Genomic DNA, 68,746 nt, shown 5'->3' on the forward strand with positions numbered 1-68,746 from the left:
GAAGTCCAGCCGCCTCTTATATATGTTGGGGGTGACGGCCGATTGAACAACACACAATCGAACAAATCAATATACTACGTTTCATCTACGTTTTATCTCTCCACCGTTTTTCTCTCTCGTTCTTCGCTGTTCTTCGTGTTTGAGAGCTTCGAATCCCGAGGCTCTAGGGGCGAGCGAATCGACCTAGGGCAGCCCATAGCCGCCGCAATCCCTGACGGGGTCCCTCCCGGGTGCGCGGGGTTTCGGGTCTGCAAAAGCGCCCGCCGACTGTCTTGCGTATCGCGCTGTCGGTCGGGTCTCCTTCGACGTGAGCTGCGGTGCATCACCTCCGGCGTCGAGGGTACACGTGACGTGTTCGTGTGTCAACACTATGATTACATAGAGATGACATAGGAAACGCTACAGCTGTTGTATCGCTAACAGGATTGTCTCTTTCGCTGCTCTGTAGGCACTAGAATACTACTTGCCAGTTCTTCTAGGATTGGTGACAAGGTGAGTAATTTCTGGAATTTGATTTTCTGTTAGTGTTTTGGTTTTGTTGGTTGGCAATTCTGTTTATTATTTCGTTTCATGAATGTTGTAAAATGTGCATGTGTGAGTTGAGGCTCAGCGTATAGTTAGTTTGGACTAAGCAAGAGGATGAGGTATGTTGCTTGCCCAAGTTAAGTGACATGCGCTAGCTTTTCTGTTATACAATTACATGTTAGTGCTTAGCTAAACTGCATGAAATACCCATAGTCCATGGATGGTACAAGGTGATGTTAGTGCTGCATTTGATGGCCATGGTTTGCTTGGTGCTACGTGTGGACTTTGAAGGTGAGAGTGAAACCATAACTTGAACTGGATCTCAAGACAATGTCCATCAAGTTTAGTCATTTGTGTATTGGAAAATGCTCATTGTCTGGTGCTCTTGTATACATATTTCCAAGCAAGCCGCTAAGCCCAAGTCTCCGATCAGGATTGCCATCGTCCATCAGTCCTAAGTATTTGAATTCTTCTGTATCCCTGATCTTGATTTCTTCTCCGACTCCTGTCCCCATGGTGGGAGATTCTAATTTTTTGGACTATATATTCAGGGAATTCAGCTAGAAGATTGAGGCAGTGGCGGCGGGTTTTGTGTCGGCGGGCTGCAGGGAACTGCTGGACACGCGCCATCACTTGCCGAGTCACACTCAGTGACCGATGGTGGTGGATCAGAGTTGTAATTCAAGAGGGATGGTGTGGTTGTGGTTATCGTGCGATTGGGCGAAAGTGGAGCAACAGAGGAGACTGGCCAAGGACATGGCCGCGGATAACACATCTTGCTCGATTTCCCCAATGACCCAAGGTTGGTTGCATCCTGCATGACCTCATATTGTTCATGAGAGTTTTGTGATGGTTTTTAGAGAAGTTTTGTGATCTGAACTCATGAGACATTTGACGTGATACTATGTAGCTGTAAACGCAATCTGAAATGTAGAGCAAACAGAGTGAACAAGCCAAGAATGTGCAGGTCAGTGTCATACTTCTCTTTTTGTAATTCTATCATACTATATAGTTAGTACAAGATCATCAAATATTCAGGATATGTTTTGGAAATATAATTTTGCAAAATTGAATGTGCAACATGTTCAAAGGAGAGGATACAAAGGTTTGCTGATAACAACTTTAGTCGGCCGAGTCTCGCTCAGTTGAGCGTGGAGTAGGAAGGTGTCAAGTGAATCCAAGAAGTACTGTGATGTCAGTATGGCGGCAGAGGCGGCTTCGAGTCTGCGTCGTTCACTGTGATGACCGCCCGGGTGGCCGTGTAGCCGTGTCAGATGGAGTCTCAGGGGAAGAACCAAGAGGAGGTGGCCGCAGGTATGATAAGAATGAGCTTTCCAGAATTTTGGAGAGGCTCTCATCGCACTGTAAAACTTTTATTTGTAAATGTTGCATGCTACTACCTCCTAATTAATATGGCATTGAAATTAAGTAGATGCAGCTCTTCATAGATATTGTAACATGTTTTGGTTTGCAGGTTAAGTATTTGATGTAATGAGAGCAATGCAATATTCTGAAGGGTCACACGTATAAAGGAAACTGATATATGACTATCTGTCAAGCTGGAAACTGCAATTTGGGTTCTGAGCTACGAGCTGCAAATAAATTGCTTTTCTCTTTCCTTCAAGTTGTCGTCTTATCTCAGGATTGGCATCACCGATAACGCGGAGGGTTTTTTCCATTCAAGCAAATAATAAATTCCAAATTCGTTCCATTCAAGCAAATAATAAATTCCAAATCCGTTACCCATTTCTATAAGTATTGTACTATTTTGCTAGAATGTTGTTTGCCATTTATATTAATTGACATTGTTACCCACTTCATCTAATTGAAGCTCTTTGTGTGAATCATTTAGTTCATCACCAGTTAGGTTTTTGAAATTTCAGGTATCCCTTGTGTTTTTAGAATCCCTATTATCTATTTTCAGGTATCCCTATTATCTATTTTCCAAATCAATTAACCCTTGTGTTTTTAGAATATAGACATTCGGAGAAGGCAGACATAGCATGTCATTTTTTGATCTAATGTTTTGTTCAAATACATTGATGTCATCTTTCATTTCTTTTATGTAGACCTTTTCTTATATTTATGCACTTGTTAAAAAGGCGAACATAACTTGTGAATCATCTGCTAATTTTCTTACAAAGATTAATCTCATGATACACAGTGAAGTTATATACTTGTCATATACCGCAATCATAGCACCTCTTAGATCATCTGTACGTTTATTATTGGGTTACTCCTTTTTTGCGGTTCATTTTGCAATAGATGTGGAATCTGAATTACTAATACGTATATAGTACTTACAAATTTATTCTGTAGATGCTTGAATAGGCATGGCCTTCGTTAATGAAATAATTTCTTCCTAAATTGATATGCAATGTACAATCAGTTGATGAACTGAAAATTTGGTGTAGCATGTACATTGATCCCCTTAGCACATATATTCTTTAGTTGGAATAAGGCTTGCTACCAAACTAAAGCAAGTGATGGAAAATCTCTGTGTATCTATAATCTCACATTTGAGTTTTGAGCACCGTTCTCACGTTCTTTACTTGATTAAAAAATCATTCTTCAACTTTGTTCTCTCATGATAACATGTTAAGTTGTAAGGCTATTTTAATAATGTTGCCCCAAAATGCAATTGGCTTGCACGTTCATTCCAAAAGTTCAATCTTTCACCCCATTTTCTTCAAATGTTGATTTTCCTTGTATGAAATATATGTAAGATAAATGATATGCATTGTGCAAGGAGAGTAGCGGCATGTGACTTTTTTTTTCCGTAGCAACGCACAGACATGTTTCCTACTAGTTAGAAGAAGTCGGGCTTCATGGGCTGCCAGAAAGCATGACCCACCTGTACATCATGCGCCACGTCAGCATAGCACGCCGACCAGGAGCCACTGCACCGTCTGCCCACGCGTCACAAGCTGAAACTAGCCTGCGAAGTGGAGTCCAACTCACTCACCACATCGGCATCGTCGCCTCCGCCACCTTCTCCCTCCCTCCCCCAAGAACCACCCGGCGACCGGCGATCACCTGCCATGGGGCGTCACCGTTTCAGGAGGCGCCCTCCGACCCCCTCCTCCTCCTCCTCCTCCTCCTCCTCCTCGTCGGAGCTCGACGACATGCTGCCGGTGGGCGCGGAGGTGGAGGTGCGCAACGAGGACCCGGGCTTCGCCGGCTCCTTCTACGAGGCCACCGTCGCGGCCCACCTCCCCTCCTCCTCTTCCTCCTCCTCCGACCGCGGCGGCAACAAATGCTACACGGTGGTCTACTCCACGCTGGAGGGCGACGACGGCGAGCCCCTCCAGGAGGCAGTGGCGGCCGCCTCCGTGCGCCCGCGCCCCCCGCGCGCCGCGCCGAGGCGGTTCGCGGTGCACGACATGGTGGAGGCGCTGCACAGCGAGGGGTGGTGGGCCGGCGTCGTCTCCGCCGTCGCCCCGGCGCCTGCGGTGGCCGGAGGGGATCTGCGGCGCCGGCCGAGGCGGGTGTACCAGGTCGCGTTCCCCACGTCGCGGGAGACGATCGAGTTCCAGGAGGCGGACCTCCGGCCGCACCGCGAGTTCGTCGCCGGCCGCTGGGTCCCAGCTGCCAAGGCGGTGAGTTCGTCGGCTCCTTTTCGTCTTATTAATTAACCTTCATCCAGATGATTTGTTTAATTATGGACTATGGATGGATGAAATCGCCAAGGCCCATTGCAACTTCGTTGTTACGCCCCGCCGTGCGCGCCACCTGCTCGGCATAATGCCTTACTCTAATGGGCACCTACCTCCTCCGCATTGAGCTCGTCTCCGTGCGCAGCCTGCTTGATGGAATGCCGAATGCGGCGAATCTTGAGCTGCCATCAAGGAGGTGTCGTGTAGACTTATCCATCTGGTGTTTTATCATTTCAATTCAAGTACTTGTTGGAGTTATTGATTAATGCCAATATTGTGTTCATAATTTGGGCTCAGCTATCTACCTAGTTTGTTCCACCGGCCATTTGTCGGTCAAGCAATAACAAATACCGAAATGGACACTGCTCTCATATGTTTCTTGAAAACCATCTCAAATGTATCCGCTCGCAGCCTGCTCGATGGAATGGCCAGGAGGAGGAACATTGCCGAGAGACCGGCTTATGGCTAAATTCATTAATTTTGCTTTAGTATTTTGTAGGTTCTTGAGTGTACCGTCCCCAGATTAGATATATTGTTTTTCTTCTCCTTTGTGGGTAGCACAAATTGATTGTTGCATGTAGCATTTTCTTCATTAACTTTAAAACATGAATTTCCGTTTTTGTAATAAATATCTAAACTTTCTTGGATGAATTATAGCTAAATTTCCATGTTAACTGAATTTAAGCAAGGATTATACGTGCCCAAGAGCTGATTTTATTTAGGAAATCTGTTAAAAAAGGCACTGTTCTTTTCTGATAGTGATAAAGAAGTACTCCCTCTGTAAAGAAATATAAGAGCATTTAGATCACTAAAATAGTGATCTAAATGCTCTTATATTTGTTTACGGAGGGAGTAACAGTTTACTTACTCCTGTTGTGGCCAGGACAATGCATCTCCTTCTTTCAGCGAGGGAGACCAAGTTGAAGTGAGTCAGTCTGGAACGAACTTTGGCGAATCCTGGAATCCAGCTACTGTTCTTAAAGTGATTGGTGCTACAAATTTCTTAGTAAAGTACATGCACAATGGGAAAGACGGGAAATCAGCTACCGAGATTCTGGATTCTCAGTATATCCGGCCAGCACGGTCCATCACCCGTATTGACTCAAAGTACAGATTTTCTCCTTCTTCTCATGTTGAGGTCCTTCATGAAGATAGCTGGTGGCCTGGTGTTATTCTGAAGGTCTTAGGTACTGGAATCGACAAGAAGTATGTAGTAATGTTGGACTGTCACAAGACAGATCTTGATGAGATCGATATGGATGCGCTGAGGGTTGAAATTACGCAGCTCAGGCCACTGTGTGACTGGGACGGTGAAAAATGGGTACCCTGCTTGAAGAAGGTACATCTGTATTTTCTGTGTTTTGTCTTCTGTCATTCTTTTCCTTGATGGAGCATAGAATGCCATTTAGTGCGGTCGTTTCATGTATTACATAGTGTATTGAGGTGTATTTGATCAAGGAGCATTCGTAGTTTTAGTACTTCAGATTTTGATGAAAATTATCAACATTACCATGCTTTGCCTGCTCTTATCACTATACTGTTTGCACCATGTTACTCATTTGTCTCACCTTGATTGGGCACTGTTTGCATCAGGGTTAACGACACTTTCCATCTGTTTGTTCTTTGATCTTTGGCCCGGTTAACCGATAGACATGATCCCGTCATGATAGCCATATGTATCTGCATGTTTGTTCATACCAGAAGCTGCTGCAAATGAATTCAGAATATGCAAAATGATGTTATTCAGCATTACCTCAAAACATGTCTTGAATACCCTTTCCATTTCAGGAATCTGCAAAAAGGCCAATTTCCGCTGCCTTGGATAATGACTCGGATAAAATCAGTGACGAACCTGGTTCTCATCGGGACAAAAAGAAGTTGAAGAATGCGGATGTGATACCAGAACAAGTTTCTCCCCTTTTGTCTGTTGGTAAAGAAAACATTGAAATTACTCGTAAGCAAGGAAATGCAGTATTGGCACCAAGGTCTGAGTTGTCACCTCCTTCACTGCCACCAATGTCATCATTTGGCCGTCTGAGTTCTTCATCTTCACCTGCTACAAGTTGTCATCTTGCACAATCATCTTCTCACATTCAGGCTTCGTTGTTTGGAGCGTTTGGACAATCAAGGCCTATTCCACAGGGCCTGCCATTAGGAACGCGGTCGCTTATTAGCTCATTTTTTACCGGTATTGAAGGGTCAAAAAGAGTATTAAGCGATCCGGATAAGCAGTCCACTGCTGGAACTGGGACTGAACCGTTCAGACAAATGGAGGGATGTGTTTCTTTACAAACAGCAGTGCCTGTAGGGGAGAAGCCTGAAACTGTGAGTTGTTGCTTTTATCGCATCCCCTTAGCTATTTAAACTAGTTGTAGGATCATTAAAAAAATCATTTGCTCTTACTTTCTTTACATTTGTAAATACTAAATGCAGCCAATGGAAAGGATAGATGCTAAAGCCATTGAAGAAGGCAGCAATGTTGTCTCTGTCTCTGAAGACCGTAAGTTTTTGAGTTCTATTGTACAGTCATCTACGTGTACTGATTACAGAAAAGTCAGTAACACTTTTGCTGTGTTACTAGCACACTTGTATCATGATACCTTCCATTTACAGGTTCACAATCACACCAAGGTAATGCAACACATGATTCTTGCTGTCCTTTGTCTGCGGAATATGTGGCTGTGCATGAGAGTATCATGCGCACGAGTGGCCAGCTTTCAGAATCCTCGGCAATCCAGCATCTTCCAATTGTTAAGACCTCCCCATTGTGGGCACAGCTTGAGGCACTGGAGATATTCAGGACAACGCCACAGCGGCCAAATCTCCATCAGTTTCAGCAGCACGTTCCAGAGCTCCATGAAGGACTGGCACTAGGTCTGATGATCTCTTTTGCTGATCTGGCAGAAAGCATAAACAGGCTAGGTGTTCAGGACGACAATGAGCTCCTCGAGCGGAAGATGGAGTGCCTGGCTTATCTCGAGGCAAGTGGTTTCGATGTCGGGGACCTGAGATCGCGCGTGGAAGCTTTAATTCGCATGAAAAAGCTGGAGGAGGAGATTGCTCGCGAAGAAGCCGACGACCGAGAACTGGGCACGCAACTTCGCGCCCTGGCTATGGCTGTCCATCACCTTGAACTGCATGCCTATCTTGTGCGCAATGTGATAAGGTCTACCGTCGCACGGAGGATGAACAATGCCATGGAGATCTCGAGGCTCAAGGCAGAAGCGAACAATCTATCCACCGCAATGCCACGGTGAGTTTGGTGGGTGGGAGCACGTCATCATTACGCTTGTGAATAAGTGGTTAGTAGTTACCAATAGTGAGTGGTGGAGAACGCCCTTCTAGATGCGGTGTAGATAGTATTTTGTGTTGTGGAGTTGGCCGTGGTACTGGTGAGTCTTTTGTGTGTGTTGAGAGATCATATTGCCGCGTCGTGGTGACTTTGGTTGGAGAATGTCAGCACACATGTGAATAGGTAGTTGCTAATGGTGAGTTGCGGGGAACACCCAGCTAGATCGATGTCGTGTAGATAGTTCATAGCGCGGCTATCCTGGAGTTGGCCGTACCACTGGTGGGTCTTTTGTGGATGGGCAGTGTATGTTGCTACCCTGGTATGCTGTTACTTTTGGGCTCTTAGCTAAGTGATAAATGCCAGCAAGATAATAGTTCCTTTCAAATCATGCCTGATGTTGTCATATATTCGGTAATTGCCTTGCTCTTGTCCTTGGAGGATGCATGCTACTGAATTATGTTATACAATGTGAGAAATAAAGCTCACTGTCAAAATGCTAGACCAAGAAGAACTGGATACAGGTATTAACCCCATTTGTCACTGAATTTCCATTCGGGCTTAAACAATGCTTGGATGCCATATCTTCAAATTGAACTGGTGTTGCATTGCTATTGTCTCCCTAGAGTCTGTTAGTTATAAAACATTTGTCAGAACCGCAAAAAAAAAATGTCAGTCCCTGTTGGTATTCTGCATTGCCATATGCCTACCAAACCGGAGGTGATTGGAACAAGCCAAGAAATGTCAGTCCCTGTTTGTCAAGCAAGGGCATCTCATTGTTCCTTTTAAGGAAAATTAGTGATAGGTGAGGAAAATGCAGGACAGTACCATATGATTATGACGTGCGTTCACCTATATATATATATATATATATATATATATATATATATATATCTGATGGTTGCTCCTAGCTAGCTCAATCATACTGTTTTCTAGAAAATATGTGTGCGGTAATGCGAAGTTAGATAGATCCTCTCATTTCAGTATGCGAGGGAGATGTTCCTGCCGGTGCAATTCAAACAAGCGAGTTGAGGTTCAGAGAAAAAAAGGAGAGAGATATGAATACATGTTTTTTTTTCTTTGAGTCCAGATATGAGTACATGTGAGAAGATGAATGTAGAACAAATGAATGCATTTTCAGGCGCCATGGGGCGGGGCCGAAACCAGGGCAGGAGAAATGAGCTTGCATGAAACAAGGCACTTGTCATTCGTGGCATCCTTTTCCTTTGCACAACGCTTGAAGCAATCCATGTCTTCCCCTATGGCTTTCTTATTGGCCGGGGTGGCCATGATGTAGCCGAATCTTGCGGCCGTATAGGGGCAGTCGATGTAGCAGCGGTCGGAGCAAGCAGGATCCTTGCATGCCATGTCGCAGTCCACGGCGCAATGGGAGGAGAATGCATAGACCGTCTTGTTGCCGGGGCAGCCGCCATGCTTGTCGACGGATCCGTTCAGGGCGTCCTGCCCCCCAGACGTGGGCTGGGTGTTTGATGCACGCTTCTTTTGGCCGACCGTGGCGAGCTCGGCAAACAAGCGCTCGATGAAGGCCACGCTGTTGGCCTCGGTGCCGCATGCCTTGTCGACCACGGTGGCGCACGCCGCGTCCTTCTTCTCGTCTTTGCCGCAGAGCTTGGAGTACTCACTGAGGCAAGCGGCCTTCGCCTCCCCCCTGGCCACCGGCACGGATGATGGGGCCGCCGCCACCACGAGGGCGACGACGAGCAGCTGCCCGGCAACGCTGGCCTCACGCTTGGCGGCCATCTTCTTGTCGATTTCTCTTTGTGAGTTGTGACAGACGACGAATGCTGGTGTTGATCGAGATATATGCCAGCGTTGCATTATGTTTATATTTAGGCGAAGCCGATGGCCAATGGTCGGGTGATATGATTGTGAGGCCATGATCCATTAGACTCCATATATGCCAAATTTGTTGCATGCATTTCTATAAGACCGGCCAAAACGACAACGCACACACGACGATATAATTTTAGTACTAATACATACTAGTAAATTGCACATGATTTGCACGCCGCCTGTCATTACATATAGAGACATATGCCTAAATAGATAAAAGCCCGCATGTAGCTGCGGGAATTTTTGAAGGATTTAAAACATACTCCCTCCGTTCCTAAATATAAGTCTTTGTAGAAATTCCGCTATAAACCACATACGGATGTAGATAGATGCATTTTAGAGTGTAGATCCATTCATTTTGCTCAGTATGTGGTCCATAGTGAAATCTCTACAAAGACTTATGTTTGAGATACTTTGTGCTTCCTGTGAATTTTAATAACATATCCGGTTCATTTTAAAAATGAGCCACATATTTTCTTAGATAACACATAATTAGTTCTCGCTCCATAAATGTAAGATGTTCTAAGTTTTTTTCTGATTATGTATATAGACGCATTTTAGTGTGTTTATTATTCATTCGTTGCAGTCCTTTTTTAATTCGTATTGAGATGTCTAAAATATATTATATTTAGAGTAAGTAAATCGAGATTAGAGACCATGTCATGACATGTGCGTAAGTGCAGACGTGCAGCAAACGAGATTTAATCACGTAGAGGACAAGACCGTACTTCATATATATCGCTATTCATCACTTTGGGGAAGGAATACTTATTCCTCACCCCAGCCTAATCACTCGCACCCGAGCACTCAAGCAACCCGCACAGCACCAGCACCCTGAGGTTCTTTTTTTTGAAAAAAAAACACCCTGAGGTTTGTGCCGTAATTTATAGTGCCTGCGAGGTAATATTACGGCCTTGACTTATCTCAAGCGCGAGGAGCCATAACCATCCCCGATTGGAACGTACAGTAGTTGGCTGCGACGGTCGAGTTTGATGATTCCAGGTGCGGGCATCAGGATCTCTGCTATTGGATCCAGGTGCGGGAGATTAAAGTATTAAACTCAGTCTCTAACCTCCCCAAGGGGACTCAGACTCTGTTGTTGGATCCTGTTGGATCTTGTTCGGGGATGAGACTGACGTTCGAGTTGGATACTGGCCGACGGGATTAAGATGCACGTTCTCTAACCACCAGCAGGGTCCGCTCGTTCGATCCTGCCGTCGGCCATACTCCAAGCGGCGTGGGCATCAAACTCGGCTTCAACACCCGCACCATCCATGTCCCGTCTTGCTTCTACTCCCTCCGTCCCATAATATAAAAACATTTTTGACACTAGTGGTAGTGTAAAAAACGTTCTTATATTATGGGATGGAGGTAGTATTATTCTAATCGGTGGATGCTTCCCACTAATTGATGGTTCCTTCCAGCATTACTAGGATCTCTGATGTTGACTAGTTCCAGGACGGGGACTGGTTAAATTTTGCAAGTGATAGGGTTAATTGACTAGTTCAATTAAATCACCAGTATTCAGTCCACTAAGGAGAGTAACTTTAATCGGCCAGTAGCCAATAGGACTAATTAACTAGTTCGAGTTCACTAATAATTAGCTAGTTCAACTTCAGGTCAGATTCTGAATTAATACCACTGAATACATTACAATCGGGCTAGAGTTCAGTTCGTGTTTTCTTCAGTGACCCTAATGGCAATGTCATGTGTACGTGCTCCATTGTGCTGCACCAGTAGCATTTTGATAAATTTGGCCTGGATTGTCATGAACAGAACCAGATACATTATTGCCAAGACAACAGCGCCACACACACCGCCATCAAATCCGTCCAAGCTCACCCTGTCTCCTCTCAGATCTCGGTGCCATATTAAGCACAAGGTATTGTTGTTCATTCCTTATTGGATAGTCATTGATATGCATTGAACTGAGCCCAAGTTAATGTAAAGCTCATGATTTTCAAACCGAACTTTGTTGTCGCCATCTAATCTTATGAATCTTACGAAGTAGTAAAGCATTATGTCGTTTCTTTTGCGTCTGCACATGCAGATTTTTAATAGACAATGTATTGTTGCTTCGAGTGCGTCTGTGGTTCAATGTCATATATATATGACACCATCTCTTGGCAGGGCGATCCGGTATGAGCGAGCGCCATTGGCGAACCCAGCCCGCACGAGTATCCATGGAGGTGGCTGGCGGGAGAGATCGTCCTAGCGAGCTGGATCTAGCATCCCGTCGTAGAGGCACCCTGGCCCATGTAAGAAGGCCACGGTGGAAGCGCCTCATCTGAGCAAGCAACCATGGTTCTGAATGTCCATATTGATTTTGAATTTGGGTAGCAGGGGCATTTACTTTGTCGAGGAGGAAAATTCAGAAGGTATTGAATCCTCTTTTACATGTTTGGTCACAATAAAACTCCATTCTGAATTGACTTATGATTTCAAATGCCCTGCAGGATGCAGCGGAAGATGTCCTGCAAGAATACCAAAAAGGCTGCAGGCTGTTAGCCCAGAACTACTCGCTAGCACTTGAGTATACTGATAGATGACTGGTGAAAGAGCAAAGTGATGGTACGCTCAGGCACTCTAGGCTAGTACGCAGACACACACTAGTGAAGCATGCACCGATGGAGCTACACTTGAGAAAAGATACTACTTGAATTAATCGGAGTGGAATGAATTTTACAACCGGGGTGCAGCTCCTTTTATAGGTAGCTGAACCGACTAACTATACGTATGAGCTTACGTCAAGCTCCTAGATTACATCACCACTGACGACTTACTCAGCATTTACTCCCTTCGTTTTTATTTAGTCCGCATATTAGCTTTGGTCAAAGTCAAGCTTTATAAACTTTGACTAAGTTTATAAACAAAAATATTAATATATACAATAATAAATCAATACTATTAGATTCATTATTGAATGTACTAACACATCATATAGATTTGTTATGGTAAATGCTTATAATTTTTTTTATAAAGTTGGTCAAACTTTATGAAGTTTGACTTCAGTCAAACCTAATATACAGACTAAATAAAAACGAAGGGAGTACTATAGTAAATTAGTACTACTAGTAGTTTCCTTAACTACCAAGGCATGCAGCCGCTACTGCTTTTCTTGCCGACATGCAGCTGCATGTCATTTCCACATCTTGGCTAAGTAACTGCTACTGCTGCCGCTGTAGCCAAGCATGCATAGCCATGCATGCATCGGAGACAGGGTTGGGCCCACACAGGCGAGAGACAAAGATGGGAACATAGGATGTCCAGATGCTGTTGTAGAGGCTTCTCACTATGTCCATTTGTGTTGTGTTGTTCCTTGCCAGAATTCTATGCATGTGCACCGCTGCTAATTCTGTTGGCTGAATTAATCATGTCTGCCCCCCATGCTTTCTATGTCAGAAGTGGTATGTGAACTTCTGTGAGCATGCCTTTTAGTTGGTTGAGAAAATTATACTTTGCGTAAAACTAAGTTTGTTTCTGAATTGTGACTCTATTGTTGAGCTCCACGATCTATGATAAAGTATTGCCAGAAGATGGCTGTAATCTTGGTAGAAAGAATGGTATCCTGTATCTGTAGTGCATCGGTGACATGAGAAATTTTGTACATTTTGTATGTATTTACTGGTCCTATGTTTTTTTATTTAGAAGTAAATGTCTCCAGTACTCATGTGACTTGAACTTGGATAGCTAGCAATGAAACATTATGAGTACAAGTAACTTGGAACCTTGCAGTTAATAAAGTACATCTCTAACTTAAATGTCAGAGTTTGGCTAGTTACTGTTTCTGAAATTTATGTTATACATTGTATATGGAGCAGGAATCTTATGCTTCAATGTAAGCTAAGGTGTTGATACAGTCTGTCATGGAGGTTTGGTAGTATATATATGGTTAAACCACCGCATATTTGTTACTGAATTCTGCAATATTGCATTTTTTTTCTTATCACATACTATATGTGATAGGAAAAAAAATGCAATATTGATATATACTATATGTGGGGATGGAAAATTTTGCATGTTTATTCTCCTTCTTGAGCGTGACCACGACGGTGTGCCCATGGCGCTCTGGGCATGACCAAGCCACAGACCAGCGTGCAACTCCTCACCGTCCGTCTCATCACAGCAATGAGCAGCCCTTGTTTAGTCGGTACTGTTAAATGCAAATAACGGGACACAAGAGTGTTCTCTGGAGGCACACAATGCATGTGTTGTGTTTGTTGATCTTTCTTTAGTTTGCTGAAATTTTTATTAGCAACTGTGTAACCAAGATGTAGGGCGTGGTGAGGATGTGTACTCTGCTACTATGTGATTTGTTCAAAATTATCTCAATGGAATCTTCGACAATGTGATCCATTTTGAAGTTTAGCAATTGAACTAGTCTCTTTCGAAGAAGGGAGACCCCCCCCCCCCACCCCCGCGCGCACTCGCGTCAAGGGAGCCCCATCTCGCCGCCGGCGAGAGGCCCCTCCCCCCGTCCCCTCCTCCTCCTCGCCGCTGCCTGAGGGCGTCCGCCGGGCAAAGCCCGTGCGGCGTTGGCGGCGGCGGGGCTTCTCCCCTCCCTCCCCTGTCGGGATCCCGGTGGCGGGGGTCAGCCGCTCGCCGGGGGGGGGGGGGGGGTCCGGCGAGCTCTCCGGTGGCGGGGACGCGCGGATCTGGTAGCTGCTGTGCTGGGAGGCGCGCGGCCCTGCAGTGGTTGCGGCGGGGGCTCGGCTGCGAGGCCGATCTGGTGGTGGCGTGGGCTAGGTCGGGCGTGTCCGATCTAGCCGATATGTGGGTGTCGTGGGTGGCGGCGGCCACTGCTAGAGAGGGCGTCTCCTCCTCTTCTATGGGGGGTGGCACTGGCGCTGCGAGGTGCTGTCCTTGGCTGAGTCGGGCGGCGAGGCGGCATCGAGTATGGTTTCGATATATAGGTGGTGGCCTCCTGGTGCTTTGTTCTCCACGACTGGCCGGGATTTGGGTGCCCTTTGGTTCTCCCGTTCTGCAGGTCGGTGGGGCGTTGCGTGCGGGCTCTAGGCCGGGGGAAACCCTTGACTACCGAGGATGGTCACGATGTTGGCGACGCCCATGGCACCGTTCTCCTTCTTGTGGGCAACATCGAGACCTACACCCGGCCCTTCGCCTCTTGGTCCTGGGCGAAAGCCCAAAATCTCCGGATTGGGCGGCTCATCGGCGTCGCTTTCTTCTTGAAGGCGACACCTTGGGAGCTCTTCGTGGTCAGGGCTCGGTGCGGTGGTGGTCTGTTGGTCTTCAGTCGTGTCCATGCTCGGCAACTGCGGTGGGTGTTTGGGTCTTGGCCGGAGACCGTGGCGATGTATGTGTTTCCTTTAGGGGTGAGGTCGCCACGGCTCTTGTCCTATCCTCGGCAACTGGTTGGCCTGTCCATGCGTGTTCGGGGGTGAACTGCTCTGCCTGCCGGCGGGACAGCGTCCTTCGATCCAGGACGAGAGGGCAGGGGTGCCCTCTTCGGAGGCAGCAACGGGACAACAAGTTTGACCTTGGGAGGGACATAGTGTTGCTTTCCTCCGGTGGAGAATAGATCCCTTGTCGCAGTCGTTGATGTCATGACCTGAGGCCGTCGTGGGCTCCGATGTCCTACTGGTCCTTCGGAGCTCGTTAGCTGTTCTGTGGAGTTGTGTATCTTGTCGACGTACTTTCCGTTTCTTGTTGTATGGCCGGTTGTAATGTGTGGTTTGCTTTATATATAAAGCGGTGTGAAAGCCTTTTTCGGTAACTAGTCTCTTTCCTTTATTTTGACGGCGGAATCATTTTGAGAGGGGAGTGATGAGTTGGGACTTGAAATCAATACGCATGCTACATGAGTCATTTTTTGTGCCAACTGAAAGTTTTGAATTGGAACATGAATGGTATTGAAAGATCCATCCATAACAGACATTGCTAATTCAAGAAATGTATTGGCAAGAGACAATCGCAAAGACATATATAATAAAGATGTGAAAATTCAAATATCATTTCAAAACGGGGAATACAGTGCCGCTGATGTAGCAGAGCCATAACAATTATGACATGAACAATTGAATAAATTCAGTGGTAATTAAGCAGCAGCCATAACAAGATTTTTTTTTCTTATTCTAGCTAAATCTTCTTGCAGTAGCATTGGCAATGGATTCTTTATCCTTTTGCTGGGCTGTAGTACACATGCTCTTCCCTAGCACCTCCAGGATTGATGTTTGTAGAGAGGAAGAAGCTTGTGAGGACATTTCCTGGGCATTCAAGTTGATAGAAGCTAGGCCAAATCACACTAGCATTTTTAGCACTGGCTAATGCCCTCTCTTCTGAGTTGGATTAAAATGCTACAAATTCAATGAGTGAGCATAACAAGTTAGACAACATACAATTGTTGAACAAATGCTTGTTCTACATCCAATGAACAAAAAAATAGTTCCTGAGCAAATTTCGAAAAGAAATCAAGGTGAGACGCCAAGAGATGTGTGAATGCATAAAGTGTTTTCATGTAATGTTGTCCCAGTCTTAAGCTAGAATCTAAATGACCTGTGAGATGTGTGATTACAGTAGCATTCTCTAATTAACCTGTAATTTGCCTTTCCATCAGTACAAACCCATAAAAGATGCAGGCTTCAAAAAACAAAACAAAAAACCTCGCTCCTCGATAGAAAAAGAGCGGAGCTGAGCTTCCTCTTCTCCATTCTGTGATTTGTTAAGTAGGCCTTAATAGCCCTTGCACAACCATTACTACCAGACCACTATGAGAACAATCATAGATTTGTGTAGTAACATTCTGCACTGTAAAATTAGCATCGTACTTTCTCAAACTGAATGAAGCGGTAAACAAAACGTAGAAAAAGTAAAAGAAGTGTGTAAATTGTCAAAATGAGAAAATTGTACAAGAAAATGAACCTTATAATACTGATTTCCTATTCCTAGAATAAACATAAACCTCTAAGATTATGTGCTTAAAAGCTTAACCTGATAGTTTACATCCGTGATAAAATTTGTACATCTTTTCTAGAAAGAACATAGGAAATATTCTTATAAAGCTATTACCTTCGAACCAAAATATAAGACGTTTTTGTAGGCTAGTTTGATATAAAGGTAGTAATTTGTAGCTGGGAATTCAGTCGGTAATGAAGGGGGTGCATGCCAACAGTCTAGATTAGAACAAGCTAGTAGTAATCAGAAACCAACCATGACAAGAAGACACAAGTTCAATAAAGAAGTCAATAAAGATTCAGCATGGGGGACAAAAACTCTAAATGTTTACAGTCTCCTATTTTTTTTTTTTTGAAAGGCAGACTCCTAATTGTAGAGCTTCAGATGGTAGCATGTGCGGCAGCTGACACGGAGAAGAAAAAATCAGTTAAAGTAAAGAATAGACAACAAGAAAAGAAACAATTTTTTGTACCACCACACTACTCAGTGTAATTTTAAGCTCGCTTGTCTGGCTACAAGAAAACAAACCTCACTAATTCTGTAATTTTAACATCAAAATTAAAGGTGTTAGAAAAACAGGAATCAACATCTCACGACCAAACAAAAGGAATCTACCTGAGGCTGGCATGATGAAAGGAAGCTAACTTGTAGCAACGCCAAAAAGTTACAAACAATTCAGAATTTCAGATTTCAGAGGCAATCACAGTAGGTTACTGCAATTCAAAACTAGCATAGCCACTAGCCATATGCGACCTTCACATCAGTGTCCCTGAGGTTGGCGTGCAGGCTGCACGCACTTGACGGACACTGAGAGGCACGGTCTATGTGACCACGTGGACGCCCAAGGCAGCGGAGCAGTGCACCGATTCGGAACGGCGCGGCCGAGGCGCCCATCGGCGCCTGCGACGCCCTGCACCCGAGCTCCGCCGCGAGCGCCGATCCTACCCTGCTCGCACGTTTGCAAAAACAAGCACCGTCAGACCGAAGGGGATAGGGGCGGAGTTGCAGCTGCAGGACTTACCATCGCGGAGAGCCTCACAGCGGAGGAGAGGAAGGGGTTTCCGTATCCTTCAATGGCGACGGCTGGGAACTGGGTTATAAACGGACGACCGGCCCAAGCTTCCGCCAGTTCGTATCACTGGTGATGCCAAAAGCTGATGGGACCAGGCACCCATACCTTGTCGCATTGCACAGAAGCATCTCGTCCACCCATACCTTATCTCATCGTTCAAAGGCATCGTCGCTTCCTTTTCCCCTCGTCCCTCTACCCCGCAGGGAATCCGCCATTAATCCCCCACAGAACGAGCTTTTCTGTCTCGCTCTCTCCTCTCCTGCGGCAGTCCGCCATGGATTTCAAGGAGGGCGAGCTCGGTCTGCGGCAGTCCACCATCAAGCACATCGAGGGGAGCTCGCGGCCACGGCGCGCTACGTTCGATGACGGCCAGATGCTGGGACCAACCGTGAGGTGTGCTACAACCACGGGGTTGAAGATGCTAGAACCAGTTTGTTTTTCGCTGCAATCAGCCCCAATTTTTGCTACCACCGCCTTCAGATTTTGCTGAAACTAGCTCAGCTTTTTGCTACCATGGATTTGTTTTTGCTGGAACTAGCACTTGTTTTTGCTACTACTATCTAGGTTTTGCTGAAACCAGCCCCAATTTTTGCTACCATTGGCTTTGGATTTTTTTTTTGTCTAAAAGGACCCCCTGCCGAACGCTATTGCCAAAAAGGACTATCTGCAGATAAAAATGTCAAAAAGGACCCCCTAACTAGTGGTGGCAGGCGCGACAGGCGACACGTGGCACCTGCCGCCACGCCAGGAGGCGGCGGGCCCTGCCGCCACCGCAGGAGGCGACCGCGCGGGGCACAACGGCCTTCGTACAGTGGAGCAGTTGGGACGAAACGGGCCAGGAGTTGTGGGCCCGGCCGCCACAAGGTGAGGCGGCCTCTGTCGCCGCTGTCGCTCTCAGGCCGACAGGTCATGCTGCTCGCGGGCCCAGCGTGTGGGCCAGGCCGCCACTGCAGCAGGCGGCGTCCCTGTTCGGACAGCGCTGATTCCCAACGGCGCGGATTTTCATGGGCGCTGATTCCGGTGCTGAAGGCGCAGATTTTTCACGGGCGCTGATTCCACAGTTCCTTGTTTTGCTTTCTGCCACAAGTTTCGATGATCTGAATCAGATTCCCGCCTAAACTTTGTAGTACTGATTGCTACGTAGACGACACTGATTAAAGTGATGTGTGATTCTCCCTTTCGTCTATTGCTCCAGCCGAAGCGACAGCACTCAAGCGTGCTGATTTGAACGCGTGTTTTCCTGCCGCACTCGAGAGCGTTGTTGTTGTTGCTGTGTGTGACGAGACACCGCGATGCTGGAATCCGATGCCGCGGTAGGTGAGTTCTGGCTCGTTCTGCCGACAATACAATGGTCCTCTTCTTTATAAACGTACATCCGCAGCTCCGTGCGCATACACTCTCTCTCTCTCGCATATCTCTGGTTGCCTTCTCTGCCTCTCTGCTCTCTCTAAGTGGTTGTTTGGATACCAATTATTAGAGGTGAGATTTTAGAAAACCAGTTTTGGGAGAATTTTTAGGAAAACCAGTTTTAATTAGTTTTTCGGTTAAGGTGAGTGTATACTAATCCTTGTTTGGATGGGAAACGATATGCAAAACATAATTCTGTAGTTCAGTGGCACACACCAGTGCGTCCAACTCTCACGTCGCTCGGATCGATCCATGGTGTTAGGACCTTATTCGTCTCGGAGCCGGCCTATGATCAAGCGTCCTTGTGTACGTGCATCAGAACCCCGCCGTGAGTCGACGCAGCGCCGGAGCAGTTGGGACACGGCGGCCATGAGCTCCTCGGCTGTCTTCTAGGTGCCCACGGCGCCTCCCGCGCCAATGCGTTGGGCTGGTGATGGTCCGCTGTTCTCCGTGGCGCGAATCTCGTCGCCAACGGCCTCCGTGTAGAGCCCGCAGACCCAGCAGCCCAGGAAGGATGTACGTACTACGGCGCACACTCTGCCGTAAAGCTGCACCACCACCACCACTTTCACCTGGCCGCCAGTCCGCCACCACTGCCATGCTCGCACCCCTGTCGAGTCTTGACGGATTGATAATAGAATGGACGACGCCTCTGCCGCGCGTCGGCTACTAGCCTACTACTCCTCCTGGCCGGGAGATCACCAGAACGGCACGTCAACGTCCGGTCCGGAGCGACGGCGAACTCGTTGATGGCGCGGTCATGGATCTCTTGCACATGCATGGAGATTATTTGGCGGCGCTACGCGTTTAACTTCTCTCCTTCAATGGCTATACAGAAAATCAGTTTATACAAAAACGTCGATTAGTCGTTTTTCTATAAACCAGGTTTTTGGGCTTTTGGAAAACTCAGTTTTATATATCCAAGGTTTGATTAGATAATCCAAACAAGGTTTTTGGTAGTTATACCAGAAATCCAATCTAACGAAAACCAGTTCCCTATAATCTAGCTATCCAAACAACCCCTAAGTGTAGAAGAATACACAGACAAAGAAAAACTTGGTAGCCACTTTCACTCGTGATTTTGGCCGATTTAGAATGGATTTCGAAGATGATGAAGTTGAAGAAAAGATAGATTATGGTAAGATCTATCCATTTTTGTTGGTTTCGTTCGCATGCATGATGTTTTCTTTCTGTTTGATTAGTTCCTAAGTGTGTATTCTCTGTTGTTTTAGGCATAATTTTAGCACTTGGAGGAGTCATTTGGAGTCATTTAGAGCTTCAGGAGTACGATTTGCCTAGCGAACTGAAGTACGAAGTTGAAGATCAAGGTATGAGCTTTGCAATAAATTGATTTTTTTGTGCATGCAAGGTGGTAATTAGTTAGTCTTTTAGCTCATCATTAGCTATGCAATGTTAGTGATTAGAGGTTAGAAATAATTTCAGACGACAGATGTAGCATTTATAATATATTTTTTAGAAGTGTAGGTTGAAGATGTTGTATCAATGTTAGGTGCGTCCATTAGTATTGACATGCAAGAAATCTTAATACGGTAATTAAGAAACACTTGTACTGTAATTGTTCATTGCATGTGGTATGTTATTTCATGTGGTATGTTTATTAATAAGTCTATAGTTAGGAGGCTGTAGGTCTACTTTGTTATGTCGTAATAATCTAAATTTTATATGTTACGATAATGTGCTAATGTACTTGATGATGTATGTAATTAGGTAAAATAATTCATCTTAGTAGCAAACAAGGAGGAGATGACGTGATTGAAGAAATTGTGTTTCCATCTTCGCTGTCCCTTTTGAGGTGATGACCACATACATGCAAGTGCTATTTTCATACTTTTGATAGCAGAAAGAAAAATCCGTGTGTAATATTGATGTTCATATGATAATAGGTTGACTCTGTTCATATAGTACTGGTGACGGATATTTATTCGAACTATTTGGACTCTTAATTGCATTCGCAAGCACATCCATATTGGAGCTAAGGTATAAAATGACACCGTAATGTTGTTAATATTTTTTATATTGATGTATTGTTGTGAATAATGTGCATGCCCCTGCAAATATTATTATTTATAAATAAATGATTGTTATCGTATGATATGAAAAAAAATTATAAAGCCGGAAGAAATTAAATGTTTTACTCATATGATATTAAAATTTTATTATCGTACTATTATGTTTAGTGGTTGTTTGGATAGCGAGTTATTACCCACGGTTTTGTCATAACCTGTTGTAAGAAAATTAGCTTTTACTAATAGTCGTTTTTTCGAAAACTCGGTTTTTGCATGTTACGAGAACTAGTTTAGGATATTTTAGGGGTAGTTAGAGAAAAGCAAACAGAGTTTTAGTTTGTGACGCTAGTAGACGAGTTTGAGAAAAATTAGATCTCTAAATACCCGTTAACCAAACAACCCCGGAAAGTCTAAGCAAATGATTTTAGAAACAAACCGAATATTTGTAACGAAAATACGATTATTATTTTAGTTGTATGATATGTAAATGTTGCCATCGTACTACTACTAAATGTTCTGTTACTAATTGTTTGCAATGTAAACATGTATGTTGGTTAGGTACAATGGAAAATTTAGTAGTGTACTATGGGAACGTCTTACGCGACCGTCCATTGGGGGTGGATGTGTCCTTGTGCGAGTCGACTACAGTTGTAGTGAGAGACATGGTCAACGTGGGTTACGCGGCAGTTAGAAGGTGCATCCGAGCGGTGTTTGGCCCAGGGATGCAGGGGGGAAAATGACAATGGAGGCCTTCGTCGTTGACGGAGGAAATGATGGGACAGTTGCCCGTTGGGGTTTGCGGCCGGTCACAGGTGATCGGTCGTGGGGGTCGTACATGAGGTTTGCAAGCAATCCCAATAACTCAATGTATGGTCAGCCGATGGTGTATGTGGAGTTCATTTCAGTCACTGATGTTGCCGGATGCAGTAGCAGGGATGGTGAGGTCTAGTTGGCCATCACATCAGCCCCTAGCGTCGACCCATCGGAACCGACGGGCGGCCAGCCTGTGTATGACACAGGATATTGGTCTGCGGCCGTTGACATGAGCGAACACGTGGAGGGATTGCCGGAGGCGCTAGATGATGATTATCATTCTTCTGCGTCTTCGGAGTCAAGCGAAGAAGAAGGTGTTCCTCCTCATAGGGCGGTCGCGGCGACACTGCAACCTGGGTTTTTGCAGGATATGAGCATCACCAACGAATTTCACTCTGCTTCTGGCCTAGGAGCGGGGAGCCTGGAGGTTGGGCAAGTTTTCCCAGACAAGAAGTCTGCTTACCAGGCAATGGGTAGCTATGCAATCGGCATCCACCGTCAACATAGAGTGAAGCAGTCTGATAAAAAAGAGTTGAAGGTCATATGCATCCACACCGCGAAAGGTTGCTGCGGAAGAGTTCTCGCTAGACTGAAGCCTGGGGTATGTCAGTCATGGCATATCACAAAAATAGTGGAGCATACCTGTGAGCAAACTCGGACTCTTTCAGATCACTGCAATGTGACAGCAAAATATGTGGCACAGACGATGGAAACAATTGTGCAGGGAAGTCTCAACATTAGTGTTAGGGCTCTGCAAAAAGATGCAGGGGATCTAATTGGATTCCCTGTTAGCTACAGCAAGGCTAGGCGTGCAAAGGAAAATATATTCAAGAACTTGTATGGTACCTATGAGGAGGCATATTCTTATGCCCCTAGAATGCTTCATCAAATAGCAAGTGCTAATAGGGAGACTCAAGTTTGGCGGAGAGAACGTCCAAACCCAATGAACCCGGGTGAGCTAATCCTAGACCGCTTATTCTGGGCATTCGCCCAGACTATACAAGCCTTCAGGCACTGTCGCCCGGTATTATCTGTTGATGGTACCTTTCTCACTGGAAAGTACAAGGGCACACTATTGGTGGCGATTGCAGCGGATGCAAATAATCAGCTTCTTCCTATTGCATATGCATTGGTCGAGAGCGAGAACAAAGATAGCTGGTTGTGGTTCCTGAGCTGCGTGAAGATTGGTGTCGTGAAAGAGCGTAAAGGTGTTTGCATCATCTCTGATCGCAACACTGGATTATTAAGCGCTCTTGAAATAATTAAGGCGTTGGAAGAAGAGTGGGGCTGGCCCGATCTAGAGGGAAGGTGGTGCATGAGGCATTTGGCAGCAAACTTTTACTCCAAATTCAAAAACAAGGATTGGTTCAAGTTATTCAAGAGGATGTGCATGCAAAAAACTGAAGCCAAAATGAATGCGATCTGGGCAGGTATCAATGGTGAGATCGACCGCGCGGCCTTGCCGCAGAGAGAAGACCGGAGGGATCGTAGGACGCCCATAAATTTGAGCCAGTGGATCCGCGAGAATTGCCCTCATTTGGACAAGTGGGCGCAGGCTCACGACACCGGGGCTCAGTATGGAATAATGACCAGCAACATGTCAGAGGTGTACAATGGTGTTCTTAAAGGGGTGCGAACACTGCCTATCACAGCCCTAATTGAAGAAACTTGGAACCGGACCCTGTCATACTTTGCAGACAGGGTCACCGTCGCCAAAGCACAAGTTGAATTGAACAAGCCATGGTCCGAGAAGATGCAAAGACATCTGGACGAGAAAGCAAAGAAGTCCCAAAGTCATGGCTGCAGGAAAGTGGACGCACTTAGGAATAAGTGGGAGGTCAATGTGCGAGCCAAGTACGTTAAGGGTCACCACAGAGGATCAAAAAAGCAAGCTGTCACCCTTGGCTCAACCTCCTGTGAGTGCGCTTGTAACAAGCCCAAGCTTGAGGGCTACCCTTGCAGTCATGTGCTCCGGGCGGCTGCTGATCAAAAAATCAGCGTCGAGCCATACATATCGCCGTACTTCAACATGTACAATCTGTACAACACTTGGAACGGTGAGTTCTGGGCTTGGGGCATTGATATGAACTACAAAATGTTTTGGCCAGATGGGCCGAAATGGGTTCCAAACGCCGACTTGATGAGAACCGCAAAAGGACGACGTCAGTCTAGGCGTCATCGCAATGACATGGACCATAGCCAGATGGGAGAACCAAGGCGATGCCGCGTTTGCAGGTGTCCTGAACATTCACGTAGAGACTGTCCGTATCGAGCCAACAACAACGCATAATGTTGATATATATGTACTCGCCATGTCTATTTATATTTCTACTCGTTATGTGTACTTATATTAAATTTAAATTGAATCTCTTTGTATTATTGTACTCCTGATGTTAACTTCAGATAATTAATGTAAATCGTATCTCTTTGTATTTTTTAAGTTAATTTTGATTTGCATTTGTATTTCTGTCTTCCTTGTAATTTATATTTGTATGTTTGTGTGCAGGTTATGGATAATCACTTGTAACTTTTTTAGGTCCATCATTTCATAATCATTTGAACTAAATAACATCCAAATATTGTTCAGCTTCAAAATTGCAACGAAGTAGGGCAGATGGCTACGGATAGCATGCCGGCCCAGGGCCCATCTCTCAAGAAATTCCAGAAACGTTTTCAACAATACGTGGCAAAGAAGTTCAGATGCGGTAGAGGCGACGACGTTGTCACTGGAGCATACAACATGCCGGTAGCGAGGTCAGCCAGACCGAGTGCGGTGCCGTCGTCCAGACCGAGCGAGGCGCGTACGAGCCATGGACAGTGCGGGGAGGGTCCGAGTACTAGAACGACATTGCCACGACATGACTCATCTCTGCCACTGCATCGCTTTTCTTCGATGCAGCTTCGTCAGGGGCAGACATCTCAGGACCATGGCACGGGCTTGGATTCGATGCCCGGGCAGTTTCTTTCCCCTAACCCATATGCGTACACAGGATATGATGCATACACCCAAGGTGAGGGATCTCAGCCGTATCTCTCCACGCGAGGGATCCCCATGCCCGAGGAGACTCGTGTACCAGATTTAAACCAACACCACGTACAATGGCCAGACAGTATAGGAGAGGGATCTGATCAGGTAGTCATGTTTACATTTCAATGCATTTACAATGATATCATATATTATCCTCTAACAGTTTGTTTACAATGTTTCTATGTGCAGGACATACCTGATGTTAATTGGGGCGATGAGAACACCCAACGTGGCGTCAACACAGGCCTCCGGGGAGCATCACATGATCATGGCGTCAACACAGACCTCCGGGGAGCATCACATGATCATGGCGACACGGTTACCTCATTAGTTACAGAGTTCTTCGGAAGGGACGTTATTGGCCCATCTGTTATTCCCGCGGAGTCACAACCATACGCCTATAATTATGCTTCAGGTTCGCAACAAGGATTCGCGACTCCACCACCTACGCAGGACTTGCAGACACATGAAGCCGAATTGGAGTACGGTCGTGGTCTTCGTGTAACTCGGCCACCTAATCGCTTGTCGCCTTCCGGTCGTAAGGAAAGGCCAGGTGGTCGTCGTAAAGTAGGGTGATTCATCTATCCACGTGCGCGACCCATTGTATCTACATATGTCTGTATCAGACTTTTCGATTTAAACATCTATGTATGCTGAAATAAAAATGCACCAGTCAGGAACAATTTTTCCCGCCTATATCTCCCGCCATACTATTCCGCTCCACTCTTTTGCTTATGTTAGGCCGAACTGATTTTTTTTTAATTTTGGCCGATGAATACTGTGCAACCATTGCCCATCTTAGACATTGAAAAAATATATTTTCAGGCAACGCTTTCCCCTCAATATTTTCCCGCCAACGCTTTCCCTCCATATGTTCCCGCTACCCGTTTCCCGCCAACCCCTTTCCGCCATATCTTCCTGCCACCCGTTTCCTGCCAACCCCTTCCTGCCATATGTTCCCGCCAACCCTTTCCCGCCATACCGCAGTCGTTCTTTCCTGCCATTTTCTCCTCTCTACCTATAAAACCCCCTTCAGACGAAGGTGGATAAGCATTCGAGTGTAGTATAGGCGAGATGTCCCATTATTCTTTCGATCGTAGTTTTCACCCTGGGATGAGCAGCACTCTTCTGAGGCTAGCTACCGATTTCAGGATGGACAATAGGATAGTTCCATGGGACAAACTCACCGATAGTGACACCATAATGAATGAGTTGGCTCACCAATTACGTAGGTTTGGGTGGCCTGAAAGGACCTATGAGGAGGTACGCAAAGAACTTCTTAGGTTGAATGCAAGGTGGAAGAAGGTAGTGGAGATGAAGAGTGAAACTTTTAGAAGGATTGCAGAAAAGCATCCATTTTTATGGACTGAGGAGAGCGAGGACGAAGATGATATCTTCATGCCGCCGTTTCCGGGTTCTGCATCGTCAAAGGGCAAGAGTTCTGCATCGTCCAAGGGCAAGAGTACTGCATCCTCGAAGGGCAAGAGTTCTTCATTGTCCAACGGTAAGAGTTCTGCATCCTCAAAGGGCAAGATTTCTGCATCGACGGAGGATAACGATGATGCCTTCATGTAGTTTTTAAGTTGTATTCCAGTTGTACCGTTTAATTCAGATGTACTTGCATTATTAGTTTGTACTCTCTTATTGTAAGGCATTATGTTCTATCTTAATTTCATTTTGTAGTTGTTGCATGATGTTCGATAATTAGTGGGGGGAAGAAAATGCCACTACTTTATTCTAAAACTATATTTTTTCCATCACGACAAGGTACAACTGAAAATAAGATACAACACAACAAGGTACAACTGAAAATAAGATACATCATAGAATTTAAATAAAGCTACATTTAACTACTGAAATAAAGCTACATTAAACTGCAGAAATAAAGATATAAATGATTGCGAAATTTAAAATACTACCACAGGAATCTACTGAGTCCAACGTGGATATTTTCCTTTTCCATCGCCAGCTTCTTCTGCTGCCTTGGCCTGACGAGCCCTTTTTTTCGTTCTCTCCCTCTCCGCCTCACGAGCCTCCTTTCGTTGTCGTTCCTGCTCCTCCATGCGACGAGCCTCTTCCCTGTTTTTCTTTCCTAAATCCTGAAAAAACCGGTGTTGCTCCGCATAGTATTCTTTTAACTCTCTCTCTTGCTCTGCTTTCTCCTCAGCTTCCGCCTTCTCGCGTCGCTCTTCCGCATAGAAACTATTCCACGCACAGCGACTTCTTTCACGAATCTCAGTCACTGCCCAAGCCGGCATCTCCGTGTCAATCCAACGATAGTATATGCACAGAGGCGGAGGAGACTACAACAAGAAACCAGAATGTTATTAAAGAATCTATCAAAATACCAACAATATCTATTTGTGATGGTTAAAGCATACCGGAGGCTTGTCGTACTCTGAAATAGCTATGGGTGGATCTTCCTCATAATTGGCGCACATGAAAAACTTCATGCCCAACCAATCTGAAAAATCCGTAACCTTCTTCACCTTGCAAAGATCGCCACACCAACACCGCGGGACTGCCACCCCCGGAGGCAAACTTGCATTCTTCATTTTCCTCGGCCTAATGCTTTGATCCGAGCAAGGCAAACTCATACCAACTGAAAAAATGTGTTACACACTTTGCGCAGTGTCGATTTCGAGGATGGCTGGACGAGAGCCTCGGTGTCTCCTTTTATAAGCTCAGACGATAAATGATGGCGAGAAAATTAAGCGGGGAAATTTAGGATCCCTGTAGTGTTGGCACAACAGCTTCCCGCAGCATCGGATTCCCAATGCCATCGCATCCGCTGAGGCAAAAGAAGCAAAGCCAGGACTGATTCCTGGGCGAAAGAACCAAAAGCGTCCATATTCGCACGCGTCGGAGTCAGCGCCGTCAGTGTCGCTGTCGCGCCTCGGAATCAGCGCCGTTTGCGCACTGTCGCGCGTGCAACAGCACAAGACATGCCGCCTCGGCTGGTGGCGGCGTGGCCCACCTGCTAGGCCCGCGCGCAGCAGGCCGTGTCGGCCCGGAAGCGACAGCGGCAGCGGCGGCCGCCTCACCCGGTGGCAGCCGGGCCCACCTGGCGCGACCCGTTCCGTCGCGGCACGCTGCACTGTGCAGAAGCCGTTGTGCCCCGAGCGGCCGCCTCCTGCGGTGGCGGCGGGGCCCGCCGCCTCATGGCGTGGCGGCAGGTGACACGTGTCGCCTGCCGCCACTTGTGAGGGGGTCTCTTTTGTCAATTTCGTACGCAGGGGGTCTCTTTTAGCAATCCCAGTGGGCAGAGGGTCTCTTTCGACAAAAAATCGCTTTGATTTTTGCTGGAACCAACAATCTTTTTTTTCTTACCACTATCTTTTTGTTTTGCTGGGAATCGACACCAATTTTGCTTTCACTGGCTTCGATTTTTGCTGGAGCCAAGAATTTTTTTGCTACATTCAGCATCTCTTTTTCTGGAGCCAACGATTTTTTTGCTACATCCAGCATGTCTTTTTCTGAAACCAGTCGACCGTCGGTGCGAGAGAGCTGCAACCAGGTTGGAAAAATGTTACAACCGGTGCATAGATTTGCTACGGGCGACATTTTTATTTGCTGGAACTGGTAGTTGAGCGTCGGCGCGACGGAGCTGCATCCAGCAACGTAATTTGGTACATCTAGCATCTATTTTTGTTGGAAGCAACACCGGCATCAGATGGCATCGGAGTTACTATCACGAGCAGCTCGGGATGCTGGAACCGGCGGCCGAGGTTGCCATGACCACGTCGCCGACGCTACAAACAACCACATGATGCTTGGGAGTTGGGATGGCGACGTCTCTGTACTGCATCGGACGCAGCAGGCCTGCTTGCGACGAGGACAACCTGTTGAAGGACGGGAGTGGATGGCCGGCGAGCACGGGCAGCCGGGGCGACGAGCGTGGATGCACCGTTGGCCAGCAAACATGGGCAGCTAAGGACGAGCACCGGCAGGCGGCAGTGGCCAGCACGAAGTCCGCCATGGATGGGAGTTGCCGGTCAACGCAGAGCCTGATGCGAAGTGGAAAAGATGATGCGGGAATTAACGGTTGGAGGGTACCTAATCCTACGGCTGGGGGCCGACCGGCCGAAGGGAAGGCTATGGCTCGATCGTTCGACCAAGGTATATATATAGTGTTGAGTGGAGAATAAGTTACTCTTCACCCGAGTTAATCTTACGATCATTTCATAATTAAATTACGTTTGGAATTCAAATAGTTACATTTCTATTGATTCACTACGTAAAATTTGACATAAGAAAATAAAAATATAGGTTATAAGACAAGAAAATTTGCAGTTTATGTGTATTTTAGACTATGTTTTTATGTTTGTAATTTTACATAACATAAAATATTTTTTACGGCGAATATATATTTTCTTACGGTCTCTTTTTGCGTCGGAAATAAGACAAAACTTACGGAACGTAAAATTACGGTGCATTGATGGTAAAATAGAGGGGAGTGAAGAATAACTATTCCTCACCCAGGGTGACGAATAGCGCGACCTAGGGTAACTATTCCTCTTTTGTACTCCCACTCACAATGGATAAGGTTTAAAGATGTGGACGTGCTAATTAGTAAAAAAGACTAACAAATTTAGTTTGTATGCGTAGCTACTCCCTAAAAAGAAGGAACGGTGCATGCTAATCTATTTATCTAATCTGGTTGTTAGTTGTTCGACGGGTCTATACTACTCTGATCCTATTGTATTGAGTATTATACTTTTTTATTTCTGTAGATATGGGAGTATATGCTTCTGTCGTGAGATAGTATATACTCTATTTTTCTACAAGATAGTTTATACTACATTTTTTTAAGAAGTATATGCTTCTGTTTTATGAAAGTGCATATACCTGATCTTTTTTTAGGAAGTATATACTACATGTTGTGAGTAAGTGCGTGCAGCTTCATTTGTGAGGAAGTATATACTTAATATCTTATGGGAGAGTATGCAACACATCTTTTCTGAGGGAGTATATACTTTTTTTTTCTAAAAAAAGTATATACTACATCATCTCTGAGGAAAAATATGTCTTCGTTATACAAGAGAGTATATATTGCAAAATTGTGATTGAGTATATATGTTATTTTTGTATCCGAGAGTATATACCACATTATTTATCAATTATATACTTTTTTTATCAAAGAGTATATACTGTGTTATTAAGAAAAAAAATTAGTATGGTAAGCTCGCATAAGAATTTATTCACCAAAAAAGAGTATATGTATACACGTAAGAAGAAGTATGCACATGTTTGATCACTGGTAACAAAAATGGCTTGTTTGCAAAAGTGCAAAGAAACCTGCTATAGTCGTTCCATTCATACAGTACATGATAAAGCATTCATGTATATGCATCAGCGGTGGCTATGTGAACACGTTCAAGTTTGCGTCACGACATGTGCTTGATTACAGGAGGTCAGACCGCCATCGGCCGCTGTCATCTTTGCGCTGCACCCTTGGCCATCGATGCTACTGCTCGGTAGATATAACATTCATCACTTCCACAGCTCACAAAAAATGGCAAAAGGAAACCGCTTGCAGAAATCATGTAGGATAGATACAAAAAACAATTACTTCAGGTCAACACCTAGAGGATGGTCGGTGACCAAGAACATCATGTGTACCGTGGCCTCCGCCCTCCGCCCTCCGCCACTTATCCACAAGAAATACTGTTTGTTGTTGGGGAGATGGAGAAGTTGTCGTCAGAATGAAAGCTGGACCCCAACTGATAACACATGAACGTACCATAAAATGGATCATGCTCCTTTTGTATTACATCGGATCCTCTTTTGTGTTTCTCAAAAGATCTACAGCAGATTGAATACTAATTCTCAGAAGACTGGATCCAATCAATGAGAGGATGAACAACTGCCAATGGAGGCTGCTGCCGAGCGAGCTCCTTCTCTTGGAGGGTGATGTAGTCCGCCGCAGTCGCTGTCATGCCAGCCGTTGCCACTGTCGCCGCAGCCGTGCCAGCCGTCGCCGCTGCCGCCGCATGCCACAAATGAGATGACGGGATAGATGGATAAGGACTCAAATTGATAGGATGGTCCAACGATGCATATAAAAACACCTAGAAAATCAGAGCAATGAGTTTGGTCGTTTCGGCTGAATTTTTCCCACGTAATAAAGGAGACACACGCGCTATTCGTCACCCTGGTTGAGGAATAGTTATTCTTCACCCCCTCTATTTTACCATCAATGCACCGTAATTTTACATTCCGTAAGTTTTGTCTTATTTCTGACATAAAAAGAGACCGTAAGAAAATATATAATCGCCATAAAAAATATTTTATGTTATGTAAAATTACAAATGTAAAAACATAGTCTAAAATACACACAAACTATAAATTTTCTTGTCTTATGACCTATATTTTTATTTTCTTATGTCAAATTTTACGTAGTGAATCAATAGGAATGTAACTATTTGAATTCTAAACGTAATTTAATTACGAAGATGTTGTAGGTAACTAGTCGAACTGTATACCCAAAGTAAATTATGTATATACCTATCTATGTATATACCCGGCTAAAAATTTGAAATGTACGACAGACCGGAAATTGATAGTTTGACATAGATCAGTAGTACACCCGAATGTTTTCTGTACTTGTATATACCCGGCTATGTAAACCGTATGAAAATATTGTAGGTATCCAAGTATATGGACATACCTCAAATCATATATGTACGAAAATAAAATGTCCATGTATAAGTATATGAACATTTACATTGTTTAGTAGTATATAATCATGAGGCATTATTTTCAAGTTTTCCTCTCTCCTAATTATATACAAGGAAGGATGAAATGTATGTCATTTATTTTGCATGCCGGAAATATGTTACCATGCATGGCATGGGCTAATAATACCCATTTATGATTAGCGTTGTCATTGTTTCCAAATAAGTATACCCATTAATTTCAATATCCATATAACAACACGGATCTAAATGCAATCTAACGGTGCAGAGATAACAACACGGATAAGGACTCAAATTGATAGGATGGTCCAACGATGCATATAAAAACACCTAGAAAATCGGAGCAATGAGTTTGGTCGTTTCGGCTGAATTTTTCCCACGTAATAAAGGAGACACACGTGCTATTCGTCATCCTGGTTGAGAAATAGTTATTCTTCACCCTCCCTCTATTTTACCATCAATGCACCGTAATTTTACATTCCGTAAGTTTTGTCTTATTTCCGACATAAAAGAGACCGTAAAAAAATATATAATCGCCGTAAAAAAATATTTTATGTTATGTAAAATTACAAACGTAAAAACATAGTCTAAAATACACATAAACTACAAATTTTCTTGTCTTATAACCTATATTTTTATTTTCTTATGTCAAATTTTACATAGTGAATCAATAGGAATGTAACTATTTGAATTCTAAACGTAATTTAATTATGAAATGATCGTAAGATTACCTCGGGTGAAGAAATACTTATTCTGCACCCTGGATGATGAATAGTAATTTGACATAAGAAAATAAAAATATAGGTAATAAGACAAAAAAAATTGTAGTTTATGTGTATTTTAGACTATGTTTTTACGTTTGTAATTTTACATAACATAAAATATATTTTACGGCGATTATATATTTTCTTACGGTCTCTTTTTACGTCGGAAATAAGACAAAACTTACGGAACGTAAAATTACGGTGCATTAATGATAAAATAGAGAGGGTGAAGAATAACTATTCCTTAACCAGGGTGACGAATAGCGCGACCCTATATATATCGCTTCCTAAATAGAGAGGGTGAAGAATTTACATTACTATTCATCACCCAGGGTGCAGAATAAATTATTCTTCACCCGAGGTAATATTACGATCGTTTCCTAAATAAATTACGTTTACAATATAAATAGTTACATGCATATTGATTAAATATGTAAAATTTAGTATAAAAAAAGGTCATAAGACCAGAAAAATCATATTTTATGTACAGGTTACACTATGTTCTTACATTCGTAATTTTATGTAACATAAAATACTTTTTACGGCGAGTACATATTTTGTTACGTTCTCTTTTTATGTATGCAATAAGGCAAAATTTTCAAAACGTAAAAATACGTTGCATTGATGTCAAATTAGAGAGGGGATGAAGAATAACTATTCCTCACTCAGGATAACGAATAGCGCGACCATATATATATATATATGTATATATATGTATATATATATATATATATATATATAGAGAGAGAGAGAGAGAGAGAGAAGGAATCACGTAGAATGTTCGAGATGGTTCACCGGATAGCGCGGTAGTTTCAGCAGCGGGGTGTGCAACAATCTGAGTGCTAATAAGGGGGTGATCCATGGTTAGTTTTGTTTGGATTTGCAAAGCGGGCGAATGGCTGGACCGCCGAATGGTACTCGGTCGACTTGAGGAGTCAGCAGATGTTTGTTATGTACATTTCCTCCTGATTGGCGCATGATATGGGCGGGACCCGTCTGAATCCAATCGGTGTTGTATGCAGTCGGAGCTAAGCCAGTTGATCGAGTCGATATGTGCGTTTTAATGCTTGGGGTCATTTGTCGTGAGGGTATGCTTGCCTTTTCTACAATTTCGGTTGTCCGGCTGCCATGGTTTGGCCCTCTTTCTTTGCGAGTATCCGTCTGGCCGTGCCCTGCGGATGATAAAAATAAAAAGAGAAAAATATAATTTTTGTCTCTCAACTTTCGATGAAGTTCAGATTTTGTCCCTTAAATATGAAACCGGACAATTTTCACCTTTAACTCATATAAAACCGGACATGTTTCGTCCTCCCTCTTGATTTTGACTGGTTTCGGTGCTGACTCATCCCGGTTTTGACTGGTCTATGCTGACGTGGCAAGAAACCCCAATTGACCCCCCGATTCCTCTCTCTACGCGGCGTCTGCGGGCAGGGAGCACAGCGAGGAGCAAGCTGCTGCTGGTGGTGGTCTCCACGATGTGAGTGCGGCACCAGGAGAGGGGATCGCCGTGGCTCGACCTGCTCGTCGCTGGGGTGGAGCATGTAGCCGTCGTGGCCGGACTAGGGCACCTCGTGGCCGTGATGGTACCCGCTGGCTCGTCGCCGGCCTTCACGCGCGGGCCACCGCTTGGATCCAGCAGCGTGGCGGGGACCCCACGTACCGGCAGCGCCGCATCACTCCCATGCGCGTCTTCATGGTAAAACTCAGGCACGAGTAGAAATCGTGGTGGATGCTTGCGGCCGTGGAGTGGTGCAGGTCGTGGCCGTGTGTTCTTCAGGCATCCGGAGGAGTGGCCACCACGGACGGTCAAGGAGGAGCGCAGGGCTTGCTGGGGATGAGCCGGCGGTGGTGACCATGACAGCCGGTGGTGGCTGCAGGCGTCGGTAGAAGATGTGGCGGGTGACAGCAGGTTGCGCAGCACGGTCAGTCGGGTGACTTGAGTGGAGCTCGTGCAGAAGGAGCAGAGGAGTGAAGGAGAAGGTAAGGAGGCGCAGGCGGCTCGGCCGAGGGCCGGCCGGTGACGTGCACGAGGAGGCATGAAGGTGTCCAGGCGTGGTGGCCAGCAGGTCGTTGTGTACGCGGCCAGAAGCGCGGAGTTACTTGACGGCTTGGACGGCGTGTTTAGCGGCCAGCAAGGCAGCCGACAGTGGCTGGTAGTTAGCAGGGCCACCAATGGTGGCGGCGCTGGCTCGTAGACTAACAACCACGCTCGGTTGTGGCATGGTGCAGCGATGCACATCAACTGTTTGATGAAACGTCTACACCGGAGATGGATGAAAAGAAATAGAAATATTGCCATGTGGACATGACCCGGGCCAATACCATGCTGAGTCAGTATAGATGCTGCTTTAGTCGAGTCGGGGACCAAAGTTGTCCGGTTTTAAGAGTTGAGGGTGCAAGTTAGCCGGTTTCATAGTTGAGGAACTAAATGTAGACTTCATCAAGAATTGAGGGATGAAAAGTATACTTTTCTCAAATAAAAATAATATTTCAACATTGTAACAAGTTCAACCAAATGTTTGCGTGCGTACGCAGGTATGGGTTATATGATTTCATACCCGTACCTGCTCTAGACTCGATGGATTTGACACTCCATTTCACATACTTATAGGTAATTTTTTGGTCCCGTGACCTTATCATAATAGGATTTTTACTCGCGAACAAATTGAAAGTTATCCTACCAGTGCTCATCTCTGAAGAGCAGAGTGCATTCGTTCCGGGCCGTCTCATTACGGACAATGTTTTAGTAGCTTATAAATGTGTTCATGCTATTCGGACTAGAAAGAGGAGGAAATGTTTATGTGCGGTGAAGCTGGATATGATGAAGGGTGGAGTGGATTTTTTTGGAAAGGCTGATGGCTCAGTTTAGATTCGATCAAGTGTGGATTGGCATGATTATGAGATGTGTCGCATCAGCTCGATTCTCCGTCAAGCTTAATGGGGGCTGCTCCAGGAGGTTCACACCCTCGCGTGGATTAAGACAAGGCGACCCGCTCTCACCGTATTTATTCCTTTTTTGTGTGGAGGGGTTCTCGGCCTTGTTGAAAAGAGCACAGGAGGAACAGAGGATTAAGGGCGCATTTGTTGTTTGCTGATGACAGCATTGTTTTTCTCGAAGGTTCAGCGGAGAGCATGGCTGCGCTAAAGGAAATTTTGTTGACATATGAGGAGGCCTCGGGGCAGCGTGTGAATATGCAAAAGTCCTCCATTTTCTTCGGTAAGGGATGCAATGATGAGATCAAAAATGAGCTAAAGGAGGCGGTTGGCATTGAAAGTGAGGCGCTAAGTGAGCGATACCTTGGTCTGCCAACACTGGTTGGGCGATCTAAGGAAGGTACTTTTACGTATGTCACTGAAAGCGCTAAGGGTAAGGTGACAGGGTGGAAGGGATAGGGTCTGTCCAAGGCTGCAAGGGAAGTTCTTGTTAAATCGGGGTTACAATCAACACCAACTTTTACGATGAGTTGCTTTCATCTCACAAAGAAGATACACCGAAACCTGACATCCATCTCTTTAAAATTCTGGTGGGGGGCAACGAATGGTGAAAGAAAGGTGCATTGGATCTCGTGGGAAAAGATGTGCAATGCCAAGAGGGAAGGGGCCTTGGTTTTAGAAATCCAGAGGGCTTCAACATAGCACTTTTGGCCAAGCAAGCATGGAGGATCCTCACTAATCCCTCCTCTCTGTGTGCTAGGGTGTTGAAAGCCAGATACTTCAAAGATGACACGATCCTGAGTGCTACTTGTCCGTCTAACCCGTCGTACACGTTCAGAAGCATTTTGTATGGGAGGGATCTCCTTCGTGAGGGGCTCGTGTGGAGGGTGGGTGATGGTTCAAGGATCAATATCCACCACGACAATTGGATTCCAAGGGAAGGCTGCTTGAGACCACTGGGTCAAGTTTACGTACATGGGGTGACGAAGGTGGCCGATCTGCTGGATCAGAGTGGGGCGGCTTGGGATTTACATAAACTTGAAGACATGTTTTCAGAATCAGATGTTCATGACATTATGCAAATAGCTGTGGGAGGACCGGAACGGAAGACTATCCGGCTTGGAACTTTACAAAGAACGGCGCCTTTAATGTGAAGTCATCATATCATCTTTGGATGTCGAAGAGGAAGGCGAGGACAGGCCAGCAGGAGTCTTCAAATTCGGTATTACTGCACAAGGGGTATATGGCGATGTGGAGTACGAGTGCTCCGCCGAAGGCAAAAATCCATATGTGGCGTATGATCAGAAACGGACTAGCTGTAGGATCGGGGCTTCACCGGAGACGGATCAAACCGGGGGTTTTTTGTGTTGCATGCGGAAGGGAAGAGACCATGATCCATCGGTTTTGGGCATGTCAGCATTCAGCACAGTTCTGGCAGTTTTTGCGCTCGGAAAAAGGTATCGCGGTGGCAGCCCCGCCGTGTCAGATAGATACCCAGGGTGCATTGGCGCGTTGGCTACTTGGCTGGTTCTCTGGAGCGTCCGAGGAAGAGAAAGAAGCGATGATCCAAGCTACTTATGGCCTATGGTTAGCAAGAAATGAGACGAGGGACGGGAAAAGGCTGGACTCGCCACATGCGGTAATGGAATCAGTGTACTCACACATGCTTGAGTGGACCAACTCACACCCCCCAACGGTTAGGGCACAAGGCCCGAGGATAATTCAGCGCTGGTCTGTACCGGATGTGGGGTGGGTCAAGATTAACACTGATGGTGCAACCTCAAGAGTGGGAGACAAGGCAGGAGGGGGGCAGTGATGCGAGATCACAACGGAGCTTTTTTGGCTGCACTGTGTCATGTATTCCCACACATCGAGGACCCCGAAGCTGCGGAAGTTCTAGCATGCAGGAGAGCATTACAGGTAGCGGACGATATGGGGATGCAGAATATACATCTAGAGTTGGATAGCTTGAAGGTGGTTCAGATGATCCAACAAGAGGGTACAAACTACTCGGCGGTGAGTCCCTGGATTCAGGAAATTAAGCAGATGTTGGAGGGGAAGCAAGGTGCCAAGGTGTCATGGGTTCGTCGTTCAGCGAATGTCGCCGCGTATAAGTTGGCTAGAGTAGATGTAGGTGATAATTTATGTAATGTGTGGATGGGGGTTCTTCCTGACTGTATTTTGGGTGTAATTTCGGATGACATTCCGAGCTTTGCGGAGACCTAAATAAAGCGGCGGCATTAACCCTAAAAAAGGGATTTTTACCCGCGGGATACATATAATGGGCACGTCTAGTGCTGGTGTTGCTACGCTGCCGGATCAGTACGGTTAAGCCCGAGAACTAGAACAATGAGCATAGGGAGCTCCATTGTTGTTTATGCTCGAGTGACTGTTTCTCTGTGCATACGTCTTTATATATATATATATATATATATATATATATATATATATATATATATATATATATATATATGTGTGTGTGTGTGTGTGTGTGTGTGTGTGTGTGTGTGTGTGTGGACCATTTAGCGACGATTTCAAACACCGGAGCAAGCCGAAGACATGCCGCCGTCATCGACCATCTGTCACCGGAGCCAGGCAAACTTTATTGTAGTAAACAGTTGGGAAGTCATGCCAAGGCCTCGTAGGACCAACGCACCAGAGAAGCAAGCATCGCCCGTGAAGTCTTAGATCCGATGGAACAAACCTGTAAATACCCAAACAAAGACGACGAATGCAGACCGGATCCAAACAGATCCACACAGAAGGATCCATAAATGTTCATGATTCCATAAAATGTTCACAAATTCGTAAATTTTCATGATTATAAAAATTATTCAGGATTTTCAAAGATTTACACAAATGAGATAAAATAAAAATAATGGAATAAGAGGACAACAAAGAAAGGAAAATAGAAAATTAAAAAGAAAAGTAAATAGAAAAAGAAAATGAAAACGTTAAAAGAAAGAAAAACCCAGAAAAAACAAAAAAAAGGGAAAAACTGATTTTTGAAGGTTCTAGAATCTTGCCTAAACTGATGGAAAATAACCATAATGATACGTGTTTTTTAGATCAACCATAATGGTACGTCTAATGACGCTATCCCGCGATCTATGCGCCAAATGGCAATTCCTATTTCCCGCTTCGCGTGATTGTTTCGCTCGCTGTTATTTCTTCCGTTGGTTTTTTTTCTTCTTACACGTTCTCGTTTTCCCCTGTTTTCTTTTCTGGTTTTGTTTCTGTTTTTCGTTTTTCTGATCGGAATTTGTAAATTCCGAACGTTCTGGATATAGCGATAGATCCGAACGACTTAGCTGCCGTCGGATCAGAATCGAACGATCGCCGGATATCTTTGTAAATGCTTTTTTTCCCTACTATTCCCGCACGTTCCCGCGATCTCCGGACGTCCCAACCGGCAGTAGGGCAATCAGATCCGATTTCTTCTCCCGCTATGCCTGCACGTCCCAAACAAGAAGGCGCGAATTTTTGGCAGTTGCATTTTTTAATCTCGGGAAAAGAGATGCAAATACGCCTAGGGGATTCTAACCTAGGACGTGATGGCTGAAATGCTCCTAGTAATCAATCTAGTAACCATGTATGCAGGCCTCAGATAGTGTCTAATTACATGTTAAACGACTTTTGTACTTTGGTGTTCAGGTACACTTCATATTTTTTGCAGATCTTGTCACATGGTTCTGCTCCCGTTGTTCTTTTTTTTCAGTTTTTTTCTTTCTTAAAAACTATGGAGGTCCTTCCCTTCACCAAAAAAGTTAGAGGTGTGAGTCGAACTTGCAACTTTAACAGGAACACTAGACCCGATAACTTCTGTGCCAAAAGCATGATAATTTACGCAGAACGGCGCTGATAATTTTCATACAAACAACACGGTAACTTTTGACCGAGGGAAATAATTATTGAAAAAATACCCCCGATAACTTCTGCGCAAATAGCACGATAATTTACGCACAGCGGAGCTGATAACCTATGTACAAATACCACGGTAATTTTGACCGACGAAAAAGAATTTGTTGAAAACATACATCCCTTGGTAATTTATGTGTAAATAACATGGTAATTTCCGCATACTAATAACTTAGGTACAAATACCGCGGTAACTTCGACCCGAAGGAAAACGTTGTTAAAAATGTACCCCAGTAACTTTTGTGTAAATAATGTGGTGATAACGCATCACGGACATGATAATTTAGGAACAAACACCGCAATAACTTGGTCCCCGAGGAAATATTGTTTGAAAACCATAACCTCAATATTTTTTGCGTAAATATCATGGTAATATAAGCATTGCATACCTGATAGCTAAGGCAAATATACCTCTGGTACTTTCCGTGCAAATGACATGGTATTGTACACACACCAAAGTTGACAACTCACTATAAATCCCACGGTAACTTTTAGCCCCGGGATAAAAGTTTGTTGAAAAATATATCCTCATAACTTGTGTGTAAATATCATGATTATATACATACAACAGAGCTGATAACTTACTCAATCCATGCGTGGTAACTTTCTAACCGGGGAAAAAGTTGTTCAAAATACCTTCCAATAACTCATGTATAAACAACATGATAATAAACGCACGTGAGAGCTGATAACTCATATACAAACATTGTGTTAAATTTTTAACCGAGGAGGATGAAAATTGTTGAAAAACATACCCCGATAATTTTTATGCAACATGGTAATATACACATAACAAATGATAATTCACTACAAACACCACAAACTTTTGAACCGGAGATAAAAGTTGTTTGATAAAACAAACCCCGATAACTTCTATGTAAATGGCATGGTAACTTACGAATGGTAGACGTGATAACTTACATAGCCGAGACATGATAACTTTTTGACACAAAAAAATCATAGAACATATCAACATGGGATCTAGTTTCGAAGATCTCGTCGAGACAGATTTTTTATGTGAAGACGATTTTTCAATCGAGCAACGATTTGAGCTACAAAATATTTTGAATTTTTGAGTTCAATAGATTTTTTGTATTTTTTAGTTCAATGGAATTTTGTTTACAAGGTCATTAGAACTTTTTTCCTCTGATGCATGAACCCATGTGCATGTCAAGAGAACATTAGAAAAAAAAATGATGCCCGGTAACTTATGTGTAAATAACATAATAACTTATGGGCAACTCACATGGTAACTTGCGTAGCACGCATGTGGTAACTTTTACCTGAAAAAAAAAGTCGTTGAAACATACCAACTTGGGATCTAGTTTCGAAGATCTCGTCGCGACGAATTTTTTACGTGGAAACAAATTTTTAATCGGAGCAACGGTATAAGCTACAAAACATTTTAAAATTTGAATTTCAATAGAATCTTTGATGACATCAGCCTTTTTGTCTCACATGCATGCATACTCAAAGCAACTACACAATGCACGATGAGAGAAAGACAGCTCGTGCGGAGGTGGAGGGGGTGGGATTAGTGATCCCAGGAATTGTTCGTGCCTATTGCTTAAAAATATAATGTTTGGTATATATCGCAGTCCTTTTCTGATTTGGTTCCTTTTTCCTTTTTGGGTTTTGGTTCGTTTTTCCATTTATTTTTTTCTATGTATTACAAAAAAATTCACTGCATATTAAAAAATTCAGCATATATTAAAGAAATTTGTTCAGTGTATATTACACAAATGTACAACGTGTATTAGAAAACTGTTCAACGTATATTACAAAATGTTCACAGCGTATTCGAAAATTGTTCAATGCATATATTGATATTTCCTCAAAAAAGTTCATCGTATATTAGGAAAATGTTGAACGTACTTTTACAAAATGGTCAATGTGTATTTTTCGGAACTTTTCAAAAGAAGTTCGATACATAAACGATGGCACCACGAGTCTATCACTGGAACTCGCAAGTTCGATTGATTAGTTGCGCTCGATCACAAGAAGGAGGTCGCGAGTTCTCGCTCGCGCAACACTTAGTGGGATTTTTGCCCACGCCTCTTGATTGATAGCTCCAAATGGGCCAGCCTATTCATGACTACCTTCAACGAAGCCTCTACAATTTGCCGCCCGCAAGCGGCAAAAAAGAGCTCTCGCGTCAAATAACAATCGCCTTACGTGATCCTCTCTCTCTCTCTCTCTCTCTCTCTCTCTCTCTCGTCTGCAAGGCAAGGCCTGGTCGTGCACATCATGGCTCCAAAATCTAGCGGCGAGGATTGGATAGGTTCGAGTCTACCCTCCAAAATCGTGAATATATTTTTTACTACTATAAGCATCGACAGGCCCAACCAATGAAGGCTGGCGTGAGGCCACGGGCAGATAGCAGGCGCACCCGCACGACGCACACTCTCTCGACGACCTAGCGACCGGAAGGCCGGAGGAGGCGGAGGCGCGGAGCTTGCCACCCCACCGGCCGCCGGACGCCGCCACACCACGCAAACCTTGGCATCCCGCTGGTCGCCGCCACACTATCCGAGCTCCGATCTCGCCGCCAACCAGGGAGCCGGCACGAGTAGGCAGACAGCTCACAGCCGTCGCATGTCGGCCGTCGCCCAGGCCTTGGGAGCTTGCCAGGGATCCAGGCCCAGGGAGGACCTCTGAGGCTCTCCTACCACAGTTGCCATAGATTCTTCTCTCTCTGTCTAATTTCTTCTCTGTCCTTGGCATTGACAAACTTATTCAGTGTTGTAGACTCTGGCTATGTGTCGGTGTTGTGTTGTCAAATGTCAATCATATGTTTGGTGTAGGCTTTAGCTAGTTTATTCTAGTCGGTAGCTACTAGCTAGTTCTAGTTATAATAAGTTTACCAACTAATTTCTATCCTTGTTATTATTTGTAGAAATGAAGATAATGAAGACTTTGCATAGTTGGTTTGCAAGCCGTTTAAAATTTGATGTTTTTCAAAATATCCAGAAAAAATCTAGCTAGTAAATAGTATTACTTGATGTGACCATAGAGAGTGCTATTCCATATACATTGCAGGTTGGCTCTATTTGTATGGAAGTGCCAGAGGCTGAACCAGAGAAGCAAAAGATCAACAGTTTGTCTAATTCACATCTAGAACTCACATTCAGAACACCATGCAGCAATTATATTGATTGCGCGTGCGGAGTATGTGGACGTGAAGATCGAAGCCCCAAACCAACATGAGATATATTTCCTTGCAACATAATTTGTTTCTTTAGATTTCCTTGCGTGAGCAATTACTTGTAGGAGTCCGACCCATGTTGGTTCAGCCAAGTTACGTACTAGTAGTACTAGTTTGGAATCTATAGTGATCAGCGCTGCCGGATTTTTAATTAGTTTTTTTTTGAGGGAAGGCCATCATGGCAAGCTTTATTGAATTGTAGAACACTTACATCGTCCACGAGCTTACTGACAATGACATCAGGTGGCTCGTTTAACCAACTGAGATTCGACTTATTACAAAAGGAGAAGTTAGCTAGCACATGCGCCGCTTGATTACAAGAACGAATACAATGCTTAAAAATGACCTTCCCAATCGACGTACTAATATCAACGCATTCCGCGAAGAGAGCCGCAGCTTCATCCCACCATCTTTCTTGGCCATTGCAGAAGTTAATTACCTGAAGAGAATCTGATTCCACTTCAATCTGGTTTAGTCCTAGAGAGTTGGCAAAGAATAGCCCATCCCTCATGGCCATCGCCTCCATTGTAATCGCATCCGCTGCCACCGATACAAAATTGCATTGCGCGGCAATGAAGTTTCCATAAATATCCCTCATAACAGCCGCAGTTGCCCCACTCCCTTCATCTGGAAAAAAAGCTGCATCAACATTTAGTTTTGTATATCTTTTTGGTCTATTTGAGGCCGGTTTGCTCAGGTGGGGTTGCGCCTATATAACAGGCAGGCTTTGGCCTTTGTACGGGAGTTTATTTGGAGTTGAGAAAAGTATCTTGTTTGGGTATGCCAAATACCTGCGTTTGTTTGCTGATCTTTGAGAGATTTATTTGCTGCTACGCGCGCGGTTTGATCTGTTCGTAAGTTTTATTCTTTGGTTTTCTTGCTTATTGCTTGATCTGAAAAACTGATCTGCTAGTTCGCCGTCTATTTCTGCTATTACGAGAATTGTTCGTCGTGGTTCGTCGCTGATCTTCTTGTACCGTGAAAGATTGGGCGAATGAACGACTAGCCATCTAGTCGGGTTGTATCAAGTGGTATCAGAGTAAGGTTTGTCACGGTACAATTTTTGTTCTCTGGTTTTTTGAATTGATCTACTTGAGTTGCTGCAATGGTGAATTCACAGAAATCAAATTCAAGTGTGCACGGTGCACATGAAGGAAATGCAGAAGACGAGCTGCCCTTGCCCACCTATGATCAGAGTATTGCACCGGCTATTGTGCTAGGATTGGAGGCAACTCGTGACTATGTGCTCAATTGAGTGGGGAGACGCATCGACAAGGTTGAGGAAAGTCTAGGAAAAAAGATTGCTGATTTGACTGAGGCCGTTCATCGATTGAGACCACGTTCACCACCTAGTGATGGGTCTGCTGCATTGCGTCGTCATCGGCAATTATCTGGACAACGGGTAGGCGAACAAGTTCGCAACAATGGTGAGCATCAAGACCATCATTCTGAGGGGGCTGGAAGTTATTATGAGCCTGTGCGGCATGCTTATAACCATCATGAAGGTGGCCTACACCATGGGGGAGGACATGAACGTCCGCCGCGCGCCTACGAAGATGATGGTATTGGAAGAATAAAAATTTCCATACCGTCGTTTAACGGCAAAGACAACCCGGATGATTATTTGGAGTAGGAGATGCATGTGGATCAGATTATCGATGGACAGCGGTACATCGAGGAGAAAAAGGTTCGTGCTGCATCTATTGAGTTCACGGGCAATGCTTTAATATGGTGGAACCAACTATGTCGCGCGGGAGGACGTCTGGAGTCTGGAATCAGATGAAGAGTATTATGAAGAGACGCTTTGTTCCGGGACACTTCACTAGGACCTTGTACACACGCTTGCAGCAGCTTTGACAAGGTAACTCTAGTGTTGAGGAGTACTATAAGAAGATGGAAATATTATTGATTCGTACAGGGGTAGAGGAGTAAGAAGAGGCTACAATGGCACGGTTCATGCATGGTCTGAAATCAGAGATACGAGATCGTGTCGATATGGTAGAATATAATGGATTATAGGGGTTATTACACCATGCCATTCGAGCAGAGCAGCAAGTAAAGCGTCGTGGTGGTCATGATAATTTATCAAACTCGATGCGCCGTAATTTTCAGCGAGAAGGTGGTGGTAATAGTGGTTTCAAATCAGATTCTAAGTCGGCTACGAAGGAAGTAACTCAATCCAAGGTTGAATCGTCTCGTGCTTCTAACTCTCGTGCGAGTGATATTGTGTGGTTCAGGTGTGGTGGCAGGGGGCATAAGAAGTTTGAGTGTCCTAATGAGAGGAGAATGGATATTTTGCTAAATAATTCAAACTTTTGTTCCCCGCAAGGGGTAACCCTTCGATAATTTGCGAACGCGCAGCCCCCCCCCCCCCCTCCCCCCCGCCACACACACACACACCCACCCACCCTCCCTCCCTCCTCCACGCATGATTTGGCCGACCTATGTGCGGGCACGTGGCGCCCCTATTTTTTTTCCTCTTCTTCCATTGTTTTTCCTTTTACTTAGTAATTTTACTTTACAATTGTTAAGAATCTCCTAATCGAAAAAAATGAGGGGATTCAAAAAAATTCTTCATTTCAAAAAAAAAATCTTGAATTTGCAATATGCTCAGAAAAGCAAAAAACTAATGATGAATTTAAAAAACTGTTGAGAATTTCATAAAATGTTCATGATTCAAACAATGTTAACTTCAAAATATATGAAAATGTTCACAATTTTTAAAGAAATTCCCAAATCTCTAAAAAGTTCATCGATTCAAAAAATATTGGCTGATTCAAATTTTATTCATGAATTCCAAAAAAGTTGTTAAATTTCGAAAAATTTAATCTTATTCATAAAAATCTGCATCAAGTAAAACAAATGTTCAGGGAGTTTCAACAAATGCTCCTGAATTTGTATAAAATATTTGGGAATTAAAAAAAACAAGATTTAAAAAATGTTCACGAATTTGTAAAAATGTTCAAAAATTATATAAAAAAAGTGCACGATCCATAAAAAGTTCACCAATTCAGAAAGTGTTAATGACTGTAAAAAATATTCACGAATTTGAAAGATGTTCACAAAATGAAGAAGTAAATGAACGAAAGAAAAAAGATAGAAAAGGTAGAAATAAAAGAAAAATGAAAAATAATAAGAAAACGGACATGAAAAAAAAGTTAAATGGAAATTGAAATTAAAATTAAAATAAAATATAAAAATGGAAGGAAATCAGAAAATAAAAAAGATAAAAGATAGGAAAACCCAGAAGAAAAAAACAAAGGAAATGAGAAAAAAACTGGTACTGAAAACAGTGTGATAAAAACCGTGCTGGGCCCACTCATACAGAGAACGTGGCTCGAAGAGGGTTCTAGAATCATTCCAGGCTCGCTGCGTGAAATAACATTTTTCATGTGTAAAGCAGCACCCTTGTGCGCTTCTGGGCTGGCCAGTGCATCTACATTTTGTAAAGGTTTTAGCGGGGTTTTGTGTGTGTTTTCTCTGTCGGTCTGATATGCCTTCTTTCCTTTCTAATTTTCTTCATTTTTTATTTTCATTTCTTTTTCCCTAATTAAGTATGTTTTGTTTTCCAAAAAATTTCCTTCACTATTTTTTTACTTTTTCTCATTTTAAATTCATGAACGAGCTTTAAATCTGTGAACATTATTAAAATCATTGGATAGTTTTAAGACTTCGTAATAAATTAAATTTAATAATAATATTTAAAATTTCTATTTTAAAAATCAGGAATATTATTAAATTCAAGAAGATTTTCAAATTCGTGAACATCTTTCAAAAATTATTGCACTTTATAAAAAGTTCATGAATGTTATACATTCTAATGCTTAATTAGTTCACATTTTAAAATACTATAGGGCCATTTGGATCGAAGCCATGGTCTGCCCAGCCAAAATATTGGTGTTGACCAAGGCCTGGGGTTATGTTTGGATGGGCTCCAAATATTTGGCACAGCCCAGGCCGCCTGCACTCATCTCGTCTGTTTTTACGCCAAATCGTTGGCGAAACCTCGGCTAGCAAATCAGTCGCCAACTTTTTGGTATGCCCACGATTTGGCTGAGTGAACATGGGTAGCAACCAAACAACCCCTACTTCTTTTGTTTCGTTTTATAAGATGTACTTCCTCCTTTTTTCATAAAATTGTGGGATTTAGTTTTCTATGTTTTTTCTTCATATTAAAATGAGTATTGTATAATCAAGATGTAACAAGCTAATCTATGTAGAGCCACTTATGATTAGCGGCTTCATGTGCTAATACATAAAGCTTATAGAAACACCTCTAAACCTTTTTCTTGGTACGTGATAGGTGTTAGAGCATATTTCTCCCTAAGTGGTTTTGGTGATTGATGATAATGTGTTCGCGGACTAATCGTGTGCATTGAGCATTCCAGACTATCAAGCAATTGGAACAAGACGATTCGTGCCCTTCGGAGTTTCAAGTGAAGACGGTTTTCTTTCATGCGTTTCTTTTTGGTAGACGTGAGTCGTAGGGAAAACCGTACTATCAAGAGGGGGTCCGCATCGGAAAGGTTTGAGTGGAATCAACACGTACACACTCATATTGCACCAATCGCCACTTTCCGCCTCTTTGGAGTTGTCCTTCTTGTGTGTTGTAGAAGTGGTGGAGTGCTGCAAGCGGTAGTACCGCGGGCAGCAGCGGTAGTACCGCTGCTAGTCCCGCTCGTACTACCGCTCGTGGTTGGGGCCTTGATTTTTCGTCTCGGGTTTTATGGTAGTGCCTCCGGGTCTCTACCGTGCTACCTGTTTGCCCCTAGAGAATAAGCGGAAGTAGGACCGGTAGTAGAGGTGGTAGTGCCGCCCTTGCCACCGCTGCTACTACCGCCCGTTTCTCTGTTCTCCCCTATTTCTTCACTCTACGATGCTTCCTGTAGAAAGCGGTCGCTCCTGGAGCGGTAGTATCGCTTGGTTGCGGGTAGAGCAGTGCATAACGGTTGGATTTGTCCCCCGCTATAAAAGGGGGTCTTCTTCCTCAAGAAGACCTACCTCTTCCTTCCCCAATCTTCATTGTTGCTCCAAAGCTCATTTTCACCCGATCTCTCTCCTAGCCAATCAAACTTGTTGATTTTCTAGGGATTGGTTGAGAAGGCCCCGATCTATATTTCCACCAAGAGAAATTTGATTTCCCCCACTAATCCCTTGCGGATCTTGTTACTCTTGGGTGTTTGAGCACCCTAGATGGTTGAGGTCACCTTGGAGCCATATTTCATTGTGGTGAAGCTTTGTGGTGTTGTTGGGAGCCTCCAATTAAGTTATGGAGATTGCCCCAACCTTGTTTGTAAAGGTTCGGTCGCCGCCTTCAAGGGCACCACTAGTGGAATCACGGCATCTCGCATTGTGTGAGGGCGTGAGGAGAATACGGTGACCCTAGTGGCTTCTTGGGGAGCATTGTGCCTCCACACCACTCCAACAGAGATGTACTTCCTCTCAAAGGGAAGGAATTTCGGTAACACATCCTTGTCTCCTCCGGCTCCACTTGTGGTTATTTCTTACCTTTACTTTGTGCAAGCTTTACTTGTCTTGTATCCTTTGCTTGCACTTGTTGTAGTTGTTCTTAGCATCATATAGGTTGCTCACCTAGTTGCACATCTAGACAACCTATTCATTGGTAAACCTAATTTGTGAAGAAAAGCTAAAAATTGGTAGTTGTCTATTCACCCCCCCCTAGTCAACCATATCGATCCTTTCAATAGGGATGGAAAAAAATAGCTTGGTCATTAAATTTGTGGCCCGCGCCTTAATGAAGTAAATCAATCACTGATTTTAGCTTGTTAAGCTCGACAATATTAATGAACGATCTAACAAATTTGATGAGCAGATCATTAAGCCCGTCGATGCAATGCATCATCGTCGATGCAATGCATCATCGTGAATCCTAGTGGTTGCAGTGACCTTAGTATATCTCAGGTCCTGGGTTTGACTCCTGATGGGAGCGGATTTAAAGAGGGTTGGTCAAAAAATTCTGTAATGAAGGATTGTAGGGCTATTATTGCCCTCCAGTAAATAAAAAAACAATGCAGTGCACCATAGATTATTACCCTAAGTGGCAACATTTCATGGTAGCCTAACCCATCTATTCAATATAATCAACCATAGTGTTTAGTTAGTTCCAGAAACTGGAATTTGATTTGTGACAAAATATTTAAGAATTTGATGTCTGCTAGAAGCTTGTGGTAATATATGTCAATGAGCACTCTTGAGGTTATGAACTTCAAGTGAACTGAGCCGAACAGAAGATGATTTTTCACTCGTTAAGGTTATCGAGCTTAGATACACTAGTAGAAAACAGGGCTTTGGTCCAGGCCGGGTCAGCCCATTAGTCCCGGTTCAGTCCAGAACCGGGACCAATGTGGGCATTGGTCCCGGTTCGTGAGCCCAGGGGGCCGGCCGGGCCACATGGGCCATTGGTCCCGGTTCATCTGGACCTTTTGGTCCCGGTTGGTGGGATGAACCGGGACCAATGGGCCTCGCTCCTGGCCCACCACCATTGGTCCCGGTTGGTGGCTTGAACTGGGACCAAAGACTCCCCTTTAGTCCCGGCTCATGCCACCAACCGGGACCAATGAGGTGCCTATATATACCCCTCGCTCGCGAGCAGAGCACCCCAGTGCTCTGTTTTTCTCTGGCCGAGGGGGAGAGGGCTTGGTGGCGCTCTAGCTCACCTCCTATGCACACAAGGTGTTCAATGGAATGCCCGAGCCACACTACTTAAGCTTTCTCCTCTCCAAGCTCGACCTCCAAGCTCCATTTTCCATAATATTTGTCTAGGTTTAGCGGTCCGTCACGCCCCGTCCCCGTCTTCACCGCTGTCGATCACCCGCGCCGAGCTCATCGCCGGCACCACCGTGGTGAGCCTCTTGTTTTATCTTCTTTCTGAAAGGAAAAATATTCTTACTTGCACGTTTACATAGATACTTGTATTATATTCTTACTTTTATTATTGCATCTTATATAGTGCGATGGTATTGGTATCCGCCCCCGTCGGCCCTCGTCCTGTCTATGATTCGGATGTGGTATATATATTATCTTTATAACTATTGGTTCATTTATTGTTTATGAAAATTATGCCGACCAACGTGACATAGATTTTATTTATGTAGGATGTATGTGAATCGGAAATGCCAACCGACCCTATTGTCGAGAGGTTAAATTTAGTTGAAGAAGAAAACAATTTGTTGAAGGAAAAAATAAAAAAAATTGAGGAGGAGAAGATGTTGGAGTTGCATGTTGCGGATGTCGTCGATGATCACAAGATCAAGGTGGATGCAATGCGCTTGAAGATTAGAAAGATTAGAAAATATGCCATTCATACCGAGGCTTGGTATCATTATGCCATTGGATCAATTGTTACCTTGGTTGCGATTATGATCGCATTTGTTTTCGCATTGAAATGTTTTACATAGTTTCAATGTATGGTTTAATTAATTAGATGCTCTGGAGAGCTATATGTTGTTAGATGAGAACTATGTATGCACTTTGGTTTTAATGTGATGATGAACTTCTATTAATTTAGACACTTAATTATATATAATGCACGCAGATGAACCGGCAATGGATGTACGGTGACAGACACACCCGCGAGTACATTAAGGGCGTGCATGAGTTTCTCAAAGCGGCTGAGGCAAACAAGCAGAATGGTTTTATGTGTTGTCCATGCACTGTTTGTGGGAATACGAGGTCTTACTCTAACCGGAAAATCCTTCACTCCCACCTGCTTTACAAGGGTTTCATGCCACACTATAATGTTTGGACGAGGCACGGAGAAATAGGGGTTATGATGGAAGACGGCAAAGAAGAAGAGTACGATGACAACTATGTGCCCCCTGAATACGGTGATGCTGCAACGGGGGGAGCTGGTGAAGATCAAGAGGAACCAGACGATGTGCCCAATGATGCTGCAACGGGTGAAGCTGCTGAAGATCAAGAGGAACCAGACGATGTGCCCGATGATTGTGATCTCCGCCGGGTCATTGTCGATGCAAGGACGCAATGCGAAAGTGAAAAGGAGAAGCTGAAGTTCGATCGCATGTTAGAGGATCACAAAAAAGGGTTGTACCCCAATTGCGAAGATGGCAACACAAAGCTCGGTACCGTACTGGAATTGCTGCAGTGGAAGGCAGAGAATGTTGTGGCTGACAAAGGATTTGAGAAGCTACTGAAAATATTGAAGAAGAAGCTTCCAAAGGATAACGAATTGCCCGACAGTACATACGCAACAAAGAAGGTCGTATGCCCTCTAGGATTGGAGGTGGAGAAGATACATGCATGCCCTAATGACGGCATCCTCTACCGCGGTGCATACAAGGATCTGAACGCATGCCCGGTATGCGGTGCATTGCGGTATAAGATCAGACGAGATGACCCTGCTGATGTTGACGGCGAGCCCCCCAGGAAGAGGGTTCCTGCGAACGTGATGTGGTATGCTCCTATAATACCATGGTTGAAACGTCTGATCAGAAACGAAGAGCATGCCAAGTTGATGCGATGGCACAGTGAGGACCGAAAGAAAGATGGGAAGTTGAGAGCACCCGCTGACGGGTCGCAGTGGAGAAAAATCGAGAGAAAGTACTGGGATGAGTTTGCAAAGGACCCAAGGAATGTATGGTTTGCTTTAAGCGCGGATGGCATTAATCCTTTCGGGGAGCAGAGCAGCAATCACAACACCTGGCCCGTGACTCTATGTATGTATAACCTTCCTCCTTGGATGTGCATGAAGCGGAAGTTCATTATGATGCCAGTTCTCATCCAAGGCCCTAAGCAACCCGGCAACGAAATTGATGTGTACCTAAGGCCATTAGTTGAAGAACTTTTACAGCTGTGGAATGGAAACGGTGTACGTACGTGGGATGAGCACAGACAGGAGGAATTTAACCTTAAGGCGTTGCTATTCGTGACCATCAACGATTGGCCCGCTCTCAGTAACCTTTCAGGACAGACAAACAAAGGATACCACGCATGCACGCACTGTTTAGATGACACTGAAAGTATATACCTGGACAAATGCAGGAAGAATGTGTACCTGGGCCATCATCGATTTCTTCCGACCAACCATCAATGTCAAAAGAAAGGCAAGCATTTCAAAGGTGAGGCAGATGACCGGAAGAAGCCCGCCATGCACACTGGTGATCACGTGCTTGCTATGGTCAATGATTTACACTACGTAATCTTTGGAAAGGGTCCCGGTGGACTAGCTGTTTCGAATGACGCTGAGGGACACGCACCCATGTGGAAGAAGAAATCTATATTTTGGGACCTACCCTACTGGAAAGACCTAGAGGTCTGCTCCTCAATCGACGTGATGCACGTGACGAAGAACCTTTGCGTGAACCTGCTAGGCTTCTTGGGCGTGTATGGGAAGACAAAAGATACACCTGAGGCACGGGAGGACCTGCAACGTTTGCACGAAAAAGACGGCATGCCTCCGAAGCAGTATAAAGGTCCTGCCAGCTACGCTCTTACGAAAGAAGAGAAAGAAATCTTCTTTGAATGCTTGCTCAGTATGAAGGTCACGACTGGCTTCTCGTCGAATATAAAGGGAATAATAAATATGCCAGAGAAAAAGTTTCAGAACCTAAAGTCTCATGACTGCCACGTGATTATGACGCAACTGCTTTCGGTTGCATTGAGGGGGCTTCTACCGGAAAACGTCCGATTAGCCATTGTGAAGCTATGTGCATTCCTCAATGCAATCTCTCAGAAGGTGATCGATCCAGAAATCGTACCAAGGCTAAGGAGTGATGTGGCGCAATGTCTTGTCAGTTTCGAGCTGGTGTTCCCACCATCCTTCTTCAATATCATGACGCACGTCCTAGTTCATCTAGTCGACGAGATTGTCATCCTGGGGCCCGTATTTCTACACAATATGTTCCCCTTTGAGAGGTTCATGGGAGTCCTAAAGAAATATGTCCGTAACCGCGCTAGGCCAGAAGGAAGCATCTCCATGGGCCATCAAACAGAGGATGTTATCAGGTTTTGTGTTGACTTCATTCCTGGCCTTAAGAAGATAGGTCTCCCTCAATCGCGGTATGAGGGGAGACTGACTGAAAAAGGCACTCTTGGAAGAGACTCAATAATATGCAGGGACGGATATTCTTGGTCTCAAGCACACTACACAGTTCTACAGAACTCTACCTTGGTGACCCCGTATGTCGATGAACACAAGAATAGTCTGCGCTCCAAACACCCGGAGCAGTGCGACGACTGGATTACATGTGAACACATCAGGACTTTCAGCGGTTGGTTGGAAACACGTCTCAGAGGTGACAACATTGTTTGTGATGAGTTGTACTTGTTGTCCAGGGGACCATCTTTGACTGTATTGACTTACAAAGGATACGAGATAAATGGGAATACATTTTACACGATCGCCCAAGATCAAAAGAGCACCAACCAAAACAGCGGTGTCCGCTTTGATGCAGCAACCGAGAGCGGAAAGGACACATATTATGGTTACATAGTGGACATATGGGAACTTGACTACGGACCTGATTTTAAGGTCCCTTTGTTTAAGTGCAAATGGGTCAATCTGTTAGGCGGCGGGGTACAGGTAGACCCACAGTATGGAATGACAACAGTGGATCTGAAAAATCTTGGGTACACTGACGAACCGTTCGTCCTAGCCAATGATGTGGCACAGGTTATCTATGTGAAGGACATGTCTACCAAACCGAGAAAAAGAAAAGATAAGGAAGCGAATACATCATACGATGAGCCAAAGCGCCACATAGTTCTTTCAGGAAAAAGGGACATCCTGGGAGTGGACGGCAAGACAGACATGTCTGAAGATTATGAAAAGTTTCATGAAATTCCTCCCTTCAATGTCAAGGCTGACCCAAGCATCCTGATAAACAATGAAGATTATCCATGGTTACGGCGCAATAAGCAAATGACACAAGCGAAGAAAAAGTGAAGACTTTCTCCCGCAACTTTGTAACACACGAACATGCTACCATTGTCTGTTTTGTACATGCACATGCTATGTGGGTGAAATTATGATACCATCCCAACTTTCAACTTTTTCAGAGTTCATTTGAAATGCTTTCATGTCTTATGGTTCGGCCCTCGTAATACCATGACCATTAGTCCCTGGCCCATGCCAACTTTCAACTTTCAACTTTCTAAAACTAATGGCACTAACAGAAAGTTTATAACTTTGCTAACCTAAAAGCAAACAGAATTAAAAATTAAATCAAAAAACAAAAGAAAATAAATAATGCAAAAAACAAATCAAAAAAACAGGAAAAAACTATTTTTATAGTAAAGTTAATCACAAAATAAAATAAATAAAGCAACAAAGAAAACAAAAAAACTAAAAAAGTGTTTTCAAATTTGAAAACTAATGGCACTAACAGAAAGTTTATAATTTTTCTAAAACTAATGGCACTAACAGAAAGTTATAATTTTGCTAACCTAAAAGCAAACAGAATTAAAAATTAAAGCAAAAAACAAAAGAAAATAAGTAATGCAAAAAACAAATCAAAAAAACAGGAAAAAACTATTTTTATAGTAAAGTTAATCACAAAATAAAATAAATAAAGCAACAAAGAAAACAAAAAAACTAAAAAAGTATTTTCAAATTTGAAAACTAATGGCATGAACAAAAAGTTTATAATTTTTCTAAAACTAAAAGCATAAAGAATTAAAAAATAAAGCAAAAAACAAAAGAAAATAAATAAAGCAACAAAAAAACAAAAAAAATGCCACCTACTGGGCCACCACGGCCTGAATACGACTAGAAACCCTACCATGGGCCAGGATTTAGGCCCGCAGCAGGCCCAGTAGGCCAACAGGCATTGCAGTGACAGATTAGGCCCGAAAGCCTGCAGTTGAGAGGAGCTCGGGAGGGTGGGCGCAGCAGCGCTTATAAACCACTCCCGAGCCCTCTCAACTAGCGAGGTGGGACTAAACTTTTGGGCGCGGGGCAACACAAGGACATTGGTCCCGGTTGGTGGCACCAACCGGGACTAAAGGGGGCATTGGTCACGGTTTGTGTCACCAACCGTGACCAATGCCCCCCTTTAGTCCCGGTTGGTGCCACCAACCGGGACCATAGGCCTCTGCTTCCCGCCCTTTCGGCTGCTGAAAAGAGACCTCTGGTCCCGGTTGGTGCCACCAACCGAGACCAATGCCCCCTTTAGTCCCGGTTTGTGCCACGAACCGGGACCAAAGGCCTGGGTATATAAGTAGCACTTGGGAAAATTTGACGAACTCATCGCCAGTTGCCCCCCGGCCCGCCCGACGACGCCAAGCTCATCGACGCCGCCAGGCTGCCCAGATCGACACCGATCCGCTGCCCTGACGCCGTCCGCGCGCCGCCCCGACGCCGTCCGCACGCCCCCGTCGTCGCCCCTGCCCCGTCGCCGCCAGGCTGCCCCGAAGCCGCCCGCCGCCCCCGCCGACGCCGTCATCATCGCCCGCACCGATTCTGGCCGGCGACCTCGACCCCTCCCCGTGCTGTGAGCCCCTGCCTCCTCCCCTTTTCCTTCTCATTGCCGTCCCCGCACGTCATCCGTAAGCGCGCACCACCGCCAACCATCATCGCCGTCACCGTATAATGCTCATGTATATGCTCACTTTATGTATGTATGTATGTATGTATGTATGTATGTATGTTCACTGTATAATGCTCTGTATATGCTGTATATATAATGCTCGTTTTTGCATTTTTTTTGTTACCAAGAAAAAGGTCTATTTTTTTTTGATATGTATGTTCATATGCTCATTAATATTTAAAAAAATGTTCATATGCTCATTTAAGAAAATGTTCATATGTAACATTTAAGAAAAAAAGTAAATGTATGTATGTTCATATGCAAAGAATTATTTTTGGATGAAATGAGATGAGATTAGATGTGTTTTGTGTTGGAGAAGAAAAGAGGAAGAAGGAAGAAGGAAGAAGAAGTAAAAGAGGGTCGAGGGGGGGGGTCGATATACTCCCTCCCCGATAACAATTTTTTCCATGTATATATGCAAAAGTTACATTTTTAGAAAAAATTTATATATCTAGCTAGAAAGAAGGAAGAAGAAGAAAAAGAAGGAGAGGAAAAAGGAAAATAAGAAGAGGAAGAAAGGAGAAGAAGAGGAGAGGAAGAAGGGGAAAATAAATAAGAAAAAGAAAAAAAAAGAAGAGGAGAAGAAGAAAGGAATAGAGGAGAAGAAGAGAAAATAGAATATATTCTACTATTTTCTCTTCTTCTCCTCTATTCCTTTCTTCTTCTCCTCTTTTTTTTCTTCTTTTTTTTCTTCGATCTTCTCCTCTAGATATTCCTTTCTTCTTCTCCTCTTTTTATTTCAGGGTCGTCTAGGGGTCGAGGGTTCCAGGGTCGTCGAGGGTTCGAGGGGTCGAGGATTGCCGAGGGGTCGAGAGAGGTTTCCTAGTGTCAAAGTATTGAAGAAATCCATGGCTTCATCATTAGCCGGAAGTAACCAGGGCATGACGAAGTCCTCCAAAGTTATTTTGGAATGGTGTCCCGGATAGGATAATTTGCCTTTTTGTATGAATTTCAGCAAAGGCCTTCCAAATAACGATATTTGGAAGGTTCTTGCTGAACTTTGTACCAAAAAGCGAATTATCCTATCTAGGTCTCCGTTCCAAAATAACTTTGGAGAGCTTCATACCATCATGCACCTGTTACTTTCGCCTAATGATGAAGACATGGTTTTGTTGAATCCTTTGACACTAGGCAACCTCCCGATAGCTTCCTCTTTTTTCCTCTATTCTTTCTTCTCCTCTTTTTTTCTTCTTCTTCCTCTTTTTTTTATCGGGAACGAGGGTCGTCGAGGGACATAGATGTAGTGTCGTCGTTGTCGATATATACCCCCTCCCGATAGCTTCAACACGTCGGGGGGGTCGATATTACCCCCTCCTTGAAGCGTTCTCGAGGCCACCCCAAACCCTTGAAGCGTTGTCGAGGCCACCCCAAACCCTAGAGAAGCAGCGTCGAGGCCACTAATTAATATATATGATTCCTTACTATGATTAGGTAGCTAGTTCTACGTTTGCCACTAATATATCCATCTGTCATGTTTGTATAATAATTGCCATGTTGTAAATATTTGTAGAAACTATGGACACCGCCCGAGACAAAGCAAAAGAAGCGTTGTTGAGGGACATAATCGCAGAAGGAAGTGATGCCGTCTTGTTGTTTCTCAACGACACCGATGGTCTGGAAGGAGAGGGTGAAGAAGCTGGCTACGGTGACCTAATGCCGGTGCAAGAAGAAGAACATGAGGACGGCTCCGGTGACCCAATGTCGGTGCAAGAAGGAGACCGTGATGACGGCTCCGGTGACCGAACCGAGTCCGGCCAGGTATATATATTAGTTAAGCCTGTGCTGACTAGCTGATTGATGCATTCATTGTTTTGGTATGTACACATATTAATTAAGTCTTTGTTCTTTTTTCTAGCCCTCCGTATCGAGCACAACTTTGGTAAAGAGACGAGGCCCGAAGAAAAAGTTGAGCTCAGATGAAAGGTTTGAGATCATAGCAATCGCGCCCGACGGCCAACCAATTGAACCCATCCGAACAAAGAACGCATTTGTTGCTCAGTGCGGGGTTCTGGTTAGGGACAAGATCCCGATAAGCATCCAGCAATGGTTTAAGCCGGCTACAGAAGACCCTGAGGTGTCTTATGTCAATGATATGCAGAAAAATGATCTTTGGACTGAGCTGAAGTCAAATTTCACCCTACCGCCAGAGGATAATCCAGAGAACCCAGTTAAAGAGCAATTAATCAAGTCTTTTGCTCTTAAGAGGATGGCAGAACTATTCAGGAGGTGGAAGAAAGAGCTGAATAAGTTTGTCGAAAATAATGAGACACCAGAATTCAAGGGCAGATATGAGAAGATCAGAGATCACTGGCCCGCATTTGTTGCCCACAAGACATCGGAAAAGAGTAAGAAGATGTCGGCGACAAACAAGCAAAATGTTGCGAAGAAGAAGCTTCACCATCGCACGGGGTCAGGTGGCTACCTCGTAGCCCGGCCTAAGTGGGCCAAGACTGAGAATGATCTGGTTGATAAAGGGATCGAACCAGAGACAATTAACTGGCCAGACCGTTGCCGGAATTGGTTCTTCGGGGCTGGCGGAACCTTGGACCCTGTAACAGGGAAGTGCATTTGGACGAACGATCAAATGGACATACCAGTCAGGAAGCTTCAGCAGTATATCGAAGCAGCGCAGGAAGGGACGTTCTTTCCAGACAGAGAGAACGACAAGCTCACAATGGCCCTCGGGAATCCTGAGCACCCTGGACGGACACGAGGCACGCCAGGCTCCATTCCGTGGAAGGTTGGGTTTCTGGACACAGGCTGTTACAAATCCCATGAGAGGAGGAAAAAAGTGCAGCAGACCCAAATGCAGGCGCTGCAAGCAAGGGTAGACGCGATAGAGGAATGAGAAGCAAATCGCAGCAAACATACTGCCGAAGCTTCCCCCGAAGCTACCCCGCCATCTCAGCGCAAAAGCAGCGTGGCTTCCACCGAGCTGCTTCAGCCGGAGCATGCCTTGACGGCTCCTGCCAGCTATCCCGTGGATGCTATCACGGAGTCTCAAAATTGCCACCTTATGACGCAATGGATGAATTTGAAGGTCAAGGCGGATGTTGGCTCTGTTTATCCTACTGAACCCGGCGCAACTTTTCACTGCCGGCCGATTCCAGAAGGATATGCTAGGGTGATGGTGGATGAAATAACAGAGGGATTTGAGGACCTCCAGCTTGACCACCCTACCGGTGAAGGGGAGACTCGGCTGGGGTCTGCTCTGAAGACTCCATGCCTATGGCGGAAGGAGCTCATCAACCTTCCGAACTGGATGCCTCTGCCTCCTCCTCCTCCTCCGGCAAGTCAGGGCACTCCGCCTCCTCCACCGCCTCCTCCTCCGGCGAGTCAGGGCACTCCGCCTCCTCCACCGCCTCCTCCTCCGGTGAGTGACGATCAGGGCACTCGACCGGCTCCTTCTCCAGCGCGTGGAGGCACTCCGCCTCCTTCTCCGCCTGCGCCGACGCGCTCGAGCAGCCAGCCTCCTCCTTCTCTGCCTCGTCAGCAAGGGTGGAAGAGACCTGCCGCCGCTCCGGCTGCTCTGGCCCGTCGTAGTCCTTCTCCTCCACCTCGTAAGAAAGTAAAGAAGACAACCGCTCCATCTGCTCGGTCGGCGTCTAGCAGTACAACCAGAGGCGGGAGGACATACAGATTCGGTCCTTCTCTAAAGACTCCAGAGAAGTTACCATACGAGAGGACCCCGGAGGAGAACGCCGAGATCGCACGAACCGAAGTGGATGACTGGTTTCAAGGGTTGAAAGCAAAGCGACATCCACTTCTAGAGGAGAAGGTAGATCCGGTGAAAGCGAAGCGCACTCTGGCTGCCCTGACAAAACCATCGAAGTCTCCGCCGAAAGGAAACTATGAGCGCATTATTGGAAAGGAATTTGCCGAAGCGGAGCGGTCGGGAAGTACTGTCAGTGATCAAAGGCTGAAAGAACGACGAGCTGGGAAACAAATTGCCCAGCTCGGCGAACAAGCGAAGCAATCGTGCCCCCCGCTCAAGGTGCCTAGCCACAACGTCGCTAATGATCCGAGGATGGTGCCTGGTTATAGCAATCTTGCAGATTACCTGCCCGACGATGTACATTATGAACCCATGGACGTGCAGATACAAACATACGAGTAGGGGAAGCCTCTTGTCGGTGTCAAAACCGGTGGATCTCGGGTAGTGGGTCCCGAACTGTGCGTCTAGGCCGGATGGTAACAGGAGGCAGGGAACACGATGTTTTACCCAGGTTCGGGCCCTCTTGATGGAGGTAAAACCCTACGTCCTGCTTGATTAATATTGATGATATGGGCAGTACAAGAGTAGATCTACCACGATATCAAGGAGGCTAAACCCTAGAAGCTAGCCTATGGTATGATTGTTGTATATGGAGTTTATTGCCTACGGACTACAACCCTCCGGTTTATATAGACACCGGATAAGGTTAGGGTTACATAGAGTCGGTTACAATGGTAGGAGATCTTGAATATCCGCATCGCCAAGCTTGCCTTCCACGCCAAGGAAAGTCCCATCCGGACACGGGACGAAGTCTTCAATCTTGTATCTTCATAGTCCAGGAGTCCGGCTGAAGGTATAGTTCGGTTACCCGAACACCCCCTAATCCAGGACTCCCTCAGTAGCCCCTGAACCAGGCTTCACTGACGACGAGTCCGGCGCGCAAATTGTCTTCGGCATTGCAAGGCGGGTTCCTCCACCAAGTCCTTCATAGAAGATTGTAAACACCAAGAGTAGTGTCCGGCTCTGCAAAATAAGCTTCCACATATTGCCATAGAGAGAATAATATTAAGACAAATCAAATCTGCTGACGTATTCCGCAATGCGTCATCACACTACAGCCAAGTCCTTTACTCGAATCGTTTTCACTTTTCCACCTCAGCGTGTTTTGCGAGGCGGTTTCCTTGGCACGTCTTGTCAAAGCAGAGATCGTGTACCCCCCCCCCCCTTTACGGGATTCTCATCAATACGGACGTGGGTAACCCAACCGCGCCACTTATCACGGCGCTTGGGAGGCAAGCGAGTTTTACTTGGCAGGTGGGGACGCACAACCGCATCCGCCCATATAAGGGGACAAGGATCCACCTTTTTACCTACTCCTTCTTCCTCCTTTGCCTATCCATCTCTGCGCACCCGAGCTCCAGCGCCCAAGCCCGCACTTCCCACCTCAACCTTCTCCAGCAATGTCTGGAGCGGGAGGCAAGTGGATGGTCTCCTCCGCCACGGAGGGCCAAGTCAAAAAGCTAAGGAAGGCCGGATACCTGTCCAAGGACATCGCGCACCGGCTTCCCGAAAAGGGGCAGCTTCTCCCCACCCCAAGGCCCCATGAGAGGGTAGTATTTCTCCCCCACTTCCTCTGCGGACTGGGTTTTCCACTCCACCCATTTGTCCGGGGGCTCATGTTCTACTACGGCCTGGATTTCCACGATCTGGCCCCGAACTTCATCCTCAACATCTCGGCATTTATCGTCGTGTGCGAGGCTTTTCTCCGCGCCCGCCCTCATTTCGGCCTCTGGCTCAAGACCTTCAACGTCAAGCCCAAGGTGGTGCGCGGCAGCCAGGCGCAGTGCGGAGGCGCCATGGTGGGCAAGATGGCCAACGTCATATGGTTCGAGGGCTCTTTCGTGGAGACCCTAAAGGGATGGCAATCCGGGTGGTTTTATATCACCGAGCCGCGCGATTCGAAATGGACCGCAGCCCCCGAGTTCTGATCCGGACCCCCCACACGGCTTATGTCCTGGAAGGAGACGGGCCTGTCGTGGGGTGACGAAAAAGAGGTGACCGGATTGCAAACATGCATCCAGTCCCTGGTGAACAAGGCAGTCCGGCTTGTTAATGTAATCCAGGTTATGCTCGTCCGCCGGGTCCTCCCGTGCCAACAACAGGATTTTAATCTATGGGAGTTCAACCCGGCGCAGCATCAAACCCTCAGCAGGCTCTTTGACACGACGTACGAAGACGCCTGGAAGATGCTATTCAAGGGCGCCGAGGCTCCTGCATCCGCCTCCGAGGACCGCGGATACAGCTCGCAGCGTCACGCTAGCGAGGTAAGCCATCTACACCTTTTACAGGATGTTAAGCTTTTTTCATAGTTTGACTCTATGCAGAATCTAAACTCCCTTACCTTTGAAAGGCTTGGCGGGCGATATCCGGACCGATTAACTGTCCGGCTCCGCTGCCCGAAGACCCAGCCCCGGCTCTACTAGTGCAGCTGCTGGTTTCGGCGCCTTATGTGGTGCCGGAGAAGAAGGCCAAGAAGAAGAAGACCACGGCGACTCCAAAGAGTGCCCGCAACGTGGTGGTGTCGGACTCATCATCTGACGAGTCCGAGACGCCCTCCTCCCGCGAAAACGAGGAGGAGGAAGAAGAAAACTCTCCCCCCCCCATCGGAGGGAGGAGAGAAGAGGAAGGCTGCCCCAACGGGGGAGGCCGAGGGGTCTAGGAAAAGGAAGACCCCTCCGCCGGACTACGCCCCCAACGCCGAAGAGGGTAAAGAGGAGTGGCCAAACAGGGCCAAGCGTCCGGCGAAATCGTAAGTTCGGATATCAGAGTAACTCATGATGTTCCTTTGTTGCACAGCTTTCCCTAATGTCGAATGTAATTATGCAGTCCGCCCCGGGCCGAATTCGACGAATCGTCGGGCGGCTCCCTGGACTCATCGGACGTGAACTCAGTTCCGCCCGCTTTATCCCCCCACACTACAGACGACGCCGAAGTGGCGTCGCGACAAGCTCCGGGGCAGGAGGAGGTGGTCCCGGAGGAGCCGCAAGGCAACCTCCCGGACTCCAGGAGTGAAGGGGATAAGGCTCCCCAGGGCTCTAAGTCCGGCTTTGTGCCGGACACCGCGCCGGAATAAGTTCCGGACCGCGGTAGGCGAACTCCTTCCAAGAGGAGCAAGCCTTCTGAGACGGCGTCCTCCGTCCAACCGGAGGTGCCGGACAATCTGCTGGAGGTGCTTGACGACGCCTCCATCGACGAGGGGTACCGTACTATTATGAGTACGATGATCCAGAAGGTTCAGTCCGCCAAGAGCGGACTGACTGAAGCTTGCGCTAGCCTTCTAATAGGCTTCGAGGTAAGTAAAAATATGTAAAAATATTACCGCATAGACAGTAGCCCCTGATGCTCTGTTTGGCGTTCGGAAAGAAAAGCCGAATAGAGGATCTATTAAATTTCACAGGAGTCTAAAAAAGAGTCAATATGCGTATGCAGGCTTCGCTGCTATCCACCGCCGCACTGACTGCGGAGGTGGGTGTCCTGAAGCAGGACCTCGAGCGAACCGAGCAAGAGCTCGGCCTTGCCAAGCGGCGGCTCGAGGAGGAAGAAGGTAAGAAATACCTTACAGAAAAAGTGCCTATAAAAAGGCTTGATTGCAAAAAAGAGTAATAGGATTGTACTGCTTATTGTAGGGGCCACGACTGAGGTGGCGACCCTTAAGTAGGCGCTGTCTGAGGCCGAAAAGAAAATGGCCGCGGAGCACACCGAGCGAGACAGACTTGGGGCTCAGGTTGGCGAGGTGCAGCAAGAGCTGCAGGCTCTCACGAAAAAACATGAGAGTTTGGAGCTGGAGTCGAAGGCGCAAGCATCCGAGCTTGCAACGGCCCTAGAGGCTGCCAAGTCTGCCAAGGCCGAAGCCCAAAAGGCCCTCCAAGAGTTGGAGGAGATGAGGAAGATAGCAGCGGGTAAGGCATTCTTTATGCAAAGCAGAAATATAAAAGTGAACTACCTGTTACTTACCCGAATCCGGAGCTCTCCAGGGGCATTCGCAGATCTTCCCCGCAGCGTATCCGACGCCGCCGCATTCTACCGAGCTGAAGAGGGCAGTTCGACGGAGAAGGTGTTCTGATCTCAGTATTCTGAGGCCGGACACCCTGTGCCCTTGAGCGACCAGCTGAAACAGCTGGTCGAGCTCCACAAGGCGGCCGAGCAGGCCATGAAGGGCTTCATAGTTCGGCTGTGGCCCGGAGAGGCCCTGCCTGGGAGCTATTTCGGACTGGTGCAGCGGCTGGTGGAGGCCTGTCCGAGGCTCGAGGTCATCAAGCGCTCCGTCTGCATCGAAGGTGCCCGTCGGGCCCCTTCCCGTGCAAAGGTGCACTGGGGTAAGTTGGACGGTGAGAAGCTTGTGAAGGACGGGCCGCCGCCGGGGAAGGAGCATCGCAAGCCCGAGAACTACTACAAGGATGTTCTTGCAGGTGCCCGCCTTGTGGCGGATGAATGTACCAAGGATGTGATTTTTGAATGAACTCGCTCGTGTTTATCCTGTGCGCTGAAAACTTGTTCATATGCGCTAAGCAATGCTTATTGAATTTAAAATATTACTTTCTGTGCGGCCGTTTATCAAAAATTGAGAGATGGCCAGTCGTCGGCTTCTGCCCCCATGCCACTAGTGCTGGGGTGTTCGGGATAAACCTGAGCGCTCTTTTTCCCATAGTTGGGTCCTTCGAGGGAGGCGCTCAGCACAACGAACCAGGCAATCGGACTATAATGCTTGAACACTCTCACTTAGCCATAGAACTCTATAATTTTAAATTTTGGCGAAGCCCCTAGTTCGGAAGACCGAGTTCGGGGCGCTATCCACGCCTTGGCCGGACAAAGCCAGCTCCTCGCTCGAAGCGGCATAAGCCTTTAGGGACTCGAAAAACCTCTCGAACAGCGACCGGTCTCTCGCCACATCATGACAGTCAGTTTTAGCTTTCTCCACTGAGGTGCTTAACCCAGCTGAACCGGGGCACAATTGCAGTGGTTCTCCTAGTGCTACCTTAGCCGATAGAGCGGAACGTAAGGCACCAAAACATAGGAGCCGGGCAAACCCAACTATTGACCCAAATCATTATTCGGAGCCGATGCATATAGTGCTATAAGTTCGGGGTGCCGCACTTGTGAAAGTGTACGGACTTCTCACACCATTATGAGGGGTACTGAAGCCCCTGACGTGTTTGCCGTACCATGGTGTACGGGTGCAATCATGTCATTTAATAAGCATAAATGTGAAAATAAGATAATGCAAAAAAAAGACAAGAAGCTAAGCATTGTTTATAGAGAGGCTATTTATCAAAGCCGAACGATACAAATAGTGCGGTAAGCAAAAGATATTGGACTATTCAGTATGTCCTGACCAGGGGCAGGCCGCGGAATTGTATTTAAAACAGGTATACCGCTCGTAACAGAGACCACCTGGGAGTTCCGTAATGAGGCATGGCTTGTCTGCCTCCCTGGAGCTTGCATCGTTTGTGCGGCAGTCGAATTGCCGAACAGGTCGTCTGAAGTATGGAGTCCTGAAAGTAAGAAAAAATTAAAAAAAGAATTCGGCAGCCCCTAGTACGTTTTAAGCCGTATTTTGGGCATGCCATTATTGCGCCCCTTCCCCTGTGCCCATGGTATTTCAAGGGCGTAGTTATGTACGCGAGGTACTGGTTTCGTTATGTCGCGAGAGCTGGGGTTGGGGCCGCATTTCTACGCTTGCTCAGAGTGTGCCAGGCGGTCCTGCTGTGGGTTACTCCGGGCGCGCTTGGCAGTGTCTGGCTTTTTAATGGCCAGACTGGAGAATTGCCTGAGAAGGCTACTTTGTACCTCCGCTGCGAGAGCCGCCGTATGCTCCTCCGTACGGAGGGAGCGTTCGGTGTTTCCGTTGACCGTGATTACTCCTCGAGGGCCTGGCATCTTGAGCTTGAGATATGCGTAGTGCGGCACCGTGTTGAACTTTGCGAATGCGGTTCGTCCGAGCAGGGCGTGATAGCCACTGCGAAACAGGACTATATCGAAGATTAACTCTTCGCTTCGGAAATTGTCCGGGGATCCGAAGACCACGTCAAGTGTTACTGAGCCTGTACAGTTGGCTTCTACACCTGGTATAACGCCTTTAAAGGTCGTTCTTGTGGGCTTAATCCTTGAGGGATCTATGCCCATTTTCCGCACTGTATCCTGATAAAGCAGGTTCAGGCTACTGCCGCCGTCCATGAGAACTCTTGTGAGATGAAATCCGTCGATAATTGGGTCGAGAACCAATGCGGCGAAGCCGCCATGACGGATGCTAGTGGGATGGTCCCTTCGATCAAAAGTGATCGGGCAGGAGGACCATGGGTTGAACTTTGGGGCGACTGGCTCCATCGCGTATACGTCTCGTAGCGCACGCTTCCGCTCCCGCTTGGGAATGTAGGTTGCGTATATCATGTTCACCGTCCGCACTTGTGGGGGAAAGCCCTTCTGTCCATTGTTGTTCGGCGGCTTGGGCTCCTCGTCGTCGCTGTGCAGCCCCTTGTCTCTGTTTTCGGCCCTTAACTTGCCTGCCTGCTTGAACACCCAACAATCCCTGTTAGTGTGATTGGCTGGCCTTTCGGGGGTGCCATGTATCTGGCACAAGCGATCGAGTATTCGGTCCAAACTGGACGGGCCCTGAGTATTCTTTTTGAATGGCTTTTTCCGCTGACCGGATTTATAGCCTTTGAATCCGGCATTGACTGCCGTGTCTTTATTGCTGTCGCTGCTAACGCGGCGTTTTTGCTTATTCCTACGTGTCCTGCCACTTTTGTCCTTGGTATCTGAACTACCAGGGTTCTTTGATAAGTTGTTACTGCGAACTAGCTAGCTGTCTTCTCCCGCGCAAAAGCGGGTCATGAGTGTCGTGAGGGCTGCCATGGATTTCGGCTTTTCCTGTCCCAGGTGCCGGGCAAGCCACTCTTCGCGGATGTTATGCTTGAAGGCTGCTAGGGCCTCTGCGTCCGGACAGTCGACTATCTAGTTTTTCTTTGTTAGGAACCGTGTCCAGAATTGTCTGGCCGATTCCTCTGGCTGCTGAATTATGTGGCTTAAGTCGTCGGCATCCGGTGGTCGCACGTAAGTGCCCTGGAAGTTGTCGAGGAATGCGGCTTCCAGGTCCTCCCAAGAACCTATTGAGTCTGCTGGCAAGCTGTTAAGCCAATGTCGGGCCGGTCCTTTAAGTTTGAGCGGGAGGTATTTGATGGCGTGTAAATCATCGCCGCGTGCCATGTGGATGTGAAGGAGATAATCCTCGATCCACACCGCCGGATCTGTTGTGCCATCGTATGATTCGATGTTTACGGGTTTGAAACCCTCTGGGATTTTATGATCCATTACTTCATTCGTGAAGCATAGCGGGTGTGCGGCGCCTCTGTACTGGGCTATATCACGACGCAGCTCGGAAGAGCTATGTTTGTTGTGTTCGGCCCGGCCGGATATGTTGTATCCGGAGTGAAGATCATTGTCACATGTCGTAGGGCGCCTGCGCAATCCATAGATCGATCTTGTTTGTCTTGCCTTATCCTCCAGCGTGTCTCGCAGGTCTGGCGCATTTTCCCGTGCTTTAGTTGAGCGGCGTCGGGGCATGGCTTGGGTGGAGGGCCGAGAGGCCTCTCTGTCGCGGCCGCGAGGTGGCCGGTCTGCCATGTCATGCGCTGGTGATGTAGGTGCTTCCTCCTCTGATCGGGGTAGCGGCCTGCGCTTTGGGTAATTCTTGGAGGGGCGTTCGAGTTCGTACTCTTCGACCGCAAGGACTTCAGTCCATCTGTCAGCTAGCAAATCTTGGGCAGCTCTAAGCTGTTGCTGCTTTTTCTTGAGGCTACTTGTCGTGGCTAAAAGCCTGCGTTTAAAACGCTCTTGTTCGGCGGGGTCTGATGGTATGACGAATTCGTCGTCATCAAGGCTTGCCTCGTCTTCGGAGGGAGGCGTATAGTTATCATCCTCGACCTCTCGGTCTGCCGCTCTCTCATGAGGCTGGCTTCTCCATCTTCCTGTGCCGAATCTTGCTAAGGTGGGTGTTCTTTGGCGCTACCCGGGGTAGTATTATCTCCCGTGCCGGAATCACTGTTTTTGCTTTGGCGGGATTTAGAGCGGCGCCGCTGACGCCGGTGCTTTGGCTGTTTCTCGGGGGCGTCATCCCCCACTGTTCCATCGCCATCTCCATCTTTTGGAGTATCCACCATATATATGTCATATGACGAGGTGGCCTTCCAGCGCCCTACAGGTGCTGGTTCCTGTTCGTCTCCTACATCGTCGTCCATGCCGTCGATGTCTTCGGAGCCGAAGTCAAGCATGTCGGTTAGATCGTCGACAGTGGCTACAAAGTGGGTGGTGGGTGGGCTTTGAATTTCCTCATCGTCCGTATCCCACCCTCGCTGACCATAGTCCAGCCAGGGCTCTCCTGATAAAGAGAGAGACTTAAGAGAATTCAGGATGTCGCCAAAAGGCGAATGCTGAAAGATGTCTGCGGCGGTGAACTCCATTATCGGCGCCCAATCGGATTCGATTGGCAGGGGCGCGGGGGGTTCGGAGTCCGGGGAGGAGTCCGGATCCTTGGAGTCACGGGTCGTGCAGAGTGCGGGGCTAGCGTTCGGCTCGATCGCTTTTGGGATCGCAGCCCCTGAGGTGACGTCCAACCGCTCATCCTCGATTGGCGCAATAGGCTCCGAGTTAGGGGTCGGAACCGATGCGTGTGCGGCCTCCAGGACACTGTCCGGGGGCAGAGCTAGATCATGCCCCTCGAGATAGTGCGGCGCGCTTGGACGTGGCTCGAACCCGTCGAAGATCAAGTCTCCGCGGATGTCAGCCATGTAGTTTAAGCTTCCAAACCTGACTTGATGGCCAGGGACGTAGCCTTCGATCTGCTCCAGGTGGCCGAGCGAATTGGCCCGCAGAGCGAAGCCGCCGGAGACGAAGATCTATCCGGGGAGAAAAGTCTCACCCTGGACCGCATCGTTGTTGATGATCAAAGGAGCCATCGGGCCTAAAGGCGACGACACAGAGGAACTCTCAATGAAAGCACCAATGTCGGTGTCAAAATCGGCGGATCTCGGGTAGTGGGTCCCGAACTGTGCGTCTAGGCCGGATGGTAACAGGAGGCAGGGAACACGATGTTTTACCCAGGTTCGGGCCCTCTTGATGGAGGTAAAACCCTACGTCCTGCTTGATTAATATTGATGATATGGGTAGTACAAGAGTAGATCTACCATGAGATCAAGGAGGCTAAACCCTAGAAGCTAGCCTATGGTATGATTGTTGTATATGGAGCTTATTGCCTATGGACTACAACCCTCCGGTTTATATAGACACCGGATAGGGTTAGGGTTACATAGAGTCGGTTACAATGGTAGGAGATCTTGAATATCCGCATCGCCAAGCTTGCCTTCCACGCCAAGGAAAGTCCCATCCGGACACGGGACGAAGTCTTCAATCTTGTATCTTCATAGTCCAGGAGTCCGGCTGAAGGTATAGTCCGGTTACCCGAACACCCCCTAATCTAGGACTCCCTCACCTCTCGTCAAAGATGAAAGATCTCTATCAACGATGATGCGAAGATTGCATGATTGGTACTTGAAAATCTGCAGAGACTTTGGGGGAGGAGTACTTTGTATGTGAAAGTTAAAAAGGAGCATGACCTCGTTGGAATTGAACTGTTGCCTGTTCCATTTGAGGAGTTCTATCAGTTTTTCAATCAATTGGCCCTCGATAAAACAACGGTCGCCTGCTACTGTCTATAAGTAGTACTACTTCTGTCATTAAGTTTCTCTATATAGCTCAGCTCTTTCATTGCATGTATTTATAATCATCCTCACTATATTATGCAGATTGAAGATCGCCGAATTGAAGAAAAGACAAGTCGGTGATATTGGGTTCATTAACACATATCTCATAGATGCAACTCAAGTTAAATTTCATGCTGCAGCTACCGAGGCCAACTTGCTACGATCGTTCGTAATAAATGAAAACAAAGATATAATACTCTTTCCTTACAACTTCAAGTGAGTGTTACTGTCTTGTGCGTATTCGGTTTCCCTTATATATTAGTCAAGGTTATAGTAATGTAATTGATGAATTATGCATGCGTGTGCAATTTCCACTATATTCTCCTAGAGATTAAGCTTGAGCAGGGACTAGTAACCGTCTTAGACACAAGACGAAAAGATCCCCAGGACTATGCAGACATGACTCAAATACTCGAGAAGTAAGTTAAATCGATCATTATCCACCATATCAGCAACTTTGTTCATTTCCTGATATATCAAGTAATTGTTTTCTTTGTCCGGCAGGGTTTGGAGAAAATTCACCAGAAAAGCTCCGGGACTGCCGAAGG

General features: G+C 45.9%; 5 protein-coding genes across 5 annotated transcripts; 3 read left to right on the forward strand and 2 right to left on the reverse strand.

Annotated features, from left to right (window-relative positions):
- The first annotated feature begins 3,318 nt into the window (after window positions 1-3,318).
- LOC125540573 (DUF724 domain-containing protein 3-like) lies at window positions 3,319-7,858 on the forward strand. The gene is made up of 5 exons (XM_048704183.2): window positions 3,319-4,124; window positions 5,065-5,520; window positions 5,970-6,506; window positions 6,615-6,681; window positions 6,795-7,858. Exons 1-5 carry the CDS (start codon window positions 3,567-3,569, stop codon window positions 7,436-7,438), a joined length of 2,262 nt encoding a protein of 753 aa, XP_048560140.2. The 5' UTR covers window positions 3,319-3,566; the 3' UTR covers window positions 7,439-7,858.
- A 711-nt stretch (window positions 7,859-8,569) lies between these two features.
- Window positions 8,570-9,284, reverse strand: LOC125534695 (uncharacterized). Its single transcript, XM_048697846.2, has one exon. It carries the CDS (start codon window positions 9,229-9,231, stop codon window positions 8,608-8,610), a length of 624 nt encoding a protein of 207 aa, XP_048553803.2. The 5' UTR covers window positions 9,232-9,284; the 3' UTR covers window positions 8,570-8,607.
- Window positions 9,285-21,484: 12,200 nt separating this feature from the next.
- On the forward strand, window positions 21,485-24,072 carry LOC147982740 (uncharacterized). The gene is made up of 4 exons (XM_087540539.1): window positions 21,485-21,680; window positions 21,762-22,156; window positions 22,259-23,612; window positions 24,062-24,072. The coding sequence occupies exons 1-4, from the start codon at window positions 21,485-21,487 to the stop codon at window positions 24,070-24,072; spliced, it is 1,956 nt and encodes a 651-aa protein (XP_087396665.1).
- A 97-nt stretch (window positions 24,073-24,169) lies between these two features.
- Window positions 24,170-25,159, forward strand: LOC147982741 (uncharacterized). The gene is made up of 2 exons (XM_087539336.1): window positions 24,170-24,688; window positions 24,773-25,159. The coding sequence occupies exons 1-2, from the start codon at window positions 24,170-24,172 to the stop codon at window positions 25,157-25,159; spliced, it is 906 nt and encodes a 301-aa protein (XP_087395462.1).
- A 1,352-nt stretch (window positions 25,160-26,511) lies between these two features.
- On the reverse strand, window positions 26,512-27,180 carry LOC147982742 (uncharacterized). The gene is made up of 2 exons (XM_087539337.1): window positions 26,965-27,180; window positions 26,512-26,886 (listed from the first exon to the last, which is right to left on the reverse strand). The coding sequence occupies exons 1-2, from the start codon at window positions 27,178-27,180 to the stop codon at window positions 26,512-26,514; spliced, it is 591 nt and encodes a 196-aa protein (XP_087395463.1).
- Window positions 27,181-68,746: the final 41,566 nt, after the last annotated feature.

This window comes from Triticum urartu, chromosome 2A (assembly GCF_056163025.1).
Source record: "Triticum urartu cultivar PI428250 chromosome 2A, HENAU_Tu73, whole genome shotgun sequence".
In the NCBI taxonomy this organism is placed as follows: Eukaryota; Viridiplantae; Streptophyta; class Magnoliopsida; order Poales; family Poaceae; genus Triticum; species Triticum urartu.

Coding starts and splice junctions, on each gene's coding strand:
- LOC147982740 (XM_087540539.1), top strand. CDS start 21,485: ATGGAGGCCTTCGTCGTTGACGGAGGAAATGATGGGACAGTTGCCCGT. Junction 21,681..21,761: donor CGGATGCAGTAGCAGGGATG/GTGAGGTCTAGT, acceptor TGTATGACACAG/GATATTGGTCTGCGGCCGTT. Junction 22,157..22,258: donor TCGCTAGACTGAAGCCTGGG/GTATGTCAGTCA, acceptor TATGTGGCACAG/ACGATGGAAACAATTGTGCA.
- LOC125534695 (XM_048697846.2), bottom strand. CDS start 9,231: ATGGCCGCCAAGCGTGAGGCCAGCGTTGCCGGGCAGCTGCTCGTCGTC.
- LOC147982741 (XM_087539336.1), top strand. CDS start 24,170: ATGGCTACGGATAGCATGCCGGCCCAGGGCCCATCTCTCAAGAAATTC. Junction 24,689..24,772: donor TAGGAGAGGGATCTGATCAG/GTAGTCATGTTT, acceptor TTCTATGTGCAG/GACATACCTGATGTTAATTG.
- LOC147982742 (XM_087539337.1), bottom strand. CDS start 27,180: ATGAGTTTGCCTTGCTCGGATCAAAGCATTAGGCCGAGGAAAATGAAG. Junction 26,887..26,964: donor CAGAGTACGACAAGCCTCCG/GTATGCTTTAAC, acceptor TTCTTGTTGTAG/TCTCCTCCGCCTCTGTGCAT.
- LOC125540573 (XM_048704183.2), top strand. CDS start 3,567: ATGGGGCGTCACCGTTTCAGGAGGCGCCCTCCGACCCCCTCCTCCTCC. Junction 4,125..5,064: donor GGGTCCCAGCTGCCAAGGCG/GTGAGTTCGTCG, acceptor TGTTGTGGCCAG/GACAATGCATCTCCTTCTTT. Junction 6,682..6,794: donor TGTCTCTGTCTCTGAAGACC/GTAAGTTTTTGA, acceptor TTCCATTTACAG/GTTCACAATCACACCAAGGT.